The sequence below is a fragment of the Vicia villosa genome, unplaced genomic scaffold (genome assembly GCF_029867415.1).
Source record: "Vicia villosa cultivar HV-30 ecotype Madison, WI unplaced genomic scaffold, Vvil1.0 ctg.001555F_1_1, whole genome shotgun sequence".
In the NCBI taxonomy this organism is placed as follows: Eukaryota; Viridiplantae; Streptophyta; class Magnoliopsida; order Fabales; family Fabaceae; genus Vicia; species Vicia villosa.
The window spans coordinates 367003-434914 of record NW_026705663.1 but is presented as its reverse complement, the minus strand read 5'-3'; the positions used below and the strand labels follow the sequence as shown (position 1 = coordinate 434914).

Genomic DNA, 67912 nt, shown 5'->3' with positions numbered 1-67912 from the left:
CTTTGAGTTGCTTAATTTGTAGTCCAAGAAAGTAGTTCATCTTTCCCATCATAGACATCTCGAATTCTCCTTGCATCATTAATGAGAATTCCTCACACATTTCTTTGTTAGTTGATCCAAAAATGATATCATCAACATAGACTTGAACCAATAAAGTGTTACTCTTGATTTTCTTTATGAACAAAGTTTTATCAACCTTACCCTTTTCGAAACCCTTTTCACACAAAAAATTGCTAAGTCTATCATACCATGCTCTAGGTGCTTGCTTTAAGCCATAAAGAGCCTTTCTCAACTTAAAGACATGTGAAGGATTCTTGAAGTCTTCAAATCCGGGGGGTTGTTTGACATAGACTTCTTCATTGATGTAGCCATTCAAGAATGCGCTCTTGACGTCCATTTGATAAAGCTAAAAATTTAATGAACATGCATAAGCAAGTAAAAGACGAATAGCTTCTAACCTTGCAACCGGAGCAAATGTTTCTTCAAAGTCGATTCCTTCTTCTTGATTGTAACCTTGGGCCACCAATCTTGCTTTGTTTCGAACAATTATACCATTCTCATCAAGTTTGTTCTTAAACACCCATCGAGTACCTATGATGTGTTTGTTACTTGGTCTAGGAACAAGTTCCCAAACTTGATTTCTCTCGAATTGATTTAATTCTTCTTGCATTGCATTTATCCATTGATCGTCTCCTAAGGCTTCATCAACTTTGGAAGGTTCAATTTGAGAAACAAAAGCCATGTGTAAGCAAGCATCTTTGAGATTTAATCTTGTTGCAACTCCTTGACTAATATCACCAATAACTTTATCAATAGGATGATCTCTATGAGTTCTCCATTCTTTTGGTAGATCATTGGTGTTTGATTCTTGTTGTACACTTTCTTGTTGAACACTTTCTTGTTGTACTTCCGGTGCCTTCACAATTATATCATTTGAAGGTTCTTCCGGTGCCTTCTCAATTGTATCATTTGAAGGTTCTTCCGGGGGTAAATCTAAAGGATCATCATCACAAACAACTATTTCCTCTTTGGAGGTGTTAGTCTCATCAAAAGATACATGCATGGATTCTTCAATAGTTAAAGTTCTTTTATTATAAATTCTATATGCTTTACTAGAAAGAGAATAACCAAGAAATATACCTTCGTCGGATTTCTCATCAAACTTACCAAGATTGTCTTTGTCATTGTTGAGAACAAAGCACTTGCATCCAAAAATGTGAAAGTGAGCAATGTTTGGCTTTCTTCCTTTGAAGAGTTCATATGGAGTCTTCTTTAAGATAGGTCTAATGATTACTCGATTTCCAACATAACATGTCGTACTAACCGCATCCGCCCAAAAATATTTAGGAAGATTTACATCACTAAGCATTGTTCTTGCAAGTTCCACTAGAAACCTATTTTTCCTTTCAACTACTCCATTTTGTTGTGGAGTTCTTGGTGCTGAAAAATTATGAGAGATACCATGTTCTTCACAAAATTCTTCAAACGATGCATTTTGAAACTCTCCACCATGATCACTTCTTATGGATACAATCTTTAATGATTTTTCATTTTGGATTTGTTTTGCATACTTCTTAAAGGCTTTAAAAGCATCACTTTTCTGCACAAGAAACAAAGTCCAAGAATATCTAGAATAATCATCAACAATAACTAAAGCGTATACATTACCTCCGAAGCTTCTTGTCCTTGATGGACCAAATAAATCCATATGCAACAATTGAAGTGGTCTTGTTGTAGTCACCACATTCTTTGGTTTGAAAGACGATTTGGTTTGCTTTCCCTTTTGACAAGCATCACATAGTTTATCTTTGACAAACTTTATCTTAGGTAAGCCAATAACAAGATCATGTTTGGTTAACTTATTTAAATGATCCATATGAATATGGGCTGCTCTTTTATGCCATAACCATGATTCATTATTGTTTACCAAAAGACATTTTACTTTCAAGGATAAATCATTTAAAGAAATCACAAAAATGTTATTAATTCTTGTACATTTGAGTTTTACCTCATTGGTGACTTCATCGATGATCAAGCATTCTTCCTTAGTGAATTTGATCTTGAAGCCTTTGTCACAAAGTTGGCTAATGCTTAGAAGATTATGCTTTAGTCCTTCAACATAAAGAACATCTTCAATGGATGTGAAAGGTGGTGCACCAACTTTGCCTTTGCCAAGAATTCTTCCCTTATTGTTGTCTCCATAAGTGACAAAACCCTTGGCCTTTAACTTTAGATCTGAAAATTGGTTTAAGTCACCCGTCATATGCTTTGAACAACCACTATCTAGATACCATAGGTTTGAAGTGGTCTTCAAGCATACCTACAAAACAAATTAAGTTTTGTTAGGTACCCAAATGGCTTTGGGTCCATCATAGTTAGTTCCTTTCTTCACCCATACATAATGTCCACTAGGAACACTAAAGTTCCTTACATAACAAGCATTGGGTGTGTGACCAATAATACCACAATAAAAACAAGTAGGTTCAAAGTTACTTCTATATCTAGGAGGATAAGATTTCTTCTTAACAAAGTTCTTCCTTTTAGGATAATGTTGTATTACTTTAGGCTTGATCACTTTCTCTTGAATTGGTTGGTTACTAGCCTTGACAAAGATAGTCTTGTTGGATGTTGGTTTATCAAATTTAGAGAAACCAAGTCCGCTCTTATCATTGGAGTATCTTTGTGTGCTAAGAACATTTTCCAATCCAATTTGCCCTTTTTCATATCTTTCTAAAACACGTTTTAATTGGACAATTTGGAAGGAAAGTGATTCACAATTCTTGCATGCAACATTATCTTCTTGAACACTAATCATTTTTTCTTTGTCATCTTTATGTTCTACTTCAATTATCTTAACCTTCTCTTCTAACGATGATATTATTTTCTTTTGAGATGAGATAGTTTTATAGAGAATTTTGCATTCTTTTAATAATTCTTCTATTGCACCTTGCGCACCATTATCAAAAAGAGAATCATCATAACTAACCTCGCCTTCTTCATCGTCGGAGTGGTGTGATGCCATTAGTGCTAGGTTTGCACTTTCGTCACTATCGGAGTCCGATGAGGAACTTACTTCATTATCTTCCCATGCTATGTAGGCCTTTTTATTTTTGAACTCCCTTTTGCCTTTGAATCCATTCTTCTTTGAAAGCTTTGGATATTCCGGCTTTATGTGTCCTTGTTTCCCACATTCATAGCATGTAACTTCTTGTGATGAAGTGGATGCTTCTTTATCTTTATGCTTTGAGAATTTCTTTCTTTTGACATAGTTAGTATTATCAATATTATTTTTATTACCAAAAAATTTGCCTAACCTTTTTACAAGAAGCAAGAAGTTTTCATCTTCATCCGATGCATCTTTCATTTTGCTTTCTATTGAATCTACTTTTAATGCAATGCCTTTGGATTTCTTCTCTAAGTTCTCATGCTTTTCCAATCTTCCAAGTTCTGTCTCATATTCTTGAAGTTTTCCAAATAGTGTTGCGGAAGTAAGTTTTGATAAATTCTTCTTTTCGGATATCGCCGTTACTTTTGGTTGCCACTCCCTTGTCAAAGATCTGAGCACTTTAAGATTAAGTTCTTCAGTAGTAAGAGTCTTACCAAGTGCCTTCAAGTGATTTGTCAAATGTACGAATCGTTTTTGCAAATCGAGAATAGTTTCTCCGGGCTTCATTCTAAACAGTTCGTACTCTTGGCTTAAAGTATTCAACCTTGATCTTTTAACTTCAGCGGTACCTTCATGAGTTTCTACAAGAGTATCCCAAATTTCCTTTGATGTTGTACATGTTGATATTCGGAAGAATTCATCCATACTAAGAGCACCATGAAGAAGACTGATCGCCTTTTTGTCAGCAAGAACCCTTTTTCTATCATTATCATCCCATGACGCTTTAGGTTTCTCCGATCCAACACCATTAACGACCGTTGTAGGAACATGAGGACCTTGTAGGACAGCCTCCCAAACTTCTTCTCCTTGTGCTTCTAGATGAGCCTTCATTTGGATTTTCCAAAAGTCAAAATATTCACCACAAAACAATGGAGGCTTGTTGTTAGAACCACCATCTTTGAAAACCGGTCTTTGATTTGCGGAAGCCATTCTGGATCTTTAGGAACAAGTTACCTATAACTTGCTCTGATGCCAAATGTAAGTATAAGAGTGCGCCTAAGAGGGGGGGTGAATTAGGTTTTCAAAAATTTAATCGGTTTTATGAGAATACTTCTAATAATTTTTGGTTAAGTGTTTGAAGGTTTTTGTAAGGTTCTTTTCTTTTCTTTGGTAATGGTGATGAAAGCGATAAAGTGCGGAAAAGTAAAGAACGCAACGATATATACTGGTTCCCCTCACAATCCGAGAGTACTCCAGTCCCCTTTCAAACACGAAAGAGATTTCACTATAGTTAGAATTATTGTACAAGCCTATGCCTACTATCTAACCTATAGGGTGATCAAAGGTTCTTAACACCTTTAAGATCAATCAACACTAATGTGAATGAAGAACAATCCTCTTCAAACACACCACTTACTTCCAACAATCCTGGATAGTAAGGAGATAATTTTCTTTGAACTTTTACAAGAGATTTAGATGAAGTTTGTATAGCACTATCAATCTTGGATTGATCTTCTTCTTCAAATAAACAATTCTCAAAATGAATATAAGTGTTCACAATGTATGCATGAAACTTTAAATGAATTCTCAATGAAAATGTGTGTAGAAAGTTTCATATAAAAAATTCTGGTTTGTGGACACTTGAAAATAATGAAATTTATGAGTATGAATTGTTAATGAAGAAGGTGAATAATGATTTTGAAATATGTAGTATTTATAATGTGTCAAACACCTCTTTGAATGGTTATTTTTCCATGAAACAATGCAATGATCAAGTGGTAAGAAAATGGATTCGTTTGAATAAGATCATGCAATGAAAAAAACACACTGGTTCAGTAGGAACCGGTTCCTGCCTGGGACAACCCGGTTCCTGCTGAACGTTACAGCAGAAAAATTCAAATTTTGAACTGAGGAACCGGTTCCCACCTAGGGACAACCCGGTTCCCCATAGTAAAACACAGAGAACTGAAAACTTAGAATGCTGGGAACCGGTTCCCCCATAGGGACAACCCGGTTCCTAAAACCTTTATTTTGAATTTTAACTTTGAAAAAGGTTTTAAATGAACTTTTGAAGGATGACACTTTGTAGTATGTTTATGATATGCATGAAAATATATTTGTGAACAATTATATGTCAAAGTGAGTATTGTTTATACCTTTGACATTTTAGCTTGATTCTTGAATCTTCACAATTTCTTCAAGACTTTGAAATGATGTATTTTTGCTTGATACTTGAAATTCTTTTTGCACATCCTTTAAAAAAGCTTGATGTCCATATTGTCTTCATCAAAACACACTATGCTTGAGAAGCTTGCATTTACATTCTCCCCCTTTTTGATGATGACAACCAAGTCTTGAAAATGTTTTGAAAAAGTTGTTTTGTGCTATTGAAATTATGTTGAACAATGCAAGGCTCCCCCTATGTTAGAGACTCCCCCTAAATCCATGATTCCTTGATTTATGGTGATGAGTTTCATTTGATAATTTTAACAATGGCCTGCATTTTTCTTTGAAACAAAACAACAACAAAAACACATGCATATTCTTCTCCCCCTTTGTTATTATCAAAAAGGATGGGGAAAAAGAGAAAGAGTATATGAAATATAACACAATGTGAAATACCACAAAGAAAACACAAAATGAAATACTACAAACATAACATGATTTAAACGATACGAAACGTAGTTTTTTTTTCACGATTACAACACAAACACAAATAGTCCTAAACATCACGAACATAAATGGAACATTGTCTAGAAAACATAAGTAAAAACTAATAATAGAAAGAAAACATTACATAGAAATTAAAGCACATAATTTAGTCACTTTCATCCATTTGTTCTTCATCATCATCCTCTTGTTCATCTTCTTCTTCACTTCCTTCCTCTCCCTCATAATGAGCCAAGATACGCCTTTGAGTCCGTTGAATTTCCCGCATTTGTCTTCTCATAAGGTTATGCTCATAGTTATTCTCCCGCTTGTTGTTATCAATCGATGTTTGAATAGAACAAAGCTTGGCAAACATCATATCCATTGTGTATCCACCTTCGGGAGGTTGAGGATCTTGTGGCACGGTTGGCTCAAAATCAACTTTGTAAACGAATCTACCTTCACGATCCGTAACTATTCCTGTATTTTTAAGAGCGGTAGCGGTGGTGATAGCACACTCTTGTTCATCCATATTTTTCTTTGGTTCCCGTTGGAGGAGAACACCAGCATTCCGAACAATATGAGAGATGGCCCTTGCATAAGGTAAGCCTCCTTTAAGGGAAGCCATAAGCTGCATGTGGCGCATAATTGAAAGCGCCCAATTGACTTCAATGCCACGCCTTAGAGCAAGCAAAACCATCAACTCGAACTCATTGACCCTGGAATGGTTAGAATTCTTTGGAAATAAAACATAAGCAATGATAAGATGGAGCATCCTATCACTCACCGATAAGCTTGAACCGAACATGTTAAACTTGATAGCAAGCTGTTGGCGAACTGTGTCGCGTTGAGTTGGTCGGCACATATCCACAAAAACATCAATCTTACTATACGGTTGCCAATCCTCCGGTATGTTACCTTGAAGGAGCACTAAGCCTTGAGATGGAATTCCTAACACTCTTCCAAATTCCTCAACATCTAAGCATATATCTTTATTTGAAACTTTTGACAATAATGTGAAATCATCAAATTCATCGGTCACTATCCTAAGATTGTGGTAAAACTCTCTAACCAAATCCGGATAATAATCACCATGGTCAAGCACAAAATTAGCGACCCCTGCATTAGCTAGTCTACCCGGAAAATTGAAGCTGTGATTAGGGAAATCGGGGAGTTTACCGTATTTTGCCGCAAGGAGTTTTCGACTCCGAATGTTGAATGTGAGTCTCCGACTCTTGACAGTTGGTTGGATCTCTTGAGGATCTTCACTTGTCTCTCCAATTTTGTTCTTTCCCTTTGCACTTCTTGAAACTTTGGATGCCATTGTTGAAAGGAGTTGAAAGTTAGGGTTTAAGTTGGGATTTTAGGATTTGATGAGTGGAGGAGGATTTGAGTGAATTGTGTGAAAGAGTGGAGGATTATATAGTGTTTAGAGGTAGTGGGTATTTAATTTTGATAGTTATGGTGAGATAGTGGAGCTTTGAATTGGGTTGACAATGGAGGTGGAAGGTTGAAGAAGATGAAGATGAATGTTGAATGAGAGTAAATGTGAGTGAATGAGTGTAAATGTGTGGTGTGAAGTGATATAATGTGTATTGAATAAAAATAAGATATAAAAGAAAAAATACAAAACAATACTAGCCACACATAACATTTTCGTAACAGCTAAAAGATAAGCAAGAATCTGAAAAAATGTACGTGGGAACCGGTTCGTCCCTACATGGGAACCGGTTCCTGAGAAACACAAAAAGCACGCCTCTGGAAATTAGTATGGGGAACCGGTTCGTCCCTACATGGGAACCGGTTCCTGGACTGAAAATTTCCAAAAACTTTTATTTTATGAAATATAAAGCATACATATCATACATATCTACCAAGTCATAATGAATGAACATTTATAAGGTACTTTTAACTTATAAAATTTTAGAAACGTGTACCTTTTGATGTATGAAAATGACGAATAAATTTTAAACATCACCTTCGTCTAAAATTCCAAGCTCTCGTCGAATTTTGTAAAACGATTCTTTTGGGAGAGGCTTGGTGAAAATATCCGCAAGTTGATTATGAGTATCTACAAAAGTGACTTCAAACGTTTTTATTGTCTTTCATCATTTCTTTTATTGTCTTTTTCGTTTTTATATCCGTCAAACGTTTCCCTTCCCTAGAACGTTTCCTTCCCCACATTCCCTCTATTTATTTCTCCATTTCTTTGCATTCTTCAACCAATCTTTGCGCTCTCTCTCTCTCTTTCTCTCACTTTTCTATGAATTTTTTTTGCGTAAACCCTAGTTCATTCTTCATCGATCTAGCGTTCATCATGAATCCTTCGCCTAGTTCCCTTCATCAAAACTTTAAACCAGTTGAAGAAACTAAGTCTCAAAAGTGGCCGTTCTATTTGAATAGACCGGTTGGAAGGGTTGTCTGGTTCCAGGTTGAGAAACAAATCTCGGGGATCGCTGACATTGATTTCAAGACGGATCTCTCAAGATTCCAAGAAGCCTCAAGTCAGATCTCTTCTGTGATGCTATTATCAACATTTATCCAAAGGAAGAAGACTTTCTTGAGATATTGGATGATGTTCAGGATCATGTTCTTGACTCCTATGTTAAGGGAAAGCCCCGTTTGAGACATTAGCTCTCTTCCTGTGAACTGTCCCTCACTTCCTTCCTGGATTCATGCATCTCTCCTACAGTGGAGGTTCTAGTCTGGACAGGCATGCAGAGAACGCCGCAGGGATTCATGATATGCTAGCTAAGATTATGACTAGGCTAGGGTTGTAGTCCTTAAGTCTTTGTAGTTTTCTTTGTTGATTACATCTGTGTTCTGCATACGTCTTTTGTAACCCTGTTTGTTTAATCAATGAAAAGTTTAATTCTGTTTCTTTCCTTTGTCGTTTTCTACATCTGAATCTTTTATATTCTTTTTGATGTTATGACAAAAAGGGGGAGAAAATATATGATAAATGATTTGATTAAATATTATCAGTTACCGGGTAAAAAGCCCCCACATTACTAACAGAACTTGCAAAGTTCTATGCTTTAAGTTGTGTTGTTGCAGGAATTGAAGATTCAAGATCAACATGAGAAGCAACAAGATGAATCAATCTCCTGGATTCTTGAAGCAAGCCGAGTGCTATGAAGCTTCAGAATCAGAATCAGAAGCAAGAAGGAAGAATGTTCAGATATTCTGATGATAGAATATGATCTGAAACATTATGTCTAGTTGTTCTGATACATTCTATATGGCTTATATGGCTCTGATACATATTATGTGTTCTGAAACATATTTTATGTTCTGATTCATTCATGCTGACTTTTGTCTTTTAGTTTTGTTCTGTAACATTTCAGGATGTAGAGATGCTCTGATGATGCTCTGGTACATTCAACAATGTTCTGATACAATCTAGCATGAAGTGATGTAAGAAGAAATTCAAGCTCTGAAGCTGTCCAAATGGAAGCAAGAATCAGAAGCTGTGAATGTTCTGAAGATCTAAAGAAATTAAAGTTTTGAAGCTGTCCGATGGAAGCAGAAGTCAGAAGCTGTGAATGTTCTAAAGATCAAAGAAATTCAAGTTCTGAAGCTGTCCGATGGAAGCAGGAATCAGAAGCTGTGAATGTTCTTAGGATCTAAAGAAATTCAATGTTCTGAAGCTGTCCTATGGAAGCAGAAATCAGAAGTCTTGAATGTTCTGAAGATCAAGCACATGTGAACGTCTCTACCGAAATAATCAGGGAAGTCTTTTATTATTAAAATTCTTCTAGTATTAATTTCAGGGGGAGATTATTTATCTCAGGGGGAGATTGTTAATCTCAGGGGGAGACATATTCACATGCTTATGCTATAGCTGTGTAAATTGTCTTTAGCCGTCTGCTCTTTCTGATCGCAAATTCATATCATTTATATATGTTTTTGTCATCATCAAAAAGGGGGAGATTGTTAGAACAAGATTTGTTCTGATCAATATTCTTAGTTTTGATGATAACAAGGATATGAATTTTGTGTGAGATAATGTGGTACTCTAATACATTGCAATTTCCTTTTCAGGAAATATATAAAGAGTATGCACAAATCAGCGCTCAGAAGCTTTGTCTCAGAAGGTTCAGCATGCAACATCAGAACATGGTCTGGCAAGACATCAGAAGATGGTCAAGGCAGAATCAGAACATGGGTCTATGGAAGCATCAGAAGAACTTGAGATCAGAAGCAGAAGCACTGAAGTTCTCATGGTATCACGCTCAGAAGCACTTCAAGGTCAGAAGACAAGAAGATGCTATGCACCAAGCTGTTTGACTCTGATGATATTCAAACGTTATATACATAAACGTCAGATCAGAAGAAAGTACAGGTGGCAGGCTACGCTGACTGACAAAAGGAACGTTGGAAGCTATTAAAGGCAACGTCAGTAGACACAGCGTGAACAAGGCTCGAGGTAGTTGACAAAAGCGTGAAACATTAAATGCAATGCTGTACGGAATACGCAAAGCATTAAATGCTCCCAACGGTCATCTTCTCAAGTGCCTATAAGTATGAAGTTCTGATGAGAAGCAAGGTTACCAACTCTTAACCGAATATGCTTACAATTAACTTGCTGAAACGCTGTTCAAATCAAAGCTCAGAAACTTCATCTTCATCAAAGCTCACTACATTGCTGTTGTAATATATTAGTGAGATTAAGCTTAAACGTTAAGAGAAATATCACTGTTGTGATTATAGCTTTTTAGAAGCATTGTAAAACTCTTATTTGATTACATTAATTTGTAAGTAACTAGAGTGATCAAGTGTTGATCAGGATACTCTAGGAAGTCTTAGCTTGTGTCTAAGCAGTTGTAATTAGAGTGATCACGTGGTGGTCAGGATACTCTAAGAAAGTCTTAGCTTATGTCTAAACATTTGTTCCTGGAGTGATCAAGTTGTGATCAGGATACTCTAGAAGACTTAGTCGTGGGCTAAGTGGAAAACCATTGTAATCTGTTGCGATTAGTGGATTAAATCCTCAGGTGAGGTAAATCATTCCGTGGGGGTGGACTGGAGTAGTTTAGTTAACAACGAACCAGGATAAAAATAACTGTGCAAATTGTTTTTATCGTTTGAGTTTTTAAGACTACACTTATTCAACCCCCCCCCCCCCCTTTCTAAGTGTTTTTCTATCCTTCACAAGTGCCCACCCTGGCCGGGCCCTAGCGTCGCCTATGGTTGCCACAATATATATAGGGGTGTAAGCGGATCGGTTTGGACCGGTTTTTGGTTAAAAAAAGGTCCGAGCCAATGATATTTCCATCGGTTTGGTTTGATTTGGTTTTCAACATTTTTCAAAAATGAAACTGAACCAAACTAACCGGTTTGGTTTGATTTGGTTGATCGGTTTACAATGTTTACTTTTTAAAACATTATATTCATCCGTATATTCTCCATTATCGTGTTTTTTGGTGTATTTTATACTATTAGTTTTTAAAACATTATATTCATCCATATATTTTCCAATATCGTGTTTTTTGGTGTATTTTATACTATTATTTTTTTAAATAATACATTTCATGTTATATATTTCATGCTATATTTGTTCAAACAAATTACAAGTTGCTCTTATTCCATACAAAATAGTGACATGATTTCCATTGCATCATGAAATAAGTTCACTATCAAATGTAAAATTTAACACTTAGCACCAGAAAGTTGGAAAGAGATTTAAAAGCTTAACATATAGAATATAACAAAACGAAAATTCATTAACATGTTCCACACCTCAAACACGCATCAATACTATTTTGTAACAAGATCTGAATGAATTTTGATAAAGAAAAAGAAGGAAAAAAAGGTCCAAAAATATATGAAAATTAACAAAGAGAACTTGAACACGAAGAAGACGATCATAACATATCAGAATGACGGTAGTGAAAGGAACAATAGTTGTGAGCAACAAGAGCAGCAGTTCTGTGAATGCATATTTTTTGTGACTTATGGTTTCTACTTTCTATGCTTTAGAGTTTGGTTCTAGATGCGTGTTTTGCTTAAAGGAAGGAAGTGTAAACAAAGATGGATAATGGTTGGATTGATAAAAAAAATTGAGTTTAATGATGGGTAGAATAAAATATTTAGAGCGTCATTATTTCCATTGGTTCGGTTCATCAGATTGGCGGTTCTTAAAAACTAAAACCGAGAACCGAACCAAACCACATCAATTTTTATTGGTTTGGTTCGGTTTTTGAACCAAACCAATAATAATCGGTTTAATTTTGGTTTGGTTTAGTTTAGATTGTCGGTTTAATTAGATTTTTTTTATCCGCTTACACCCCTAAGAATATATATATATATATATATATATATATATATATATATATATATATATATATATATATATATATATATATATATATATATATATATATATATATATATATAGTGGCGGAGCCAGAAATTTTAGGCAGTCTGGGCAAAAACTTTACACCATTTATTATTTATCTGTTTTAATTTTCACACCTTATTTTTACTAATTTTGCCCTTAATTTTACCCCTAATTTTATCTAAGAATCGACTATTACATTGGGGGAATACAAAGAAATAGGGGTTGAGCCCGGGCGCCTGCCCAGGCTGGCTGGGCCTTGGCTCCGCCCCTATATATATATATATATATATATATATATATATATATATATATATATATATATATATATATATATATATATATATATATATATATATATATATATATATATATATATATATATATATATATATATATATAAGGAGGGATATATTTACTCCAAGAGTAAGTTATTATCACTTACTCCACATCTTGACCATTTATTTTTTTTAATCTAATATTTAAAATTTATTAATTGGTAAAAAAAAATTCATTGACACTATTGAGTAAATAATTTCAATTTTTCTTGGAAAAGTTCATGAATTCTCGTCTGTATATATATGACAAAATTATCCTTTCAAGAATATATAGATTTAATTTGATAAAAAATAAAATTAGAATTTATATTTGTAAAATTTTAATAATTATTTTATTTTTAAATATTCTAATTTTTTATTTTATTTAATTAATTATTAATATATTTAATATCAAATTAATTTTTATTTATATTTTTTCATATTTAATTTTTTATTTTAAATTATATTTTATAGGAATAAATTAGTAAATCATTTTCTTATTCTGCCGAATTTTAACCCAGCTGATAACATTTTGTAAATGTAATAGACAATTTTTGTACAAACATTTTGTAAATGTAATAGATAGACAATTTTTGGCTTTGGCTAATATGCATAAGGATTTTCCTTATGCACCATGCAGAAGCTTATATAAGCCATTGGATTATGTTTTTAATCCAGTATTGAGTATTGAGTATTGAGTAATGAGCGGTGAGTATTAAGTATTGAGTAATAACAATTAATGTATAGAATTTGATCCAATAATCTAAGAGTCCATAATAATCTATGCACAGTAACTGCACCCACAATTTTTGTACAAAGTTCACACTTTTTATTTGTTAAACAAAGTCATGTGATATGTTTTTGACCCCCAAAAGAAAAGAAAATAAACGAAAAAAGACAAGATATGTTTTTTTTGACCAAAAAAGACATGATATGTTTGATCGCGCGGGTATACCATCTTCTCACATCATTCTCCCCACGTCCTTCCAATTCAACACACCCTTCTCTCTCTCTCTGAAACTCCTCTTCCCTCAAACAACAACAACAACAATACACAACTTCTTCAACCTCATTCATCTATTTTGTTATTATCAACAGAAATTAAAACCTACATTCCTCAACCAAACCTCATAAAACGCTCAAAAAACAAATTCACCCTTTTCATCATACTTCCGTTTCTGGTATAACCTACATTCCGTTATCAACAATAATTCACCCCTTGCTGCAAAATCTGTTGCAACAATTATAATTCCAAACCTGAAGGTGCATGCATTCGCGTGTTATATTAATATTTAAAACGAAAATTGAAGTTCATGAGATGAATAAGAGATTACACATTTTTCTTGAAGGGAAATGACAAAACCTGCTTATGTTGTTGTTTATGTCTTTCTTGTTTGCGCTATGACCAAAGGGGGTTCAGAGGGAAAGAGATGGAAACATGATGATTTTCATGCCGATCATGTTGGAGAAAAGGTATATCATAAGTTTTACTATAACCCTCTTAATTTTATTTGAATTATTTATGATTGTTTATTAATAATTTTGATTACTATTCTCAATGTGTATTGAATAGCCTCGTAAGAATTTAGCAAAATTGAGTTATAGGTATTCAAGGTTTTAGATAACGGTCGCGAATTTTTGGTCGGTATAGGTGTTGCGACACTGATTGCGGTCGTCGCGTGTGAATTAACCACAAATAATATTGGCGGCTCGTGGCAATTTTTGCGGCCGCGGACCTTTTTTTAAAACCTTGGGTATTACTCTTGTAGGATTTACAACAATTATATACATATTATGTGATATGTGGTTTCCGAGTGATCGAATCTCAAACTTCCCATAACGAATTCGCATGTCTAGGTTGAATTTAGTGTGAGTTTTGTCGAGTCTACTATAATTTACCGTTATCTTGCGCTCCAAACAATTTACTGAGGATGTTGAGCATCTTGATATAATGCAAATATGCGTAGCTAAGTACAAGATTTAGTTAATCAAATGTTGAACTAGTCCAATTATGTCGGTTTTGTTATTATTTTGTTGTATGATGAATTGTGTTTGTTTGATCGGGTGACACAGGCAGAGCAGGTGTGGAGACATTGTAGAAAAGAAACGATAGAGAGGAGTTATGGTATCAAAGAATTTGAATTGCGTTTATTAGATGAGACGAGGAGAAAGAGATCGAAATATCTACCTCCCTATATGAAACAACACTTTTTGGATTGCTTAAGAAACAGAAACTATCCTATTCCTGTTTCGGAAGAGGAGGGGCATTTGTTGAAGAAGCATTATGAATCACTCTTTGGTTTAGCAGATCGACGTAGATATTTACTTTCAGAGTTACCGCATAATCAGACACCACCAAGCCCTGATTCTGTTCCATCATCCGGATCATCACCAAAACTGAAAAGTCATGTTGCAGAACAAACTACTTCTTCACCTCCAACTCCTGAGTTTCCGTATCATGATTTTACACTCCCTCCAAACGTGTTTGTGCCATTTTTATCATCACCTCCACCACCACCACTTCCACCTCGTTCTCTTCCTCCTCCTCCTTCTCCTCTTGCCAATTTTGATCAGAAGGAAATTATTATTGCTGCAGTTGCATCAGGAATTATATTCTTAATAGGCTTGTTCTTTTGCATCCGCGAGGTGAGGAAGAGGAAAAAAGTTGACAAAGATGTCAGGCCTTTACTCGTATTAAGCTCAAGTGAGATGTCTGGTGGTATGTCGATGTTTGGTTTTCTATGCTAACCTAACCTATAATAATAGTGAAACATCAAAGTTTACAAGTTTTATTCAATAAATGTTTCTTTTGTATTTCAGGTAGTTCACAACAGTCTATAAGTTTCGAAAGTAATGATATGAAAGAATATGGTATTAACTACGGAATGAATCCTTCTACTGTTACGAATTTGTCCATTAAGCAAGAAGGCAACAATGCCTCACTGGCTGAGATAACATCATCAGATGACAAAGGACAAGTACCAGTATCTCCATTAAAGCATCTTCCAGGAAGATCAGACCCTGAGGCTTCACCGCCGCCGCCTCCACTACCCGCTCTTGCACCTCGCCCTCCACCTCCTCCAAAAACGGCTCGGGCTCCACCTGCTCCTCCCAAACCATTGGACGGTCGAAACCTTAAATCACCTCTAGGACCACTTCGTACTAAGGATGATGAAGAGTCTGATACTCCAAAACCGAAATTAAAGCCATTTTTCTGGGATAAGGTTGTAGCAAATCCTGATCAAGCCATGGTCTGGCATGAGATCAGATCAGGGTCATTCCAGTAAGAAACATTTAAGTCCTGTTAAAATCATTTTTTCATGAAAGATTGTAAAATTCATCAATATGATTGCTGAACTTCATAACATTTTACCAGGTTCAGTGAAGAAAAGATAGAGTCTTTATTTGGCTGTGCCAACCAGAACAGAAATGAAAGAAAAAAAAATTCGCCATCTTTAGAACCTTCTGTCCAGTACATTCAGATTATTGAACCCAAGAAAGCACAGAATTTATCAATTCTTTTACGTGCTTTGAATGTGAGCACAAAAGAAGTTATTGGCGCCCTTAAAGAAGGTGAGTCTGTGTGTTTGCTTCTCACGATTAGAATGAAGCACATGCTACTTTAAACTATCATAAAAGAATTGTGACCAACATTGATGCTTTAACTCCAATGAAACAATTTTTTTCTCAAAGCGTATAAGTTTTTTCTCTTTCAAAGCTTATACCTACCTATTTCATGATTTTTTCTCTCCTTTATACAACAAGTTTATGATAAGATATTATGTTCCAATTTCATAGAACAGCCTCACATTAAAAAAGCATAGATTGCACTTAGAAGGATAACGGCATTTTAAAGACTCTTTCAATTATAATTCTTCTTCATCCATTTTCGCATTCAAAAATCAAAGGCGATATTTGTTTTCAGCATTTCTCTTAGATTAACATTGGCATATAACGGTATCAATGTAATTTACTTGCAATATGTTGATTCAATCAGGTAATGAGATTCCTGTTGAGCTCATCCAAACATTATTGAAGATGGCTCCAACAACAGATGAGGAATTGAAGCTAAGGTTATTCACGGGTGATGTTTCTCGACTTGGCCCTGCAGAGAGGTTTCTCAAGGCCTTGGTTGATATTCCACTGGCTTTCAAACGTCTTGAGTCACTACTGTTCATGTTTACACTTCCGGAAGAGGCTTCAAGCATTAAGGAATGCTTTAAAATATTAGAGGTGAGAATTGGATTTATTGACTTTTCTTTTTTCTTATAATTTTTGAAATACCAATCTATTTTGAATGTTATACAATTCATATATAGTTTTAGTACAGTTCTTGGATATGAGTAAAAAAGAAAAGAGTAGAAGAGAATTGAATTTGGATTCTTCTATATCATGCGAGAGAGCACAAAAAATATAATGAGAAGCATTATTGTTTGTGTAGAAACTATTAGATTTTCTTGTGTCAAAATAGGTCCAAGTTTCATAAAAAGGTTTATTAACACACTAGTTGCATTTGAGCACAGCATCAAAAACCATGTTGCCGCAATGGTTTAAAATTTTCACTTAAATTTCTACCTTTTACCTATCTTCCACTTATTTTTATGCATCCAAGACATGTTTATGCATTCAAGACATATTATTAGGGGTTGGGTACCTTGAAAAATAGAACAAATGAATAGCATAACTTGTTTGTTGTTGTTGTTGTTGTATCTTATCTTAATGGCAGGTTTCTTGCAACAAACTAAGGAAAAGCAGGCTCTTCCAAAAGCTATTAGAAGCAGTTCTAAAGACTGGAAACCGATTGAACAATGGAACTTATCGTGGTGGTGCTCAAGCATTTAGGCTTGACACACTTTTGAAACTTGCAGATGTAAAAGGAACAGACGGTAAGACCACACTGTTACACTTTGTGGTTCATGAGATTATTCGTACAGAGGGCATAAGAGCTGTAAGAACAGAAAAAGCAAGCCAAAGCCATTCTAGTATGAAAACCGATGATTTCGCCGATGAATCAAATAGGGAATCAGAAGAGCACTATCGCGACCTTGGCCTTCGAGTTGTTTCAGGTCTAATCACTGAACTAGAAGATGTGAAAAAGGCCGCAGTGATAGATGGTGATGCTCTAACATCTGCAGTGTTGAAACTTTATAATACATTGGTAAAATCTGAAGAACTATTGTATACGGATCTGAAGAATCTAGAAGAAGATAGCGAGTTTCAACATTCCCTTGCAAATTTTGTGGAGAAGGCAAGAGAGGACGTGGTATGGTTGATAGGGGAAGAGAAGAAGATAACGACCGGGGTTAAGAGTACTGCAGATTATTTTCATGGGAATGCAGGAAAAGATGAAGGGTTGCGCTTGTTTGTGATTGTACGTGATTTCTTGGTAATGTTGGACAAGGTGTGCAAAGAGGTACAAGCATCGACAACGAAGACATTAGCTCCCAAAGGTTCTCCTTCTAGCAAGAAAGAGACTCCTTCATCCTCTCCAGATAAACGTCAACAATCACTCTCTGATATGCATAGGAGACTATTTCCAGCCATAGCAGAGAGGAGAATACATGACTCTAGTTCCTCATCATCATCATCATCCTCCTCCGATGATGATGATGATAAGATGTTACCAACGTAGCTTTGATATGAAGTTATGCAAGTGAGTTTGACTTGTCAATGCGTTCTCTACTTCATCACATGGTAGATTTGACTGCCTTCAAAGTCAAGGTGAATTGGAGGGCTGGTCCCAAACTTTGCCGAAATGTATGTCATATAATGCTACAGAAGGGACGTGTATTCTGTCATTGTGACAAGTGGTGAGCAATGGAGATTACTGGATGTCAACTATATGGTGTTCCTCATCAAAATGTGAATAACAAGTGAGGTTCTCATAAACCCAAAGAAAGGGGTTGTTAGGACTTACGAAGGGGAGAGATTGGTTTTTATTGTTTCTTTTCTCCTCCATTAATTTGATTGGTGTTGTTTCGGTCCGAGTTAATGGCGAAATCGTGAAGTCAATAGAATGCATGACAGTAGTTGAGGTAGTTTTTTTTTCCGACATTCCTCTCTATTTAGTCATTAGTTTAGAGGGAACAATCTTGATACCGCCGTTTACTTCGGAAGGGTATGTGATTGATGTTATGGCCTATGAGTTGTTACTTGTTACTCAAGGAAATGCTATTTTTTAATCTATTGCTGATCAATGTTAGTGAGATATCTACAATTAGTTAATAATCCAAACTTTGAACATTACCAAAACATAATAATGTAGATGAGAAGGTTAAACTTAGGGTGCAAGATTAACCTTTTGTTGTAAATTAAAATAGTCCATCAACATAGTGTTAAAAAAAATACAAAAAGAAAATAAGGACTTAAAGAAAGTAGAAAGATATATTTAGCTTTTTGTAGCCTATTTCAGAATACCATTACAATCTCTGGTAAACAGAAAATCTTTCATTGGCCAATGGCTTTGAAACAAAGAAGAAAATATGGAACACGTGTCAGTGGATTAGTGGAGAGGGTAATTTGGTGATCAATTGAAAATGGGGTTTTCTTTTTCTACCCCATAATACATATTTAGTAAAGCAACAAATTTGGTAAAGCCAAAACCTCTAAAGCAGAAAAGCAAGAGCAAAAGTGGCCTCCACTCTAGGTGTTTTCTTAATCGTTAATTAAGAGGCGGTGGCAGAAACGTAATAAGCAACACAGAATAAGCCATGAACAAAACACAGAATTCCACCAATTGATAGGAAATGATGGTGTGTGAAACCACAGGAGCCTCTTGATTTGTTGTTTGTTGCTGTCCCTATCACAAGCATGCTCAATCCAACAGCCAAAACAATCCTAATCAACAACACAATTAAAACAAATGTCATTCATAGTGACTAAACCAAACAACGAGTTCAACTGGTTGAACCATCCCGTTCAATTCGGTTTTTAAAACATTGTGAGAAAACAAGTAGTGGAGTTAGTTAGGGAGATGTTACCATGTTAAAATGAGGCAAGCCATTGAGAGTTGTCTATTGGGTGAATTCTTTTGAAGCTCTTGAGAACAAAAACAATTGCAGCCACCTAGCATATTGGCTATAACATGGGCTAGAGACAAGAGTATTGCTGCACCTAACCCAAGCATGAAAGCCTTATGGCTTGGATCTCTACACTCAAATATCCACAATCTCAAGTGTTTTACCTGTCGCGTAAAAAAATTATTACATCTAAATATATCGTCAAATTGCAACAAAACTTGTCTCTCAAGAAAAAAACTTCAAGTACATTATCATGAAAAGTACTGATGTTGTTTTTCAATCATAGTACAGTCAAATGATGGACTCTCGTCGGAGAACAACCCTGATGATAACGATTATAATGCAATTTTCTGTATGTATAGAATTAAAAACTTGATTAGTTTGATTCAAACATACCTTGTTTTGAGCAATTTCCGCCTCAATACCAAGAATTCCAGCTGTGACATCCATGACAACAATCAAAAGACATAGAAAAATGGTTACTTCTCTAGCCATTTTCTAGTAGAATTAATTTCTTTGTTTCTAGTGTGATTTTCTTTGCCAAGTACCTAGTTAAGAAAGTGAGGAAAAGATGTAGACGTGAAATCAAATATATATCAACACAATGGTGGGAAAAGCTTGTTTTATACAAAATGTACACAATAAACTTTAGTATACTTTAGTGTCTTTTTTTCTTTCTTTCTCAGTGTTGGATTCTTTTGACATGGGTGCAAGAAAAGCAGGGTATAAACCAACTCACACAATAACGTGACTATAGATGTCTATGAAATGGCCAAATGATGGTGAATATTAACTTTTCCTATTTCAATAATATATTGAGTGATAATCAAGTAATCAAGGAAATGGGATCACATGAGCACGAGCCAAGGGATTAATATAAGCCCCAATAATATTTAGTGAGGTGTTGTTCTTAATGTCGTGAGTGACACTGAACTCTATCCACAAATACTTAATTTTATTTAGTTAAAATATTAATGGATTTAATTTATAATACATCAATTAGTTTTTTTTTTTTAATTAATGGAGAATGACAAGAGCATATTGTGAAATTTCTTGAATTAATTCTTAAAATGTAAGATATTGATGGATTTTTTAAACTAATATTGAATTATATATATATATATATATATATATATATATATATATATATATATATATATATATATATATATATATATATATATATATATATATATATATATATATATATATATATATATATATATATATATATATATATATATATATATAAATATAATTTTGTTTAGTATAATAAGCATTGTAATTGAAACGATAAGATGGAGAGAATAAAAAAGAGGAAATAATTTTAAATGAAAAAAATATATTTGAATTATAAAATGATAAATAAGAGGCTGCTATTTAAATTTTAAAATGTGAAATAAGTGAAAAAAGAATTCAATAATTTTGTTTTATATTTCATTTTATTTTTTTCTAATATTTTTTAAAATGTTGAATCTTTTATTATTTTATGGATGAGAGAAATTCATTTGAACGATTTAGACTTTATATTTTTTTTATAGGCAATGGAATTCACTAAAAGGAGTATAAGGGGTACTCCACCCGATTACAAAGAAGAAACGGGAAACCTCTATCTCCTAAAACATAAGAGAGAAAGAGTATGCCACGCACAAAAGTTGCTATTGCCTATTATATTACAAAAGGTTCTCAACCAATTCCACGCGTTGAGAATTATCGCCGACAAACAATCTTCAAAGATAAAGAAAGCATTCTTAAAAATAACGGAATTACGATTCAACCAAAGAGGCCAAACCGTTAACAACCAAATAACCGCTATAATTAATCTATAATCTAAACACTTCACTTTATCGAAAGAGAGGAAAAACGATTGGAACTCTTCAAGATTTATCTTCTCGAAATGACCTATCCAAGTATACACCTTCTTCCAAACATCTCTTGTTAAAGAGCAAGAATCACAAAGATGAGATAAGGATTCCTCATCCGTCGAACAAAACACACAACGGAGATTGTTCACATTTGTTAGGATACCCCTCTTAAATAATTGATCCTTAGAGGGCAACCTATTTAACAAAAATCTCCATCCAAATAAATGAATCTTCGGGGGAACTTTAATCCTCCAAAGATATTTAATCGCAATCAAAACAGACGGAGTAATGTAGAAGAAGGAAGGCGTTTTGTTAAAGTAATAAAAACAAAACTTTACCGTAAAAAGAGCACTAGAATCCTTCAACCAATCATAACTGTCCTCTGGATCTTCCGATTAGGGGTGATCGTATCCGAACCAATCCAAAAGAAAAACCGCAAATCGAACCAATCCAAACCGATAACCGCAAAAACCGCGTTTGGTTTGGATAGTTTTGGATGATATTTGGGCTGAACCGCGCAGTTCGGTTTGGTTTGCGGTTTTCATTTCACAAAACCGAACCGAACCAAATCAAACCGCATATTTAACTTAAATTTTGAATTTTTATAATTAATTTATTAGGATTTGTTTGAGTTTTGCTGGGAGGAAGAAGATGTGGCCAACAATCTTATTAGTATTTTGTAGTTCATTTTTAGAGTCATTCATATTGCAATTTTTAATCTAGCTTTGAGTTTCAATTTTTCAACTTTACTCATGCGTAAAAGATAATTCTTTTCATTCTGTTAACTAATAGTGGTTCTTTTAACATTTTTATTGCCCTTAACATTATAGTGAGCGTATTTTCAAGTAGGTGTGTCCTATTATAATAGTGAGCCATTTATTTTATGGTGTAAACCGCAACTAACCGAACCGATCCTAACCGCATTGGTTTGGTTTGGTTTGGTTTGGATGACATTTTAAAAATTAACCGAACCAAACCAAACCGCATGCATTTTTATCTCGCGGTTAGGATGATTTTTATGCTAAAAACCAAACCAAACCGCACCGCGAACAGCCCTACTTCCGATGGCGTAAAGTCCCTCACGACTTCCTCAAAGAGCTGCTGAAGATCATGATCATATCATTACAGTCATAAATTTTAATTGTTGCTTCATGTGATTGCCAAAGAGTTTGTAATTGTTGCTTCATGTGCATGCCAAAGAGTTTAGTTAAGAAATGTGTTGGCTAATTTGAAGATACCTAAAAAGAAATGGTCAATCATCTTATGTGACAACAACTCCTCAATCAAACTATAAAAAATAAAAATAAAAACCCAATTATGCATGAAAGGTGTAACCACATAGATGTCAGGTTTTATTTCTTAAGAGACCTAACCTAGGATGAAATAATTGAATTGAAGCACTGCAACACTCAAGACCAGTTGACTGATATCTTTACTAAATCATTGAAGCTGAGTTCTTTGTCCAGTTAAGGGAGGGCTTAGGAATAGAGACCTTGTCTAATATTACTTGATATCTTATCATAGATGTCAAAGTAAAGGAGAGATTGTTGTATAATCTTGTTAAACTTTGTTAATTATATATTAAACCTTGTTAGTTAGTTAATTGTGAGTTAGTTACAACATTCCTTATTCTTCAAGTAATGAGCACAACTGAATGCGTATATTTGTATAAATAGCTCTCTATCCATTGAATGAGAATAAGGAATTTTGATTAAAAAAAAAAAAATGTAAAGTTCAAATTTTAATCAAATAATTGAATTTGATTCAAATATCAAACATACTAAATCTAATTTTATTTACTTCTCATTTTAATTTAAAATCAAATAATACTCTATAGCCCTTAAATCAATCTTAAAAAACCAAATCATAACACATCTTAATTTAAATAGATAATCTTCCCAAGGTATTTAGAAATCAAAACAAAAGGAACTCATACAATACAACCTTAGTAGTAGTTATAGTAATATCTGCCTTACCTGACAGGTTTATACCAATATGGTTATGAAAATCAACACTCTTATAAATTATTTGAACAAAAAGAGTGACAACAACTTAAAAGTTTCCCATCCAGAAATACTAATACTACAATAAAGATAGCAAGTAGTAGTACCATAACAGCAAGAAAGTTAGTAACAGCAAAGCATATTAAACAATAAAAATGCTCAAGTCCTTTGATACTTAACTAGAAAGAACACAATATACTAAGCAAGATAGGTTTTTTCTTCCTAAAAGACAAAAAAGTTAAGACTAAGAAAATCACTAAAAAGCTTGACAGAAACAGAGAGTAAACACTAAAGCAAATAAAAGACATTGAAAAGATGTTAGAAACGATGACGTTTTGTTGGTCCTTAGAGAAAGAAAGTCTTGGAAGAAGAAGCATTGTCCGACATATTCAGCTGCTGCTGCTGTTGTCTTCTCTCTGATATTTTTCTAAGCAGACAGATTTGTTCCATGGAGAAAACACAGTAGCCTTGTGAATAAAGCTTTGTTTGTGCAACCGGTGAGTTCACCACAACCTGCAAAGCCTGGTTTCTGTTCAGCTTCTTCAACTCAGCAAAAACACCATCATCGTCGCCGCCGCTGTAGGTGGTGTTGGTGGTTGACTGAGAAGGCATTGAATGAAGAGCAGAGATCTGAGCCTGCAAAAACTTAACATATTTGTAAGCTTCTTCGAAAAGGGTAGCTTGGTCCATTTTCTTATCCCATGGCATTAGTTTCTGCAAGCAGCGTGTTTTGTCGCTTAGTGTTTGTCTTCTCTGTCTTGCTAACTTGCTCTGAGGAATCAAGGAAGGAGATTTCCCACGGACAAAGTGAGGTTGTTTCTGTGGTGGTGGTGGAGTTATTTCCTCCGTGAAAGGGTGACGGAGGCGTTTTTTGTTAGAGTGTTCAGAGGAATGGAGTTGAGGAAGACGGTGGAAAGTTTCGAAAGGTGGATAGTATTGGGGGAGGAAGTTGAAGGGTTGTTGTTGAAGTGGGAGATATTCTTGTAATGGAGGAAGATTAAGAGGGTGTTCGGTTTTTGGGACTATGAGGACATTTTTGTTGTTGTTAAGGTAAGGAGTTTGGTCGGTGATGGATTGTGGGAGGTTAGGGAGTTGATGAGGGTCGTCGGTTATGGCGTGGAAGTTGTCAGTGAAGAAGGAATGGTTGAAAGTGAGAAGAGATTGGAGGCTGAAGGTGGAGAACATTGGGTCTATGGCGGAGGAGGGGGTGTTGCCGGAAAAGATGGAGTGTGAATTTGGGTCCATATTGATTGAAGCTAGAATGTTTGTGAAGAGGAGGAGATATTATATAAATATATAGTAGGAATGAGAGTGAGTGAGTATTCGTGTATTCATCATTTCATTTCAAAATGTTAAGTGTGGTTTCATAAAAAGACAAAATGTTAACCGTGAGTTTGGTGAGAGAGAGAGGGGGTAGTACTGTACTGGTACAGCTGTGAAAAACGGTTTGTTGTGATTCTGATACCAACGTCTTGCGGCCGTTTTGCACCACCGGCATTGTCGGTCGATGTTCTTGTTTTTTGTCCTTTTCTCATTTTGCTTCTTTTATATTCTTTTGTATAATATCATCACACAAGAACCGAACCGTATGATACATGTCATCAAGATATTTGATTTTTAGTCACTAAAATCACCCGTCCAACGGAAAAACATGTGATGGAATAGCATGGTTACACACGTACGGCTGTGACGGCTAGTATACTGAATAGAAATATCCTCACTCTCTCTTTCTCACATCCATGCATGCATGATGCATGATGCATATTCATGCACATACACCATCATACTACTTCTAGTACTATCTACATATAACGTTTGTTTATCGGGACAGTAATACATACCTCAACGAACTTACGGATTACCACTGCCTCGTATGTTTTTTGTTCTTAAAGCAATTCGTCAGTAGTTGTATACTAGCAGTGCAATACATATTATCACTAGAATTTGCAGACAAACTCCGACACGTCAATGTCAGATGTTTCTTAGACACTCCATATAGCTAACTACCTAGTAGCTAGGTTACAGCTAAATTTTAACATCAGAAATTAAATCAACCATTTATATATAGGAGTTGGAGTTAATTAAGCACTAGTGTAAATTGGTTTTAGAATAATCTATTGAATTCTAAAATTAAACAAAACTATTTGGTTTGGTTCAAGTGATTAAATTCAATCGGATAATTGTAATTTGATGAAGTTAAAAACCAGTCAAAACGATAAATCAACCTCGAAATAAGCTGTACCATAATCACCTAATTTAGGAAAGGATCTATTTTGGGAGATATGCAACCACCACCAGATGTAGCCAACAAATAGTTGTTTTGCTTTTTAGCTCTAGTATAGTCTAAGTCGACATATAAATAAGCTCTGATCTTCTACCACAACCTCTAACAACTTCTTGTACAAATAAATAAGCTCTGTTGGTCTAGCATTCTTTTTGTGTATTGCTCTTATTTTATAAAGACTACTACTGATAATATACATATACATTAGTTATATATTACTTATATTACTAGTTGTCAGAACATCCGACACGATATCGATATTGGCACGTCGATCAATTTTTGGGTAAGGTAGATAAGAATTCACCGTCAATAATAATTTGAATGTAGTTATAAATACTAAATTGTTGTCTCACACATACACATCTTTTTTTTTAACAATGTCAATGCTAAAGAAATTATATCCATATTTATGTATATCAATTTAAGTATGTAGATGAATTTTTATTAAGTTTATGCGACTATGTAACTATGTTTTATATTATTTTAAAAAGAAAATGATATGTTCTATATGGAAAATATAGAAATAAAATAATAATTAGAATAAGATTTTGAGTTGCGCAGATGCAACATATATTTGAAACACTTTACAATAATTTCAAAAAGAGACAATAATCCTTAATACAATCAACACTAAAGTTTTGTTTGCGAGTTTGAAGGGAATGAGAGAGAAAGATTTTCGAAAATGAATTTTTAAAAAATTATAGAAAATATTTGACCTTTATAAAAAAAAAATATTTAGTATAAATGATAAAAGAGTCTGTCAATGTTACTGCATCTAATAGGTTTTTATTTTTTGAGCCTTCTTTGGTTGCCTTCTACAAATGGAGTTTTTCATCCCAATGAAAAACAACAAAGCTCCAAAAAGTGCCATGTTCTATAAGGAGTGATTGAAACAATAGATTGAATATGGGCACAAACATGAAACTAAAGTTCAAATAAAAAATAAGTCATTGTTCTGGCCTGTGTAAATTAGATGAATAGCTGAGTGAATTCTTTTTCCTCAGTATCGTAATTGTAAAAATCATAACGAAATGGAGTAACAATCAACTGATGTAGAAACTACAGCAAAAAAAGAGCAAAACTTATTATAAAACTGAGCATGTGAAATGAATATGGAATCCAATAGAGAAACTGACTACAAAGCAGTAGCAAAGCTCCGAAACGAGCTTCTGAATATGAAAAGAACTCCTCCAATGTCCTTCGAGCAATAGCCCCAATAATCAAAAGTTTCATCTGCTTATCAAATCAGTTATATTATGGAACACAAGTAGGAAAAAAAACGAGCAAAAGGGATAAAGAATCAATGTATATGTAACATTCACAACTTCAGCGAATATTCCCTTATTTAAAAGCCCTCTCCTCCCTTCCCCTTCAAACTCTCAAACACACCCTAAGAAAACTGATCGGAAAAATAGTAAGTGTACTATTTTCACCGATGTAGTAATAATGGGTTTTACCCAAGTATCGATCACGAGGATTGCGTAGGAAATATAAATTATTGTAACTAGTCAATTAAACAAAATAGCATATGGGTGTTTTTGTTATATTGAAATAACTGAATTAAGATAAATAAGCTGAAATTAAAGTTAAGCTTTTGAGTATAAATTTAGAGTAATGTCAAGGTAGGTGTATGATCAGCCTTATAATGACTTTGTAAAAAGATCTCTTTAACAAGTTCATATGATGCAACTATTTGTTCTTAAGGGTGTTTTCCTAAGTCCTTAGTGAAAACCTTTTGGTTTGCAATCCTAATGCCTAAGTCCTTAGAAACATAGGTTTGTAAACCAAAGATGTAAATGATCAAGAATGTTCAAATAACCTTACGGTATCCCTAGGCCTAGGTGATAACAATAAGATTTAATTGTTTAAAAACCTTAACAACCGTACTCCTACAGATTGTTAACCGTGGATCAATCTTGTTTTGCCGACAAAGAAAACATTAAAAACATTAAACAATTAAATTGCAAAATATGAAAGCTTGATTAAAGATCAACAATATTCAAAGTCATAACAATGCAAATCAGGGACACCCCCTGGCATTGGGGGGTTTAGCCTCTCATAGTATTCAAGAAACCAAAATCACAAAGTTTAGACATTTACAAAGATTAGGAGAACTCGGATCTTCAATGGTGTCCACCGTTGAATCTCTTCGTCTTCCAACACCTTGATGAAGCTATCTTTTCTCTGCTCTGAAATTCTCTCGTACGATCAAAAGTGTCTTCTCCTTGTCTCTCAATCCTCTTTTAATCCCTCTAGGTTTTCAGATCTCAGCCGGAATACCCAAATTGCCCCCGGAACTTTAAAATTGTAAAAAACATAGAAAATCAGTAATTCTGTCTGCACAGGCTGACACGGCCGTGTCACTTGACACGGGCTGACCGTGTCAGCTTCTGCCACTTTTGGGGAGAATTCTTCAGCAGGTCGGACACGGTCGTGTCACTTGACACGGTCTGACCGTGTCCGACCCTGCCTCTTTTGGCTTTGACTTCAACATCAAAGTTGTAGCCCTTTTCGTTAGCGAAATTTTGCCACCGGAACCGCGTCATTCCGAGTTACGAAGCTCCAGTTATGATCAAAATACTACACGCCTGTCACGATTTTCAGCTTCTGTTACACCAACACTTGTGCAATTTCCATCTGATCCAGAATTAACCTACAACCACCAAGTAGAGAGATCAAAAGCACCTAATAGACAAAGATAAATGGCACAAAAACAAAATGCACACAAAATAACTAGAATTAGATGAATCAAAGAAAAACACTTAAAAACAACCACAAAGTGTTACCAAGTATGGCGATCTTATGCCGAATTTATGACGAAATTAAGTAGAAATGGTGACCGATCACAACCCCAAACTTATCTCATTGCTTGTCCTCAAGTGATGCAAGAGATCAAACAGAGGTCACCTTAACTTTTCTTTTCCACAACATAGTCGATGTCTTTCGCAACTTACTTCCCTTTCTTGATTAGGCTTTTGGGCTTATCGAACCTTGTTGTCCATCACACTTCACAACAGAGTGTATTTCACCTGCAAACTTTTTACACTTCTCACATTGTCTCTCGGGGTTAGAGTGCTTTTCGTTCAACATCACGATATGCAATATCCACCCTTGACTTTGCATACATCCTACTTTCACTACACAAAAATAATTCACACACTTTTGAGGACTTTTTAGGTTGTAACGGGGCTGAGGTGGAAGGAAGGATAAACAAGGAATTGATATGCAAATGGTTTGTGAACTAGCACTTATGTTATTCTTCTTGTCTTTGTGTTCGGTTTTGTGTGAGGTGGTTTCTTCTTAGACTCTCCTTTTTACCTAATTACCAGGCAATCAACATTGTTCGAGTCTTTCAAATCTTTTTAGGCAAGTGTTTCAAACTTTTTTTTTCTTGTGCTTTACACACTTTTATTTTTATTTTTTTCATATCACACTTGCCCTTTATTTTTTTAAGCACTACCCCAAACTTACAATTTCACACAGATTCAAAAGAAACAATAATTACACAAGTGCCAAACAAAAATGATAGAATTATGGTTAAGGATGACATGTGTGGGTTTAAACAAACAAGGGGGAATGGCTCAACGGGTTTAACGAGGGATAAAACAAAAATAAATGAAGGACGAAAAGGCTCTAGGGAGAACAAACAAGTGCCTCAGTGTGTGATTTCATATTTGTACTGTGTCAGTAGGACAAACGCAAAATTAGAGAGATAAAGTCATACCTGATTTTACTCTCATGATGATCTTTACATGTGTTTGGCTTTTTATGTTCCTCACCATGTAGGCTAAGTTTGCAGCTTCAACACACCCTTTATGTCATGTGACTTTCTTTTTTGGCTCGATTTCACCACTTACCTTCTCAGTCCAGTTCTTCAAGTTGCGTCCGACACTTTCGGTTATGTCCACTTCCAAAGTACCTCGAGAGATTAAGTTCAGGTTGCACCTTTCATCCACTAACTACCATTCATCATTCATTCAGCATCCATCACTCAATCTATAACACAATGTCAACACAACACACAAACAAAAACAAAAAAATGGAAATCAACTAAAAGCAACTGAAAAGAACCCCTCCCACACTTGAACTAAACATTGTCCTCAATGTTTTAGAGCCAGCCTCGGAGAGGTTGCTTACAGAGGTATTGCATTCCAATGATCACTTCCTAGCTTCCACTGGAGATGCTCTCTTTTATTTCCTGAAAATAAGACAAACAAATAGAGAAATTAATTATTAAAACCGTGGGTTGCCTCCCACGGAGCGCTTCGTTTAACGTCGCATGGCTCGACGGTCCATTACCCTTTATTATGGAGGGTATTTCCTTTTCCAAACCTTGTTGCTTGCCACTTCCGCAACCACGAACTCATGAAGATGAAAAGCATGGACAACTTTTCTCTTCAATTCACTTCCCACATTCTTCTTCTCGCCTTGCTCTTTCTCTTCCACCTTCTTCTTGACTTCCTTAGCTTTCTTAGGACTTTTGATAGTTAAATAATTTGGTTTCACCCTAGAGGCTATGCTTGAAACTTTTTCTTGGAGATGTTTAGGACTTTTGTCTTCTCCCTCACTTTCGATCATACCAACAGAAGCTTGATCATGTACACCTGCACTTTGTTTCTTGACTTCTAACATCTTCAAGGTTACTTCTTCATCAAATGATTTCACCGTTAGTGTCCCTTTCTCAATGTCAAAGTTGCAACGACTTGTTAACAAAAAGGGTCTCCCAAGAAGGATATGAGTTTCTTCATCTTCAGGAATGTCCATGATGTGGAAGTCAACAGGGAATACAAACTTATCAATCTCCACCAGTACATCTTCAGCTACCCCATATGATTTCTTGATGGTGTGATCCGCGAACTTTGATTTTGTCTCACTTTCGCTTATCTTTCCCAATTCAAGCTTTTTGAAGATAGATAGTGGCATTAAACTCACACTAGAACCATAATCAATGAGTACCTTTTTAAACATTCTATTCTTGATTGTGCATGGTATCGCCACTGCTCCAGGATCTTTCTTCTTGATGGGGATCTTCCTTGCTCGCGAGACTATACCACACTTTTCAGTTGTAATTTCTGGTTCTCCTCCCACGGGTCTCTTTTTAGCAATCACCTCCTTCATAAATTTCTTATACAACGGCATGTGCTCAAGTGCTTCAAAGAAGGGGAGATTGACTTCTAACTTTTTAAACAAAGCTGCAAACTTCTCAAAATCCTTTTCTGTTGAATTCTTCTTTGTCACTCTAGAAGGAAAAGGTAGCTTGATTGCCGGTTTAGCATTTTTCTCTTCAAGTTGCTTAACCGGTGGTATCACAATTTCGGGCTCTTTCACATTCTCTCTTATCTCCAAATCTACCTCAATCACCAAGGGGTCATCCATTTCCTCTTTTTCTTTTTCTGATTCTGCCACTTTCTTACTCCTTGTAGTAACAGCATTAATCTTCTCTTGGTTTTTAGGATTTTTCACAATTGAGCTCAGAAGGGTACCTTGTGCCTGTAGAGTGAGATGTTGTGCTATCTGACTCATTTGAATTTCCAGATTCTTGATTGAAGCGCTGGTGTTCCTTAGATTGCTCCTAGTTTCTTCCTGGAATTGAGAGTTTTGAGCTTCCATTTTTTCAATAGCGATCTCCCAATCTTCTTTCTTCGGTACCTGTTGTTGAAATTGTTGTTGACCTTGAGTTTGGAGTTGTTGTGGATGGTGTTGGAATTGTTGCTGGTATGGTGGTTGTTGTGGAGGTATGTATTGATGTGGCTGAGCTTGAGATTGATATTGGTTGGGTCCCTGCTTTTGAATATTTCCTTGTTGGTCTTTCCATGCGAAATTAGGATGATTTTTCCATCCTGGATTATATGTGTTGGCGTATGGATTATTCTGCCTCAACATATGAATCTGTTCAACCTGTTCCTGCGTTGCAACATAATGCATAGCAAAATGCGGTCCACCACATATTTCACACATAACTGATGTGATTGGCTCAACCTGTGCTACTTTCTGTTCTCCAATATTCATCTTCTTTAGTCTTCTTTCTACCTCAGCCGCAATCTGATCTTCCATTTTAACAACCTGATCTGCAAGCTTTAAATCAATTTTTCCTTCTGGTTGGTTCATTGTGCGATCATACAACTCAATATGCTCATTAGCGGCAATTGCTTCTATTATCCTTTTGATACCAGTGGCTGTTGAGAAATTGGTTGAGCCACCGGCAGCAGTGTCTATGAGTTGTTTTGTCTTGACTCGTAAACCATTCACAAAAGTCTGCATTTGCTCGGTTGGGTCCATGTTATGAGTAGGACATGCAACCAAACACCTCTTAAACCTTTTATATGCATCTCCAAGTGATTCCCCTTCTTTCTGTTTGAAATTGATAATGTCATATCTTTTGCGAATGAAAACTGAAGCAGGGAAATACTCATTAAGGAAAGCATTTTCCATCTCTTGCCATGCCGTGATACTCCCAGCTGGAAGGGAGTAAAACCATTCTTCCGCATCTTTGGATAAAGTGAAAGGAAACATCACAAGTCTCTTGGCTTCTTCAGAATGGCCTTCGATCTTCAATGATGTTGTTGTGGTGAGGAATCTCTGAAGATGCTTATTTGCATCTTCGTTGATTCTTCCTGAAAAGGGCTTGCTTTCCAACTGGTGAATAGTAGAGGGATGTAGTTGGAAGTGTGCCACATTGACCGGTTGATTGACGATTGTCATTCGGCCAAGTGGTGCGTTCCCCCTTCCATAATCACCTAAAAGTCTTTCTGGAGGAGGTGGTGGATCCTCTGCCATAGTTTCAGATTCTAAATCTGACTACTTGGATGGGCTCGATAGTGTTTCTTCGTTTTCAGATTCTGAAACTATGGTTGATTCTTCTTTTGATGTCAGTCTTTTTTGCTTAGCTTCTCGAAGTCGTGCTCGCAATGATCTTTCTGGTTCTGCGTAAAAAAAACAAAATTCTGCTGAGGCCTTACCTCGCATACAAGATTAGACAATGATTAGTTTAGAGGAAAAAATAAATAAAAATTGCTGAAAAATAAAATTTTAGTTGCAGAGCAACAAAATTTCAATTGACTTATTAATCACTTATATTTTGGCAATCCCCAGCAACGGCGCCAAAAACTTGATCGGAAAAATAGCAAGTGTACTATTTTCACCGATGTAGTAATAATGGGTTTTACCCAAGTATCGATCACGAGGATTGCGTAGGAAATATAAATTATTGTAACTAGTCAATTAAACAAAATAGCATATGGGTGTTTTTGTTATATTGAAATAACTGAATTAAAATAAATAAGCTGAAATTAAAGTTAAGCTTTTGAGTATAAATTTAGAGTAATGTCAAGGTAGGTGTATGATCAGCCTTATAATGACTCTGTAAAAAGATCTCTTTAACAAGTTCATATGATGCAACTATTTGTTCTTAAGGGTGTTTTCCTAAGTCCTTAGTGAAAACCTTTTGGTTTGTAATCCTAATGCCTAAGTCCTTAGAAACATAGGTTTGTAAACCAAAGATGTAAATGATCAAGAATGTTCAAATAAACTTACGGTATCCCTAGGCCTAGGTGATAACAATAAGATTTAATTGTTTAAAAACCTTAACAACCGTAGTCCTACAGATTGTTAACCGTGGATCAATCTTGTTTTGCCGACAAAGAAAGCATTAAAAACATTAAACAATTAAATTGCAAAATATGAAAGCTTGATTAAAGATCAACAATATTCAAAGTCATAACAATGCAAATCAGGGACACCCCCTGGCATTGGGGGGTTTAGCCTCTCATAGTATTCAAGAAACCAAAATCACAAAGTTTAGACATTTACAAAGATTAGGAGAACTCGGATCTTCAATGGTGTCCACCGTTGAATCTCTTCGTCTTCCAACACCTTGATGAAGCTATATTTTCTCTGCTCTGGAATTCTCTCGTACGATCAAAAGTGTCTTCTCCTTGTCTCTCAATCCTCTTTTAATCCCTCTAGGTTTTCAGATCTCAGCCGGAATACCCAAATTGCCCCCGGAACTTTAAAATTGTAAAAAACATAGAAAATCAGAAATTCTGTCCGCACAGGCTGACACGGCCGTGTCACTTGACACGGGCTGACCGTGTCAGCTTCTGCCACTTTTGGGGAGAATTCTTCAGCAGGTCGGACACGGCCGTGTCACTTGACACGGTCTGACCGTGTCCGACCCTGCCTCTTTTGGCTTTGACTTCAACATCAAAGTTGTAGTCCTTTTCGTTAGCGAAATTTTGCCACCGGAACCGCGTCATTCCGAGTTACGAAGCTCCAGTTATGATCAAAATACTACACGCCTGTCACGATTTTCAGCTTCTGTTACACCAACACTTGTGCAATTTCCATCTGATCCAGAATTAACCTACAACCACCAAGTAGAGAGATCAAAAGCACCTAATAGACAAAGATAAATGGCACAAAAACAAAATGCACACAAAATAACTAGAATTAGATGAATCAAAGAAAAACACTTAAAAACAACCACAAAGTGTTACCAAGTATGGCGATCTTATGCCGAATTTATGACGAAATTAAGTAGAAATGGTGACCGATCAAAAACTATGAAAAATATTGTTGTTACAATTCACATGTCATGCAAAATATGATAGTATAGATGCATGTAGAAATTAAAAACAACACACAGTTTATAATGTTTTTTATATAATTCCTACTTCATATGCATTAAGATAGATGTTTGTCAATTTTCAACTCGTGGTTCTTATCCCTTTTTTATGATAAGTAGTTAGTTAGTTACTTGTGAGGCAAGTAGTTCCACGTATAGTCTATATACACTTGTGCTTGTAATATTTTTGCATTCACTAAATTCATAATATAACTACACCAATCTATATTCTTATCTTGATTATTTTTTTCAATCTTTTTCTCTCATCTTTGAGGGCAAATATAGAATTTGCACTAACAAATTAGTATCTAGAGTCTTTTGGTTCTTGTTCATATAGACTGCATATCCTAGGATGGTAAATCACATCCGTTGTAATGAATGGTGACAAAGGCATTCTTACTTCTCTTCCAAATCTTGATGGCAAGAGTTGTGATCGATAAAATAAACAAATGATGTCTCTTTTTGGCTTTCAATATGCTCTTGAGGTGGTTATCAACAGTGTCTTTGAGCTTGATGCAAACGCAGTTGAAGCTCAATGCACTCTTCATAACAATGCAAAATTTGTTCGGAATGCTCATGTTGTGTTCGCGAAAGATGTATGGGATACTCTTGTCAAATATTAGGAAGGAGGTGAGAAAGTTAAAAGTGTAAATTTGCAATCTTTACGGTGGCAATATGAGTTACTATAGATGGGAGACAATGAGAAGGTTGCATGCTATGTGTCCAAGGTGCATAATCTTGTTCACTTGATGAAGGATTATGGTAAAATGATGACAAACAAGATGACCATTGATAAGGTGATGAAAACCTTAACTTCTCATTTTGATCATGTCATCGTGCTTATTCATGAATTTAGTGACTTGTCTACAATGGAGTTGGAAGATATTGAAGGATCGTTAGAATCCTAAGAATTAAGAAAAGTTAAAAGAAAATATGTTCAAGAATCCATTCAGGCTTTGCAAGCTCAGACTTGGAAAAATAATGGTAGATTTAGAAAGTTCAAAGGCAAATATAACAAAGGCAATAATAATAAGAAGGGTTATTGGTCTCACTCCCACTCTCAAAAGCAAAATAATAATGAAAAACCTGGATCTTCTAAAAGAGGATGAGGGACTTCAAACCGTAAAGAAAAATTCAATAAGAAATATATGAAATGTTATAATTCTGATGAATGGGGTCACATGACCAAGAAATGTTGGTACAACACAGGAAAAGGAGCTATTAAAGACAAATATGTTGATGGAGAAAAACTGACATAAGAGGATTTATATGGTTTTGAATGAAAGGTCTTTAAGGCTGTTGAAGCGGTAAAGCGGAAAGCAACAAAAAATTTGGAAATATTTATCCGAGAAACTTATCGTGTCCACAGAGATTAGTTCTACTGAATTACCGTTCGACGGATTCTTAGTTCTAGAGTTTGGGTTAAATGGGTTTTAAGTAAAAATGGAAAATATAACTTATGAACATAAAATAAATTCATTCTTGATAGAGAATAACTTATCTGGTTCGAATCTAAACTATTCCTCACAAACTTAGATTTATCACTCCTCCGCACTCAATCTACAATACTCATCAGAATCACCGCATATCTCTCACATCAATATCAATTTCTGCAACACCAACGAGAGTTCAACTATATTGCTCTTTCGACGATGTCTCAACTGGTCGAACAAATTAGGGCATTAAACTTAGATATTATATGGATGTTAACCCCAATCCTATCTCTAGAATCTAAAGTTAACAGATATCTCCATAATCAAGATTTGTGATGTCTATTTCTACAACAACACAATTCCAAAGCATTTAAGCAAAAAGATCAAGGAAACACCGATTAAGATTTGTAAAGCAAACTTTATACAACAAATAGAAAGAGTAACAAACATCCATGTGTTTAGAGTAAACTTACAAACAAAACCCAACAAAAGAGAAATACACAAAGAAGAATGAAGAAGAACCAAACATCTCATGGGTTGTCAGCTCCGATTGATGAGAAATCCGACTTTGGATCATCCGTATGCAAGCTCCAATGGTGTTTTCAAGCTAAATCTACCAAAAAATTACCTAGGATGAGTTAGGGTTTAAAAATACCCAAAACATAACCTAAAAATATATATTTTTACCCTATTTATACACTTTTAAATTTCACACAGCGCGCAAAGTGTTGGAAAGATTATTCAATTTGCACCCAAAGTGTTGGAAAGATTATTCAATTTACTACCTAAAAATGAAAAAATATCAACCAAATTGATGATTTTTATTCTTTGATTTTGAGCCTTATTCGTTGATGAGTTGGTTTTGTTGCTCAAAATCGCGCGTTTGAAGTCGTGTCTTCGATACTTTATTACTCATGCTCCAAATACACAAGAATACCTACAAAAAGACACAAAAACTATCAAAAGGTATAAAAGTATATGAAAATACAACTATTCACAAAGTATACAAATTTACATACAAAATGGGGAATTATTCAAATGGTATTAACAAAAAGTATCGATAAGTGCAACAAATTATATACACAAAATAACGATATTTTGGCACTTATCAAAGGCTACAGTTTCATATGATTATTAAAATTCTACAATTTGGTTCTTGGACACAGGCTTATCTAATATATATGACGGGTCATATGGCATGGCTAATAAAGTTTGATGGTAGAAGAAGAAGAAGAAGCAACATTAGAGTTGCTAATACTAGATCATTGAAAGGAGAAGGAGAAGGTAACATGGTTATCAAAAGTCGTAATGGCATGTCAACAATCATTGAAGATGTAATATATGTATCAGGAATGAAGTGAAATCTCTTAAGTGTTATCCATCTTATTGAGGACGTGTTCTTAGAAATAATGAAGAATGAGGCCCTTGAACAGTTTGATGCAAGAAATAAGCTATTCTCGAGGTTTCCATTGTCAAAGAATAGAACCTTAAAGACTATGATAAGTTCCATATAATTCCAAGGCTTGCAAGTTGTGGTTGAGCACAAAGAAAGTTGGTTATGGCATCTGGGATTCGGCCACTTAAACTTCAAATCACTCAATCAACTTATTGCACAAGTAATGGTGATTGCTCTACTAAAGTTCTCAATTCCTAAGAAGTTAAGTGAAGGTTCCTTGGTTGGGGGAGCAATTCAAGAATGCTTTCAAGTCTTACTGTCCCATGAGATCATCATGCTCATTGGAAGTTTTTCACTCCTATGTTTGTTGTCTTTCTTAGGATCACACTATTGGTGGAAATAGATGCGGTCTCTTTTATGGATAAGCATAGCAGGAAGCTTTGGGTGTACATGATCAAACACCAAAATGAACTATTTTAAGTATTAAAAAGATTCAAAATATTGGTTTAGAATAAAAGTGAGAAGATTAAGATCCTTAGAATATATAGTGGAGGAGAATATACATCCAATGTATTTTAAGAATTTTGTTCAAATCATGGGATTGGTCTTGAGGTCACGACTCCATATACACATCAACATAATGGTATAAATGAAAGAAGGGATAAAAGCATCTTGGATATGGCTAGGTGTATGTTGAAACAAAAAGGCATGCCTCATCCATTATGGGGTGACGTAGTCACAATAGCTGCATATGTGTTGAATAGTTATCTAGTAAGGAGATTGAAGAACAAAGTTCTAGAAGAAGTTTGGAGTGGTAAGAAATCATTTATGAATTATCTTAAAGTGATTGGATCAATTTTTGATAAGCATGTGCCTGATGCTAGAAGAAAGAAGCTAAATGACAAAAATGAAGTAATGATATTTGTTGGTTATCACAAAATTGGAGCTTATATATTGTTTAATCCAATCTCTAAGAAGATCGTGATAAGTAGAGACATCATTATTGATGAAAATGCTGCATGGAACTAGGCATCTAACAACATAACTAGCAAGATTTTATTGAACTCGGGCTTGGAGGAACCAGATGGTGAGTTAGATAAAATTTTCCTACAAGGCCATGAGTTCTATTCTTGTACAAGAAGCAGATGGTGGGGAAAAGCCAGTATACTTCGTAAGTAAGGTCTTGAAGGGAGCGGAGAAGCTGTATTAGAAGATTGAAAAGATGGTGCTGGCTTTGGTGAAAATGACTCGAAAGTTAAGGCACAATTTTCAGGGCCGCACCATAATTGTGAAGACGATTTATATGATAAGACAAATATTAAAAAAGCCAGACTTAGCCGGAAGAATGGTTACTTGGGCTGTAGAGCTTTCCGAGTAAGACATATAGTTCATTCTGAGATCCAGCATCAAATCCCAGGTGCTTGCCGATTTCTTGGTCGAACTAAGAGGTCCCACTCCAAAACAAAGCACATGGATCCTTCATGTTGACGAATCGTCAAACCTCAATGGGACTGGGGCAGGAATTGTACTCGAGGGACCTGGTGACTTCATATTGGAATATTCCTTGGGGTTCAAATCAGACGTGTTGGATTCTGTGTGACATCCCAAGTACAAATTAGACATATTGGATGTCGTGTAGCATCCCAGGTATAAAATGTGCAGTTTAATTATTCACGATGGTAACCCATGTTACGAAGCAGGATAATTGTGATGTTTTATGAAGTGTGACACCCATGTGGTTGTGTTTACATGATTAAATTAATCGTTAATTTCGTGGGATTTAGAAGGGTGTTACAGTGATCGATAAAATAAACAAATGATGTCTCTTTTTGGCTTTTAAGATGCTCTTGAGGTGGTAATCAATGGTGTCTCCGAGCTTCATGCAAACACAACTAAAGCTCAATGCACTATTCTTAAAGACTCTATGAAGAAGGATTCCAAGGCGTCATTTTGCATTCAATCAGTTGCTAATGGTGCAAAATTTGATCAGAATGCTCATGTTGAGTTTGCAAAAGAGGCATGGGATACTCTTGTCAAATATTAGAAAGGAAGTGAGAAAGTCAAAAGTGTGAAGTTGAAATCTTTACGAAGACAATATGAGTTATTATAGATGGGAGACAATGAAAAAGTTGCAGGCTATGTGTCCAAGGTGCATAATCTTATTCACTTGATGAAGAATTATGGTAAAACGATGACAGATAATATGATCATTGAGAAGGTGATGAAAAACCTTAACTTCTCATTTTGATCATGTCATTGTGCCTATTCAAGAATATAGTGACTTGTATATAATGAAGTTGGAAGATCTTGAAGGATCATTAGAAGCCCGTCAATTAAGAATAGTTAAAAGAAAAGATGTTCATGAATACATTCAGGCTTTGCAAGCTCAGACTTGGAAAAATAATGGTGGATTTAGAAAGTTCAAAGGCAAATATGACAAAGGCAATAATATTAAGAAGAGTTCTTTGTCTCACTCTCAAAAGCAAAAGAATGATGAGAAACCTGGATCTTCTAAAAGAGGAGGAGGGACTTCAAACCGTAAAGAAAAATTCGATAAGAAAAATATGAAATGTTATAATTGTGATAAATGGGGTCACATGGCCAAGGAATGTTGGTACAACAAAGGAAAAGGAGCTACTAAAGACAAAGATGTTGATGAAGCAAAAATAGGACAAGAGGATTCATATGGTTTTGAAACGATAGTCTTTAATTAAGGCTACAGTTTCAGATGATTATTATGATTCTACAACTTTGTTCTTGGACTGAGGCTGCTCTAATCATGTGACGGGTCATAAGGCAGGGCTAGTAAAGTTTGATGATAAAAGAAAAAGAAGAACCAAGATTAGACTTGCTAATAGTACATCATTGCAAGCAAAAGGAGCATGTAACATGGTTTTCAAAAGACATAATGGCAGGTCATCAATCATTAGAGATGTACTATATGTACCAGGCACAGTGTGAAATCTCTTAAGTGTTGGTCATCTTATTGAGAACGAGTTATTAACATGTGAAGATATTAACTCCTAGTGAAGGCTTTCATGCAACTACGATCCATAATCACATAAAGTTTGTAAAAATAAAATAAAAATAGTATAGAGCCAACAAAAATAAAGTTTCTCAATAAAAAATAATACAGAAAATCGAATATGTCTCAAAATAACAACAAGAACAACAACGAAAACAACAAGAACAACAACAAACAACAACATACCAGAAATGTGATGAGACTAAAAGAAAAGTGTTGGTTCTTTCGTTCTTCCTTCCTCTTTGGAGAAGAATGGTGTTCTTTCATTGGCTGAAGAAGAATGGTGTTCTTATGTTCGCTAGGGCTCAAAATGTGAATGAGCTAGACTTAACATTAGCTTTGAAGGAATACAAATTTTAGAAAGTTTTATTTTGGTTTTATTAAAATTTGGGGAAACATATCCGACGTAAACATCTCTAAAAAATAAAAGCGTCTTTTTAGTTCTAAGAGTAATAAAAAATTTAGATAATTTTTATATCAGTTTTCTTAAAAACCGATGGATCATATTCGACATAAAATCTATAAAAAATAAAGACGTCTTTTTGGTTCTATAGAAAACATAAAATTACAGGAGTTGGAAATCGAAACTCAAACCCTGAGCAGCTTTAAATGTCAGTTATGGTGATAACCGAGGGAACAAATTAATTTTCTAAAAAAAATGTAAATGGCGCTTTTTATGTCATATAACCTTGATTTTTCAATAACCGAGATGAAAAATTTATCATGAAAAATATTATTTATATAGTAGTGTTTGTTATTAAAAAAATAATATTTTAAAAAGGTAATGGGATTTCTATATGTATAAAAAGAAGAAAAAACAATTTAAGAGTTAAGTTAGAATAAGGATAATAATTACATATTAACTTGTGTTTAAATAGTTTTTTACTTGTATATTTTTAAAAACATTTATATGTGCTTAATCAATCAAATAATAAATAATCATATCCTCTCCCAAAAATTTCAAGATAAAAAAATCATGTGAATTTCAAATTTCAATAATCCTTAATCATTCTTAAGAGCATCCACGTCTATCATCCTCATTTTAGTTTTTTAAATGGGACCCACATAATATTTTCTATTATATTATTCTTTCACATTTTTTAAACAACTCAATTACATTTTTCAAATATCCATTCAATCTATAAAAATCCTAAAATAGACCCCACCTAACCCTGCAATATACCCCACGTTTAAATGCAAACTTGCACTTAAATTTTGAAATATGTAGCAATGAATAATTAAATCTACTTTTAATATAATAAAGTAGAATACATATGAAATCCTATCATTATCCCTCTAATCACCAATTTGAGGATGATAATCGGGGACATAACGGTAATTGCATTTCCCTAAATATTTTAATTAACAAATAAATATTATAATTATGACATTACTTCGTACCCCACCTAAATCAATTAATTACGCCTTGAAAATCTCAATTTGTAGTCACCTTTTTTAAAAAACTACCTTGAAACTCAACAATTTTATTGTGGAGCCTTTCACTCTTCATCCTCTTGAAATCCTACAAAACCTTTCAAATGCCATCATCATTGTTCTTTACTCCTCTCATAACTCTATAAATTATGACATTTGATGTCCACCAAGTCTCAAATCGTCCTCAACCAAACCTTCATAACATTAATGTTTATCTTCATCTTCAACGGTGTTTCATACGAAATTTCCAGAAAATTATCCGACACCGCATTCCAATCGATCTTCTCCTTCTTAACTTTTTCGCCACCCGCATAACAAAATTTCCATTTAATCCTCCTCCATCTCTTATGCTTACTCTTAAACCATATTATCTTTCAACGAATCCAAGCTTTTACATTTATGGATGAAACCGTCGATGCCGACTCCATCACCATCGAAGTTAATCCCAATCAAATCGAAGTCAAGTTCTTCAACAGATAAATCTTCGATCTTCATGTCTTCTATTGAACTCTTTCTCCATTTTGAGTTTAGGTTGATATTGAGTTCTGTATATTTGCTAAAAAATCACACATATTTGCCTTTTCATTCCAGTATTAATTTATCTTACAGATCTTTGAGATTCTTACAATAAATTGATTTTAGTAGGATCGTTGTTTCAAATGCAGGATTTGATATTAGAGAAGTGATATTAGATACTATTGTAAACAATTATATGATTTAATGATATCAGAGAAGTGATATTGGATGTTTTCTTTTAACACCATTTATTTTATGTTTTTCAACCCCATTTATTTTATTTTAATTAAATGTTTTCATATTAATTGAATTTAAATTTAAATTCAGAATGTCCCAAATCATACTTGACATTTTATTATTAAGTTAAATCATTATATATTAATCCTTTAAAAAATCTCCGAAAAAGAAATAGCCATCAATGTAAAAAATCTCCGGAAAAAAAAATAGCCATCAATATATTACTCCTTTAATGACCACTTAAATAGTGTATTTTAATCGGAAGATTTTGGTGTTATTTTGGACGGTTGGTTTACCCAATATTTTGTTTCACGCGTGAAATGTTGGGTTTATACAAAACATCAGTTTCCAATGCTTCTATATTCCTTTAGTCTAAGAAAACGTGAAGTCCCTCTTTTGTCATTGCACATCATTTGTATTATTGGTAGACCTTTTTATTAGACTTTTGCTCTTCTATTTCCAATTTTTATTAGACTTTTGAATATATGATCTATGTATAATTTATAATTATTATTATTTGAATTTTAAATATTATAAATAATTTTGATATGTGTTTAATAAATTTTAAAATATTCCTTTACATATTTTTTTAAGTAATAAATATAATAACTACATTAAAATATGATAATTAAGTAAATCATTTTAAATTATGAAAACTTAAATTAATTTTTGAAATTACAAATATATTATCAAAAATTATGTTTTTATTTTTAAAGGTTTTTAGAACTTTACATAATAGCTCCATTACTTCGATTTTTAATGTTTTTTTATTTTTAATTAAGAATTATCAGGCTAATTAATTCTCTCAATCCTAATTAATATGGACAAGATTCTTACATTCTCAAGGTTCTAAATCACCATTTTAAAAATGGGGACAACTTCTCTACCCATCTAAAAAAGTTGGGTAGTGTACCTTCAACCAATCATATAACACCATTTAATTTTATCATCTTTAATTATTTATCAAATGATACACTTTTTGGTTGTTTTCAATGCATTTTACACTAAAGGTAACTCTACCCAACTTTTTGTGTTGGGTAGATAAGAATTCACCTTTAAAAATATATGTATTAAATTGTGTAATAAAGGATAATAATGATTATTAACATGACTTTTAAATATTTGTATTTAAAAAAAAATAGGATAGTTATTCTTATATTTATATTATAATAATAACAATATAACAATAATAATTATTATAATACTTCCTATAAAAAATAAATATTAATATTAATAATAATTATAATAATAATTTATTAGCATTGTAAATGGTGAATATCTATAAAATTTATTTTAGATATTTATTACATATTAAATATTATAAAAAAATTCTTAACTTGGATAAATTTACACGTATTAAATTGTTTTTTTTTTAATCAAAAAATATATATTAATTCAAAAAACCAATACAAAGCATGGTGATCTACAAAGAGATCCAACCTATACAAAAACCAAGTAACCTATAACATCAATTTGGCGATATGTATGCGAAGCTTTCTATACTGCCAAGCCCTATATACTATTGTATCTTTTATACTGCTTTCTATACAAATATTTTTTCCTATACCATCAAAACAAATATTGTTTCTCAGAGTCCAAATACCGTAAACGGTTTCAGCCAAAGCCATTTTCAAAAGCTCCACCTTCCAACCTTTCCTATTTGTAATATTAGAGGCCCAGCAGAGTTCAGCATTCCAGTTCTGAGGCTGGTGCTCGACATCAATCCAATCCAAGATATTAGCCCAAATGCCTCCAGCAATAGGACACTTAAAGAACTGTTCCATATCTTCATCCTCAAGTCTGCATAAGCTGCAAGTTACCTCTAGGCCTGGCAGGAAACCCAATCTAGCCATTCTAGTCTTAGTTGCCAATCTCATATGACAAGCCATCCACAAACAGAAATTTGCACGAGGCCTGGCTTTATTATTTCTCAGAATATTTCTCCAAAAGACCCGGTTACCATTATCAATTAAGCAAGCATAGAACGTACTCACCTTGAACTTTTGCCTTTGGATAGAAACTTCCCATTCCTGCTGAACCTCGGGAATAATACCTCTTTGACTCAGAATACATTTAGCTATCCAACTAGTACTAGCCTTTACATCATAGGTCATAACTCCATTCTTTGCAAAATAGTAGCTATGCATCCATTGAACCCACAAATTCTCAGCCATTCTACAAAGGTTCCAAAGGCATTTTAGCATCAGCACAGTATTCCAAACCTGCAGATTGATGACTTGCAAACCTCCTTGGGCATAAGGTCTGCAAACACTATCCCAGGCTATGGGACTTTTTTTGCTCTGAGCAGTCCCAGTCCAAATGAAACTCCTACAGATGCTATCAATCTTCTTCAGTACAAACTTTGGAAGAGGGAAGCAACTCATCCAATACTGAGCAATGGCAGCAATGATGCTCTTCACCAATTGTACTCTTCCTGCATATGTTTGCAGACCTTATTGATGCTAAATTTATTGATTTAAAGCGATTTAATTTTAACACATCGAACTGTAACTAAAAAAATTATAATTTATTGATTTATAACCAATTTAATTAATTATCACATTAATATTTTAATTTATAATAAATAGAGATTTAGAGGAATTGATAGAAAAATAAGAGATTTACAATTGTGTTATAATATTAAATTATTAATTAAATATATATTTTAATACAATTTATTTAAAATAAAATAAAAAGAAATTCGTAATTTTATTAAAGGATTAAATTATTAAATATATATTTTCACAATATATAACTTAGGATTTTAGTATATATAGATATTGGATACTATTGTAAACTATTATATGATTTAACTATGATATCGTATAAGTGATATTGGATGTTTCCTTTTAACACCATTCATTTTATTTTTTTCAACACCATTCATTTTATTTTTATTAAATGTTTCCTTATTAATTGAATTTAAATTTAAATTCAGAATGTCACACATCACACATTATGACATTTTATTACTAAGTTAAATCATTATATATTAATTCTTTAAAAAATCTTCGGAAAAGAAATAGCCATTAATATAAAAAATCTTCGGAAAAGAAATAGCCATCAATTTATTACTTCTTTAATGTTCACTTAAATAATGTATATTAATTTGTAGATTTTATTATTATTTTAGACTATTGGTTTACTTAATACTTTGTTTGACGCGTGAAATATTAGGTTTATACAAAACACATCAGTATTCCAGTTATATTGGGTTTATCAAATATATATATTTTTAAAACGATGTTATTATACAATTTTAATTGTCGCACAAAATATTAAAATTCATTGACTGTAAAAATTCTATATATTATTATTATTATTATTATTATTATTATTATTATTATTATTATTATTATTATTATTATCAATAAAAAATATTTAAAAAATAAAACTCAAAAGGAAAAGATTTAAAAAATAAAGTAGAGACTTAATAGTGTGCGGGTAAAAAACCTTAAACTCTATATGTTATTCATTGATTTAAAAAGCAACCATTACAAAATAAATGGATAAATTTTTTTTAAAATTATATACAATCGTAAATATACTAAAAATTGATATAATATTTGTTTCAACAAAAAAACATGAGACAATTATGATGTATGGAAAACACAATTTTCTTATGAAAAACTCAAATCTGTCAATATTTTTATTTAAATTATTTTATTATGTGTTAAATGTTTATAAGAAAGATGGATAAATGCATACTATATTTTTCAAAAACTTTTTCTTTTAAGTTTTTCAACCATTGTTATTTGTTCAAGATTTGTCAGAGATTCCTTATAAAACTTAACTTTATTTAAATTTATTTTTTATTAGATGATAAAATCATATATTATCAATAGAATCCATAAATTTACAATACAAAACAATTTAAAAATTATAGACATGTCCGACGGGCCTAACCTATTTTTTTGAACGGCCGACAAAATATTACTTAAATTGAACATATATTAGAGATAATATATTTACCGACTTCTGAATTACTATAGCATATAAATTCTAAACTACTACACAAATTTAACAAAGATAATATTATTCAATCCATCAAATCTAATCAAATCATTAATGCAAAATATTTTTTTGGTGTATAATATATTTTATTTTATACTATTTGTTAATAGAAATTGTAAAATTAAAATTATAAATAATTATAAAAATTATAGGCATGTCGGACGGGCCAATCCTTTTTTTTCACCATATATTTGATTTAATAGCAATTACCAAATCTATGTATATCCAGATAACTACTACAACTTGATAAATTAAATTAATATTTATATGACTATCAACATTAAATTTTTTTCTATTAATTCGTATAAATTAATATACAATTTTTAACCATAACTATATAATATTTATTTAATATTTATATCGACTTCGCACGGGTAATTTACTAGTACTAATACATATGTAGAGCTGTTGGCAATGTAGAAGCGTACTCAAACTAAAGAGCGTTGGCAAATTTAAACACGTTTTTTAGAGCCAATTATTCAAAGAATCTGACAGTTACTTTGAGAGTAGTGTAAAAACGATACAAAAACTGGCGATATTTATGCTCTAAAAGACTAAAATCATAACAAATCTTAATTTAAGTAGTTACTCGTACAATGCAGTACTACCTGACTTACCTGAGAAGCTTATATCAATATGTCACAGCAAAGATAGAATTATAGCAGCAAAGCATATTAAACATTAAAAACGCTAGTTAACAAAATTAGTTAAGTCCTTTAATACTTAACTATAATAAGCATCAGCAAAATTAGTTTAACCATAACTAATACTTAACTATATTAAGTAGTTAAGTCCTTTAATACTTAACTAGTAGGAAACCCGTGCTATCGCACGGGTCTGGCGGGACTTCACATTACATGTACCTAATTATGACTTAAAAAGTTCCTTTATATATATCAAACATATATATTTAACCAAAATGCAACTCAAACTTAGTCATGTTAATCCCAAAAACTTAATAGTTAACAACAAAAGTGCTAATAATACATCTAAACTTTTAGCTCTTTAAATAAAACAATAAAACATATAGATGGTACAATCTTCAAATGCTATATTCTTAAATTATCAGAACCAATCAGTAACAAAGCCTGCATCATATATCTGCATAGTAAAATGCATAAAATAAGATTTATATTTATCAAAACTTTGGAAAATAAATCAATAAAGTGTGTAACATATATAGATACAAAGAATGAGTAACATTAATATATTTATAACTTATAATCATTTATCAAATTTTAATTCATGTGTTAGGAATATCAAACATAATATAACTTATTATGTCGTTCATAAATATTCACGTAATTTCAATTATATATTAATAAGATGTACCAACTTCATATTTATAATAAATCGTACAATTATTTTTATAACTTCAATTTTATAAAACAGTAACAAAAGAAATAGTTAAAAGATAGACATTAAAATGATCAATCAATAACTGGTATCTCATAGATACGTTCACATCTACCCGTCAATTATTTTTATAACTTCAATTTTATAAAACAGTAACAAAAGAAATAGTTAAAATATAGACATTAAAATGATCTGTCATTAACTAACTGTATCTCGTAGATACTTTCACATCTACCCGTCAATTCAGATGAGTTAAGAACCCAGTTGAATTCAAATGAGTTAATTCTAAAAAAAATTAAACCTATTTAAAATATTAGCCCACTTTCCCAAATATAAAAGGTATGACAGCTCACGTTAAATGCTTAAAAGTTTCTACATTTAATGCATATTATTATAATATAAAAAATATGAGTTATAAGTTTAAAAATATATAATTTTAATTAAGAAATTAAACATAGTTAGAGAATAAAATTTATCAAACCTATTTGAGATAGTAGCTCATTTTTTCAAACCTACAATGTATGACAGCTCCCGTCAAAATGATCTGTCAATAACTGTATCTTATAGATACTTTCATATCTACCCCGTCAATTCAGATGAGTTAATAAACCCCAGTTGAATCCAAATGAGTTAATTCTAAAAAAAATTTAAACATGTTTAAGATATTAGCCCATTTTCCCAAATATAAAATGTATGACAGCTCCCGTCAAATGCTTAAAAGTTTATACATTAACATATTATTATAATATAAAAAATATAATTTGTAAGTTAAAAAAATATAATTTTAATTAAGAAATTAAACATAGTTAAAGAATAAAATTTATTAAACCTATTTGAGATATTATCTCATTTTTTCAAACCTAAAATGTATGACATCTCCCGTCAAATGCTTAAAAATTTATATGTTTAATGTATTATTATAATAATTAAAATTAATTATCACAATTAATATATTTTATTTTTTACATTTTTATAAAGAGCCAAAACTTATTTTTGATTTGGTGATAAAACTTTATATTATGTGTACTAATTAAATAAAATGATAATATATAATTGTAGAAATGTAAAAAGAATGACAATTTTCTATTTTTCATAATAAATTTATATATGTTTCTATCATAATTATCTCATGTTCTTTTATCATATACAAATATTTATAACACTTTTTAGTATAAATGATAATTTTATCATAGAAAAAACTAACATTTTTTAATAAATTGAAATTTTAATATAATTTATTATATTTTAATAGTAGTTTTAATTATAGTTAATGTATTACTAAATTTTAAAAAGAAAAACTTAAATAAAACTTTAGTAAAGGACTAAAATATTTATTTTAGTAATAAAGTCTATGTACAAACATCATAAATAGATTGATTTACATAAATCATGATTGGAATTTTGCAATATTTTTTGTTGGATAATACTCTTTCTAATTAAATGTAAATTTACCATCAACATCTTTTACGATTAAACACAATAATTGGAAGATTTTAAAATTAAATTAATGTATTATTTAATTGTAAGATTTTAATTAGTAAACACAATATTTGAAAATATAAAAAATATTAAATACAATAGTTATGAAAGTGGACATATTAAACGTGATATCGTTTCATTCTTTTTTTTATTTATTTATTTTAGAGATATCTTTCCATTAATTACAATAATTCAAATTTTATAATCAAACTTGATTTTCCAAATTTTTAAGGAATCTATTTATTTTTACGCAAACTTTTCGATATACCATTCATCATCATATTCATAAATTGATAACCAAAACTAAAAAAACTTAGTTCAAAATAAAAACAATCCTCAAACAAAAAGAAAAAAAATAGAATAATAATAATAATAATAATTTGCTTATGATTTTATTAGAGTAATAATAATAATAATCTAACACGGTGAAAACGGAATTGAAATATAATAATTACTAATAGAGAGTAATAACTATTACATTATATAAGTATAAAGGAAGAATCATTACAAACTTCTCAGTATAGAAATAATGATTTATTAATGACAAACTTAATTGAAACGGTTTTTTTAGAGTATCCTGAGAATTTCAACTTTTCTTCTTGAAAAGAGGAAGCGTGTATCACTCAACTTTCCAAATTCTATTTTAAAAATTTAAAACATGATAAATGTCATCCAACTTTTCAAATTCAATTTTAAAATGTATTTTTAATAGAAATATTTTAGGTATATTTACAAAAGAACAAAATAAATTAATCAAAAATTGACTTTATAAGATTATTTTTTAGAAGAGCTTGATTCCCAACCATTTCATGATTTTATGCTTAAATGAAAGTCACCACTTGAAGCAAAATAGTCACTAAGACACCAAATATAATCTTCTGAAATTGAAAAATATGTTATAATCTGGACGGGTAAGGCGTGAGGCCCAAATGGTCATAAACAACAATAGTCATAAACAACAAAAATTCTAGGAACTCATAGAAGAAAACCAAGCCGCCATTTTTGGTCCAAGTAATAATTGAAAATAGATGAAATAAAAAATAAAAAAATAAAAAACTTTCTCTCTGCAAACCAAATACGATGCTCAACCTCTCTTATCTCTAAGAAATATTCATCTTTTCACATTCCCTCTCAATTCGGTCATCTTTTCACATTCCCTCTCAATTCGGTTCTTCCATGGCTATCGCATGAACAACAAAAGAAAACAACAACCAAATACCCAAACACGCAAACAGATAATACCCAAGCCCCAATCGGAATGCTCAACCCCAATCTCATTACATTTTATGAGGTTACATTAGTCAATTACATAATATTAGCAAGAAAAACAAAATTCAATCATACAAAAAAGGCCAGCAAGCATAAACAGAAACAAAGAGTTCTCAAAGCCCAGGTAAAGATTTTACTCGTTATGCTTCGTTCATTCTTCTTCTTCCTTGCCTTCATACTCTATGCATGTTTCTTCTGTTGCAAATTTTATGTGTGACTGGATCTTGTTTGGTTGTATCGTTGATCTGTGTATTGTAGTTTTGCAGTTTGAGGTGCGTTGCTGGTTGCTTGCATGTTGGCTTGAGTTTGTTTGTAGGTTCTGTACTGTTGGTTGTTTATAAGGTTATGGCGTAACTTTGCTCCTTTCAATTTTAGCCAGATTCCATTTGGTGGTGATGTTGGAACAATTTTGTTTGCCTGTGAAGTAAATATATAGTCATAATAATTGTGTGAATATTAGGGCTTATGGAAAACTGGTGGAATTTAATGGAGATAGGAAGTTGTGTGAATTTGAAAAGTGTTGTTTGGAATATGGAAGGGCAGGAGTAATTTTGGTTAGTGGAGGGCTTTGTGCTTTGAAAATTGTAAAATTCATCGTTTGAAATTATGGAATAATTCATGCATTTAATAGACCTATTAGGGTTTTGTAATCTGTATAAATAAATAAATAATTAATAACGTGTAGATTTGAATTTGAAGAAAAAAATAATCAATTACGAAAAATTAAAAATCAACAAAAAATTAGAGACTGCCACATCAGCCGCAATAAATGCCAAATCAATATTATTGTGTTATTTTGACAAAAGACTTTTATACCCGTGGAATAAGAAAAGTTTCAGTACATTTATCAGAGGGCTTTTATTGGAATTTCCAAGTACTATTACTTTTATATATTAATAATAGATAATAGACTATAATAAGCATCAACAAAATTAGTTTAACCATAACTAGAAAACAATACCAATTACCAAACTGAATTTTTTTTTCTTCCTTAAAAACCAAAATTAGTTAACACTAAAACATAGAGTAAACAATAAAAGTTTGACAGAAACAGAGAGTGAGCACTACAAAAAATGACACTGAAAAGATGTTAGAAACGATGACGTTTTGTTGGTCCCTAGTGAAAGAAAGTCTTGGAAGACGAAGCATTATCAGACATATTCTTCTGCTGCTGCTGCTGTTGTTGTCTTCTCTCATTATTTTCTGAGCACAGAGATTTGTTCCATGGAGAAAACACAGTAACCCTGTGAACAAAGCTTTGTTTGCGCTACCGGTGAGTTTATCACAACCTGCAAAGCCTGGCTTCGGTTCAGCTTCTTCAACTCACCAAAAACACCATCGTCGCCGCTGCCGCGGTAGGTGGTGTTGGTGGTTGACTGAGAAGGCATTGAATGAAGGGCAGAGATCTGAGCCTGCAAAAACTTAACATATTTGTAAGCTTCTTCGAAAAGGGTAGCTTGATCCATTTTCTTATCCCATGGCATTAGTTTCTTCAAACAACGTGTTTTCTCACTTAGAGTTTGTCTTCTCTGCCTAGCTAATTTAGTGTTGTTGTTGTTGTTGTTATGATATGGAGTTTGGTCGGTGGCAGATTGAGGGAGGTTAGGGAGTTGAGCTGGTTCCTCATAAGTTAAGGTGTGGAAACAGTCGGTGAAGAAGGAAGGGTTGAAAGTGAGAAGAGATTGAAGGCTGAAGGGGGAGAACATTGGGTCCATGGTGGCTGAGGAGGTGTTGCCGGGAAACATTGGGTGCATTGATTGAGAATGAAATGAGAGTGAAAAAAGTGAAAAGCAAGAATATGAAAATTTTGCATATGGATCCTCTCCAGCCAAAAGTATGCAGCTATGCATTCTGCTCTAAATCTAGTGGTTGAAAAAAATAAACAAAAGCTGTTAATTGAAAAAGAGAGAAACATAGCATACATCCAAAGGCCATTATTAGTGCTGAACCATGGCTGCAGAGAAAGCAGAGGATCTAGATCCGAAAATTTTCCTAAGAGGAGGTTATATAGTAGCAGTGAGAGTGAGTATTCGGTTATTCATCATTTCATTTCAAAATGTTAGCCGTGGTTCCATAAAATGAACCATAGCATACATCTAGTGGTTGAAAAAAATAAACAAAAGCTGTTAATTGAAAAAGAGAGAAACATAGCATACCTCCAAAGGCCATTATTAGTGCTGAACCATGGCTGCAGAGAAAGCAGAGGATCTAGATCCGAAAATTTTCCTAAGAGGAGGTTATATAGTAGCAGTGAGAGTGAGTATTCGGTTATTCATCATTTCATTTCAAAATGTTAGCCGTGGTTCCATAAAATGACAAAATGTTAACAGTGTCTCCATGATTTTGGTGTTTGTGTGTGAGAGAGAACGTAGTAGTACAGTACTAAGCAGCTGTGAGTTTGTTGTAATTCTGATACCTCCCGCTTGTGGCCGTTTTGCATCACCGGCTTTGTGGGTCCATATTCTTGCTTTTTGTCCTTTTTTTTTCATTTTGGCTGCGGGAGGTTTGTTTTGAAGAATATCATCACACACACACCAGAGCCGAACCATATGATGCATGTCATGTCATCACTAAAATTTCCCATCCTACAGAAAAGCATGTGATGGAATAGCATGGTTTCACACGTACGGCTGTGACGGTGACGGCTACCTAGAAATGATGATGCCCATGTGGCCCATACCAAATAGAAATATCCTCAGTCCTCACTCTCTCTTTCTCACATCCATTCATGCATGATGCATGATGCATATCCATACACATACACCATTAACACTCGTATGTGTATCTGCACAATAATAGCTCAAACACCATTACCACTGCCTCGTGGAGTACAGTATATTTTTTGTTTGCAATGCAATTCGTGTCAAAAGTTGTGTATACTAGCAGTGCACTACATGTTATCACTGGAATTTTCAGACAAACACTGACACTTGAATGTCAGATGTTCCTTAGACACTACTTATAGCTAACAACCTAGTAGCTAGGTTACGGCTAAATTAACATCAGAAATTAAATCAACCATTTATATACACGACATGTTAACTGGTAATTACACTAATATACTCAAATATAAAATCAAATGAAACCATTTGGTTTGGTTCAAGTGATTATGCCACCAGTCTACCACCGCTAGATATTATTTAGGATATTCAAAACTAAATCGGTTCAATAAAAAATTGCTAATCAAATTAAATAAAATTGAAACAGTAAAAAACCACACCAAACTGCATTATCTTATAATTCAAACTTCAGTTAAACCACTTCCAACCTAAACTCAAACCTATTATGCTTTAACCTTACGATTACGTTTTTAATACACTTATTTTTCTCTAATCTCCCATCTTTTTTTGCTCTTTCTTTTTTATCTTTTCTAATCTTTATTCTCATATGTTTTTTCTATTTCTGTATAATGTTTTTGATATTGTTTTATGCTATATCAAATAGAAAATTGTTGCTAATTATGATGAATTTTGTTATAAATGAATTTTGCTTTAATTTGATAATACATAAATGACTAAATACAAAACTATATTGTCATTTATATGTGTATGAATGATTCAATAATTTTTTTAAAAAAACCGAACCAACCAAATCAATTCAAGCCACATTGATTTGATTTGGTTTGGTTCGGTTTAATTTTTAAAAGTCAATCGAACCAAACTGAATCAGACACTTTTTCTCTTGCTGTTCGAATGATTTTTTATGTCCAAACCGCACCGCAAACACCCATTTATGTAACCAACAAAAAGTTGTAATATAGATTTGTCTCCTCCTTCGTAGCCTTTAGTTTTAGCTTTAGTCTTAGTGTAGGTCGACATTCAAATAAGCTTCTTCTCCTACAACCTCAAACAACTTTTTATACAAATAAATAAGCTCTGATTTTGTGTTGGTCTAACATTCTTTTGTGTTGTTACTTCCTCAATCTCACTATTAGTGACCCAGCACACTATTTCACATTGATTAAGAAAAGTGTAAAAAAGTAAGATATAATATTGTTTTTACTATAATACTTCTATCATGTATTGAGAATTGTGGACTTTATAATAATTAGAGGGTATGATTAGAAAAATTGTATTGAAAATTAAAATGAATCATTTATTTTGAGACATCATTTTATTTTAAATAAGTCACTCATTGTGTAACGGAAAAAATATTATTTTATGAAGACTACTAATATACAAATATATACTACCTCTGTCTCTCAATAGTCAATATAAGACCCTATAGAATAAATTGGAAAAATTAAGAAAGTTTATTAAAATAATAAATTTATTAACTATTTTGTAAAACTATATGAATTTATTCTTTATTAATAAATAGTTAATGGGTATATAATTATATTTATTAGAGATCGTAAAAAAAGTAATATAATAAAGGATATAAAGGATATATAATAATGTATGAACTTTAATAGTAAATAGAATCTTATAAAAATGTGTCAATGCATGTGTTCTGGTCTGGGCCGAGCAGGTCCAGCTCTTCTCACTAGCCGAGCAGGTCCAAGTCATTTGGGCATATTTACTGGATAACCGTCAAGAGTTATCCACGCACGAAGACCACGCGTCACGCAGCGGAGGATTCGGTCAACCATCTCCGAACCCTACGCTATGCTCATCCAAAACGTGAGTCTCCTGCTGACTCAGCCCTAGTACGGGACGTTCTGGCAGTTCCCTAGCACGTGGGTCTCCAGTTGGATTTGGCCCAATTAGGGAACCTTGGCCCAGCGCTGGGGGCTATAAATACCCTCTTTCACTAGAGGGTCAGGTATTCCATTCTTCACTCTCAACCCTCATTCTCTGATAGCTACTAACTTAAGCATCGGAGAACCTTGCAGGTACCCCCCTCCCATCTTGCTCTCCAAGCCAGATTCCGCTGCCTTGACGATTCTTCTGATCAGGTACGATCAGCATGCATGTGCCAATGCTAAGTATAAACGTGAATTTTATTAATTTGAAATTTGATATGACTATGTAACTATGTTTTATATATTTTCTTATAGAAAGAATGGTTTATTCTATATGTGAACTATAGAAATAATACAATAATACTAATGTTACTGTGCTATCAATTTTCCTTTTAGTAATGAAAATAAATTGGTTGGAATTCCTTCTTTCACTACCTAATGTACACCATATACCACATGTATAATTTAAAGGGTTTAATGGATATGCACCGACTCTCATTCAAAAGAAAACAAAAAGTCTGTCATATTATTAAAAGAATTTAAAATAAAAAGTGGTGTAATTAAATACATGATTGTGATTGGTTGATAGTATAAAATTATTTTACACGCATCATCCATTTTCTCTAATTTAAAATTAAAATACTAAAATTTATTTTATTGAGTTGAAGGTTTAAAATTAAAAAACTAAAATTTATTCTATTGAATTGAAGATGGTATGTGTTACATTATGTAACTAAAATTTATTCGTTGTGGATCTAGGTCTACATCGTTGATTTTATGTGAATCATCTGAATGGGAAGATCCAACATTGATCTTCCTATTTAACCTTAAACAATCTGGGTAACACTTTCTTTCCGGTTACTGGCCGCCCTTTATCACACCACGGGCCCGTTGCTTACGGGGTACTTCATGGTTAAGTATAAAGTTAACAGTGCGGCCTCTAAGACATTGAAAGTTGGTCGGCCGATGAAAATGTTGTATGAAGACAACACACTTACTGCCATGTACCGCACTTTTGCGGTCTTGAAACTTCCAACTTTTTCGAACCTGGTCTTAATTGTGACATAACCTTATACTTGCACATGTTCTCCCAAAAATCCAACCAAAGAGCCTTTGAAAAGTTGAAAGAACTCAGGATCCATCTTTAAACCTTTGAAAGCGTCTCAATAAAGGACGACTGATGAGCTTTCGAGGTCGATTAAAACTCTTTTCACGTTCAAATCATAAATCTGAATATTGGTTATCGTTAGGTCATTTCTATGAGGGATTACTCCCTTTGTATCTTTGCGGGAAAAATTCCAGAGATTGAACGCTTGCGACTTGCATTACCTATTAGGCATATTTCTTCCGCCATGAGCAGGATTTTTCTCCTCCTTTGAGTCCTCCAGCAATGATTTTCAAAGTGAGGTCTGTTCTGCCAGGCTCGTGGCCTTCTTCGATACTTTGACCTCTTCTAGGCCCCAGTTCTTCCCCTGGCTTCTCTTTGTACTAAGGCCTTTTCTATTTGAGCTCCAGGTGCCTCCTTAGACTTACTTTTTCAGGAAACCTTTCTAGAGCAATCTTTCAATCTCATGTTTCAAGTGATGGAAATCATATGTGTGGTGGCCCCGTATACACTGCTACTTACACCGCTTATCCGAGTTGTTTCCCATGGAATCTCCCTTGGGTGAATACGACTTGAGGATGATCTTTGCGTGATAGACATCTTACAAAATCCGCTCTCGGCCTGTACTCAATGGGCTGAAGCATTCCAAAGGATTTCGGGCGAGTTTAAAGGACGCTCTTATAACGAACTAGTATTGTATTATAGTGCCTTATTTGTCCGCCTACCTCCGATTTTCCAACTACTCGCTCCTTTTTGTCCATTGCTCTCTTCTCAGGATTTCTCTCTCCCCCTCCCTTTTATGTAGTATTCCATTCTGGCCATGACTTCCTTCTATTGAGTCAATAATCACCTCTGAATGATGATTTAGAATCAGACTTTGATGAGCAAGGTTCTCGTATTCGATATTCCCCATTAGCCATAAATGCTCATCTCAAACATATATGAACTAGTTATTGGCCAACACCATAGTTGGATTGCCATCTTCAACCCACCTCATTCACATATCTAATCGATTTATGCCTTATTTACTAAGATGGGTGGGTTGCCTTACCCGGTCCAATAAATTATCCGGAAGACACAAAAAATAATAATTAAAATTTAAGTTGTGTTTAATTAACTTTTTTTTATATTTATATGATTTTAGCTTAATCTTTCAAATAATAAATAATCATCCCAAAATTATCAAAACGGCTTTCTTTAGTCTGAGAAACAAAGCTTTTAATCGGTGGGTTTTTCAAAACCGTCGATTCTACAATTTTTATAGATTTTTTTCGGTTCGCATTAGTTTAATAATTTACCCGATTCAACAATCAGACCAGACTGATGATCCCTCTAATTCTCAATTTCGGCCGATTAGTTCATTCCGTTTTTAAGACACCGATGTAAAGTTCAAATTTATCTTTCTCAAATATCAAACTTATCAAATCTAATTTGATTTAATCATCATCTAAATTTAAAATTAAATATAATAATACTCTATAATCCTTAAATAATAAATATTAATTTAAATAGATAGTCCTCCCAAGGTATTTGGAATTAAAACAAAACAAAAAAACTCGTATAACCTGTGTGTACTATCTGTCTTACCTGAGACTTATTAAAAAAAAGTTGGTGAAATACCTAAGACTTATTAAATAATTAAACTAAAAATAAATAAAAATATGAAAGCATATTAAACATTAAAGAATGCTCAAGTCCTTTGATACTTAACTAAACAAAGCATTAATAAATTTAGTTTAACCATAACTAAGCAAGAAAGTTTTTTTCTTCCTAAGATTAAAAAAAAGTTAACCCAAAGAAAATCACTACAAAGCTTTGACAGAAACAGAGAGTAAGCATAAAAAGACATTGAAAAGATGTTAGAAACGATGTCGTTTTGTCAATCCTTAGTGAAAGAAAGTCTTGGAAGAAGAATCATTATCAGAGATATTCTGCTGCTGCTGTTGTTGTCTTCTCTCTGATGATTTTCTGAGCACAGAGATTTGTTCCATGGAGAAAACACAGTAGCCCTGTGAACAAAGCTTTGTTTGTGCTACCGGTGAGTTCACCACAACTTGCAACGCCTGGCTTCGGTTCAGCTTCTTCAATTCACCAAAAACACCGTCGCCGCCGCCTCCGCTGTAGGTTGTGGTTGAATGAGAAGGCATTGACTGAAGAACAGATGACTGTGCCTGCAAAAACTTGACATATTTGTAAGCCTCTTCAAAAAGGGTAGCTTGATCCATTTTCTTATCCCATGGCATTAGTTTCTGCAAACAACGTGTTTTGTCGCTTAGCGTTTGTCTTCTCTGTCTTGCTAACTTGCTCTGAGGAATCAAGGAAGGAGATTTTCCACGGACAAAGTGAGGTTGTTTCTGTGGTGGTGGTGGTGGAGGAGTTGTTTCTGGGTGGCGGAGGCGTTTTCTGTTAGAGTGTTCAAGGGAATGAAGCTGAGGGAGACGGTGGAAAGTATCAAAGGGTGGTGGGTAGTATTGGGGGAGGAAGTTGAAGGGTTGTTGTTGAAATGGGAGATGTTCTTCTAGTTGAGGAAGATTAAGAGGGTGTTCGGTTTTTGGAACAATGAGGAAATTGTTCTTGTTGTTAAGGTAAGGAGTTTGGTCGGTGGCAGATTGAGGGAGGTTGGGAAGTTGAGGTTCGTCGGTTATGGTGTGGAAGTTGTCAGTGAAGAAGGAAGGGTTGAAAGTGAGAAGAGATTGGAGGCTGAAGGCGGAGAACATTGGGTCTATGGCGGAGGAGGAGGTGTCGCCGGGAAACATTGGGTCCATTGATTGATGCTTGAGATGTGTGTGAGAAACTGAGAATGAAAAGAAAAAAGTGAAGAGGAGATATATAGTAGGAGGAGTGAGAGTGAGTATTCGTGTATTAATCATTTCATTTCAAAATGTTAAGCGTGGTTCCATAAAAAGACAAATGTAAACCGTGAGTTTGTTACTAGTTCTAGAGAGGAGTGAACAGACCTCTCCATCTGTATCTCCATCTGTATCCCAATTAGGGGTGGCAAAACGGGCCGCCCGCCCCGCCCGCCGTCCGCCCCGCCTTATGCCCGCCAAAAAACGAGCGGGGCGGGCATGCCCGCCAAGTATAATGGGCATCAAAATCATGCCCGCCCCGCCAAGATGGCGGGTGGCGGGTTTACCCGCTTATTTTTATTTATATTTTTTTAATAGATTAATATGCTTTTTTTACCTTTTAATTAAACTTTTCACTTATTTTTTAAAACAATTTTTTATAAAAGTAATTTTTTAACAAATTTACTCTAAAAAATATTACATATATTTATAAATAAATGTATAAAATAAACCATCAAGAATTGCAATTACTAGAATTAACTAAAAAAAAGAGTGAGTTTTGGAGGAGGAGTGGGTTTTGGCGAGCGGCGGACTTTGGCGGGGTGGGTATGGCGGGCGGCAGGTTTTGGTGGGGCGGATTTTGGCGAGCGGCGAGCCTAAAATCTCAACTCAACCCGCCAATTTTTGGCGGGTGCGCGGGCGGCCCGGCGGGCCCCGCCCGTTTTGCCACCCATAATCCCAATCACTGTAAAGAAAAAATTTCAAACTATTTCGTCGTTATCTTTCTTAATAGAGCCCAAATGAGATCACTAATCCTAGAGAAAATGTGTAGAGAAAACTTGTATAACTAATTAATTATCGAAAAGAGTTTCTTTGCAATTAAATATTTGTTTTTTTATTGTTAGGATCATGTTTTTTAATTATAGATTTTTTTTAATAAAAAATAAGAAAATTTACAAAACTAATATATTATAAAAATTACAAATAAGAAAAGAGAAAATATTTTCTTGAATAAATAAAATGATATTAAATTTCAATGTGAAGAAAATACATATAAAAGATAAATTATATATCATAAAATTTAATTAAAATCTTTTATGTACCTTATTATTAGAATTCATGTCGCATAACTTGATTGAATACATGTCGAATGGATAAATTATCCATGTTTTTTATGGAATAACATACCTCACTATTTAGTTTTACGCATTGAAAATATTTAATGTCATTAATAAAGATTGATATTTCCATATTTATAATTAGTGTTTTAATTTTTAAACAGCTAAAAATTGAATTGTAAAATCGAGAATGTGTTAAACCAATCGTTAGTTGGTTCAGTGGTGATTAGCGCTGAATTTGGTAGGGAGGACCACGGTTCCATCCCCGCAACTACGATCGGAAGAGAACTGGAACCACTTGCCAAAACTGACCCCGAACCGGACTAAACCGTTGGTTATAAACCAAAAAAAAAATTGAGAATGTGTTAAATGTATATAAATAATATTTGATTGCCTGAAATATGAATATCTAAATATCATTCTTAAAAATACTTCACAAGAATACGAAAATGTTTGTTGTCCACCTCTCTCTCTCTTCATGTGAGAATGTCAAAATAGTGTATAAAAATAAAGGGTGTCCTTATAAAAGGCCTCGAAAGAATAACATCACTTTATTCATTTAGTATAAACATTTAGTGTCATATACATTACTCCAATCTAATACACATGTTCACAAAAACAATAGAGGAATGGTGGATAATGATAATTTCATACTTTTAAATAATGATGTTTGGTCAAAATACTCATCTTCAGCCTTAATTTTAAGGGTGTCATTATACACACTCGAGTTAGTATGTGCGCCAAGTGGGGCTATGTTTAGAATGAAGCATATATTAAGAGTTGGTGATATGAGCCTTATAAAACTTAGAAGATGTGGTATTGGGTTTCGGTCAGTCTGTAACAATTTCTCCCTAAACCTTTAGTTGACTGAGTTGCGTGATGGTTTGAATTTGATAATTCTGCCTTATCTATATTTAACAAAGTTCTTTTTTGGGTGCCCTTTTGCTTAGGGAAGTAATTAAATAATTAGGATTCCTTTGTTAGGATTTTGATCAAATTAGTATGGAGTATTATGAATTGGCTTGCCTCAGAGAAACCAAACTAAACCATTTGCAGATTCAAAACCATTTTGTATTTCTAAAAAGTTGGAAAAACAATGTCACTAGCAGTTTACTGTCTTTGTATTTCTCCCAATGTTAAAAAACCTTGGCAATTGCCTAGCGTATAGATGGAATTGCAAAGCAGGAATGATTAAATGATTCAAATCACTAACTTTGAACTCGTTGGAAAGAATGTGATGACCAATGAGAGGGAATAGACACTCATGGAAGGAAATTGTGCATCCCCCATACCTGCCACATACCCTTTGGTATTCACCTGAAGGGCGAACACTCCAATCTACTAACAGACCCACATTGATCATTGCTTGGGTGAAGGTGTCGCCATGAGAGAAAGAGGACACAGTTTCTAATAGCTTCGAATTTACCCAAACTCCAAAAATATCTACACCCATTGTTTCAAAAACCCTAAAATAGGTAAACAAATAAGAAGATAGACAACTCAAACGCAAGGACTTGAGAACTTCCACGGGAGACTAAAATTGTAAGTGAAATTGACAGACAAAAATTTCTCAAGCACAAATCAACTCTCATCCTAGAGGGTCTTCAGAAGAGAGTGTATAAGATTGAAGAAATTTCTTGTGCAAAGCTAATAATAGTCAATAAGAGATAATAATGACTCTTCGAGAATCCCATATACTTCCTTAGAAAGTTTGAGGTCGTAGATCACTTCCCACCATCAAACGGTTGAGATCTACCTAAAATTATTCGAAAGGAACTCGAGTATCCTCAATATAGGCATAGCATGATTGGTAACTAGTATGGAGATATGTGTCTATCATCCTCCGCACCTTGCAATGCCACGTAAGAGCTTTGTTTCAAATTTGTTACTTCCCAAGAACGGTGACGTTCCAACAGATATCTCCACATTGTGGCCTCATGGTCGGGGAAAATCATCCACCCCAAACTACTTGCTCTGTACAATATGAGACAGGGGATTGGGGCAACTGTTCCAGGGCGACTAAAAGGCCCAAAAGACATAAAGGTCAAACACACGGAAGGGAAAAAGTGAGACAAAAATAGACAGATCCTAAGCGTGACTAATATGGGCCTTTTCCGCTGTCCAAATTTATATAACGATCTTTTACATTTCACGTTCATTCTCACATTTCAATTGCTAATAGCTCATATTTAATTTAACAGAGTTAATGCACCATTTTCCAAGTATGAGTTCTATTCATCATTGACACTACATTTCTCACTCTTCTGACTTGAGTGTTCGAGTGCTAATCTTATAGATTGGCCCATCTCCACCGCATTGGAAACTTAGACCATCATCGCATCGTGTCAATTCAACCTTTTTAATCATGATTTTGTTTATGAGCCGAACATAATTCATATCTAATTAAGAAAAAAATTCTTAATCTTGGTAATATCCTTTTATAAAAAATAAATAAATATTGCATCTTATGATTTAAAAAGACTTAAAAGCATTTTTTTTCAAATGATACTAGTATTTAGGGCGATGTACTACTATATAGTAGTAGTTACCTTTTATTTAAATTGTTTGATGTAAAAGAAGAATTGAATTTTTTAACTTTTTTTTATTTCAAGTAATTTGTAATAAAAATATTAACTAATTTAGTACATTTTTTGAAATGACAACGGTAAAATATTTGTAACAATTTTTCAAAAGAATTTTTGAGTAATTCTCTTATTTTCATTTTCACTAAAGAGTACTTTTTGAAAATAAATAAACAATATCTCAATCTATCTCATAATATTTTTAGTCATCGGTAGAAATTTCATTTTTGTCTCCGCTTCTGGAGACGTATCTCCAAAAGCACTTTTTTTTTATTTAATATTGAATTGTTACGTAGTGTATCCATGGAACCGTTTAAACAACTTTAAGTAAAAGTTTCGTAAATGTATCTCTGAAAACACGAATATTTTTATAAACGTATATGGTGCGTGAAAAACCTTAAGGGTGGGATGAGAGATTTATTCACACGGTAAAACAAATACCCCTAATACTTTTGCATAAAAATATGTTAACTCTGTTTGAATTTAAATTATACTAAAAAAATGTAAAAGGATGTTATAAGAAAAAGAAACAGGTGGAATGGGGAGACTGGAGGGAAAGAAAGAAGTATGGTTCGTACGTTAAATTGTGATTTTGGTGAGAGAGAGAGAGAGAGAAGGTAGTACTGTACTGTACAGTGTGAAAAACGGTTTGTTATATATGTCTGCCCTGATTCTGATAAGACCTGCTTGTGGCCGTTTTGCAACACGCTGCCGCCTTTGTCGGTCCATATTTTTTCCTTTTTGTCTTTATCTCATTTTGGCCGCAGGGAGCCTTCTTTTGTATATGTAATGCATTGTGATTGTATCATCACACCGGAACCGAACCATGATGCATGTCATCATTAAAATCACTCATCCAAGGAAAAGCATGTGATGGCTAGCTAGAATGATGATGCATGTGTCAATATCGAATAGAAATATCCTCTATCATTCTTTCTTTCTCACATCCATGCATACATGATGCATATACATTCTCATACACCATTAGTAGTATTAGTACTAGTACTAGGTATATAACGTTTATATATCTGGACAGGACAGTAATACCTCAACTTTCTGCAATTACGAATTACCACTGCCTCATATCGTTTTTGTTGGTCAGTACTCAGTAGTTATATACAGTAGTGCACTGCATATTATCACTGCAATTTCCAGACATACTCCGACACTTCAATGTCAGATGTTCCTTAAACACTACAACCTAATTACCTGGTAGTTTGGTTACAGCTGAATTAACATCATAAAATTAAATCACCCATTTACATATATGACATAATTAGTATCAAATTGGTTTAGACTAATCTACTGAAATATATAATCAAATGAAACCATTTGATTTGGTTCAAGTGATTATATTGAATTGGATAATTGTAATTTGATGAACTTAAATCAGTCAAAATAATAGACTAACTTTGAAATAAGTTGTACAAAAATTACCCAATTACGGAAAGGATATCAGGAACTGGGTAAAGTATGTAAAAGAACCATTCCCTCAAGCTCGAGAGAACATGTTGAATTGAACTATCAGATCTTTTTAGAGGTGGATTAAAAAATCGAGCATCCGATATATCTGATTTTTCTAAAAATATTTGAGAAATTTGCATATGTATTGGGTTTAAAAAAGTTTGGTAAATCATCATACCAAAATTTTTAAATGTCTGGTAAAAACACATAACGAATTTTTAAATGCCCATTAGAAATGCAAAATTTGACATGAAACAGTAAATAGAATACCAGATTTTTAAAACAAATTACCGGATTTTTTGTTGAGTGGTACTTGTGAAGTGAAAAAAAAAAAATCTAAAATCTAATTTGAGATGGGGTAAATAATGAGTATTTTTGTCATTATTGCAATGGGGTGCCAGGTTAAATGCAGGGTAAATGCGGGTGACGGATTTAACTCTCCTCGTAGAGGCAAGTGAACGTTTTTAAATCAAAAATTGTATTGTAGACATGCTAAAAGAAAGTATAGAACCCAGTTGGAGATGCTTTGATGGCCTCCTAAAAACCAAAAGCAATAATATCCTTTGCGCCAAATAATAGATGTATAATTATTTCTCCCTACACAACATTGGTTACCAGCTACTGATTACAAGCAATATCACCTGATATTATTGAAGGTTAAATGAGCTCAAAATTCCAGCCAGCCTTTCTAAGTCTAGTAGACAATTGCCAGCTCAACACAAACTCGCCAGCATCAGATTGCTAACACCCCACCATTCAATTTACAAGAAATATGCAAGTCGGAAAATATAATGAAGCAACGGAAATATAATGAAGTAACTCCACCTATTTTTATTAAAAACTACTACCGAATCCATTCTAGTTCTAGACATTTGCCAATTTTCAACACTGACGCAAGTCATCCCAAATCAAAATAGTTGTAGTCATCACAGAGACCATTCATCATCAGGAAAACTACATTGCACATTTTATCATATAAAACATTGCCCTACCTAACATATAGATGCTAACACATCAAGGCCTTGAATTAACCTTACTTTATCCTTCCTAACTTTCATTTCATATGTTACACAGGAGTGAAACACTGCCCTACAATCAAATGAATTAGAGTTCAATGGTCAAGAAAAACTGTACATAAGAATGACTAAAATGAGGCACAAGGAAAACAACCCTTGGATTAATAATTACAGAACCCCGCCCTAAAAGAGGCAGGCAGCTGCGAATGATGAACCCTTCCATATCTGATAATAGGTGTTTCACCGGGTAGTCTCTGCCCACTTCTTCATAAAATGCAAGAATTTAACGGTCCCACGCGGCCTCTGGTCTGTGCCTCAACCAATGAACCATCTCTCTGTCCAATGTAGAGTTATTTATTACAGCATCTAACATTGGGCTACCAAAGAATTTTGGACAACTTCTATACGACCATATCTGGTCTTTGGGCCAGGATCTCTGCGGCTGCTTCTCCTGGATAAACAAAACAGATTGTCATCACTGACATCAAAGACAAAATCACAGAGAGCATATCAAGCCTAGCCTTCAAACATTTAATTGTCAACAGTGTTAAAGCTATCCAATTGAAAATCTTTATCTAATTGAAGATGTTTGAGCTAGCCATTGGAGATAGAAATGTGTCGACACATATTACGTTGGGTGTCCAGACAGTTGCTGAGAACGGGTTTTCTATTAACAAAAAATGAAGGCATAGGCTTCATGTAAGGTTGTTTACCAAGTATTCAAGAAATCCTTTCTTTAGTTGGCTTTCTCAGTAACCTAAGAGAAACTGCTAGTTGCAGACGAGATATCTTTGATAGATGAATTTAAAAGCTCACTTTTAAACTCAGGTACAAGCATCTTGATTCTACATTTTAGAAAAGCAGAATTGACTGTCCTTGTGTGCTCCTTTCCTAGTTTAGGACCCTCCAAAACTATTTAAGTTAACCAAAAATAAAAGAGGAACTTCATATACACTCATCACTTCAAACATCATTTCACCTACTATAGGGATATGGTTGTTGATAACTTTAACACAATTATTCATTTATTGGAATAAGACTTGATTGCTATTGCTGATGGAACCATATCAATTTAGGGAAAATTTTATCCAATGGAACATTTCTTATTTGTTGTTACTTTCCCCCAAAACTAAGTTAAGAACCGGAATAACAATTATAGTAAAAAGAACTAACCATTCTTGCCAGCATAGATCTGACAGTCCTTGGACCATAAACTCGATTCTGTGATGGCTTCTGAGCCTTGGTATAAAAGGAACTGATGTCTGGTAAAGACAAACACCCCCTGCTTGCTCTAACCAAGCTCTGATCTGGATCTGCATTACTCTGATTATGCCAAAAGATCAGCTGCCCCAAACAATAATTTTTACCATATACCTTCCTGTACTCCTGAATCTCTGCTCCCAGCTTGTTAGTATACTTGGGGCCTAAGTCAAGTGGACTAATATGGACGGGCGGTGAAGTAACGGTTTGATATTCCTGAAAGAAAACAAGATATTTTAAAATCTGAAGTTTAAAATGCAAAGAAAAATAGACTGCCCTTTGCAGCTTGGTATTCACGATTGGAAAAACATACATGTATTCTAAAGAAGTGCTTGGTATAAGAGTAAATATGGAGTAAGTCAGCAGCAGCATCATGCCGACATTTATATGTACAAGAAAGACTTCGGATCTCATCCCTCAACCTATCAACAAAGGGTGAGAAAATAAACTTTAAAGATTGCAAGTTCCACCGGGTTCAAATACATACAGACAAGCTAGAAGCAAGAACCAATTACCAAAATAGAGATTTCCGAAGCTCTTTCTGAATATCTTTCGAACCTGAAGGATCGTGAGCATGAATTTTGGATTTAAGATCATTCAAGATGTCTTCTTCCACATGAGCGGCTATGCACTGAAGAAGCTCCTCAACAAATGAGCCCTCTCCTTTCCAGAGAGACGAAACAGTTGCTTCAGGACTGAGTTTCTCAATAGGAGGCGGTGCTTTCCGAGGATCACCAAATATACATCTCATAACATACCTTACCTGTAATATTCCATCAAAGATTAAAATCCCCCAAACTAAAATGAAATGGAAAATTAATGATGTGCAGTGAGATAAAACTGTAAAAAATGAGTTCACTTTCTCTCCTTTCAGATACACAGAAGGGAATATTGGGGAAGTGCATACTTAGCATACAGCATAGGGTATAAATTTCTTGATCATATATAGAAATAGAAACTGTCAGTATATTTAACTTTCCTATCTTAACAGTATTAGCCTGGTGCTTCTTTTTACAAGCCCAAAACAGAAACGCTAATCTTTAGCATTCCTCCTTTCTGAACATGTTTTAAGTGCCAAACTTTTTTCTCATCGTTATAAATACAAATAACAAAGAAGCAACTAGCCCATAGAGAGGCACACACCTTATCGAGAGTGACAGCAAGATTCTGAAGCCTTTGGTTGTACACTCCCTCCGCCTGAGTCAAAAACCAAAGAAATAAAATAAAATAAAATAAAAAGTTTCAATGGAATATAAGAATTCTTAGAATTTGGATCGGATTTAACTCAATCTACAAAATTGGTCTGTGGGTTGAGCGATGTGTCCTTCATCTACAAAATTCCAGCCTACATAATATATCACGTTCTATGTGGGACTCAACCCTCCCTTCACTCATGCCCGAGACCGGACATCTAAAGCATGACTCAAGTGGCCCAATAACAAATGATCCAACCGATTTGGGATAGGCTCAAATACCATCTTTGTAAGGTGAAAGATAACTCTGACTTATTATATTTGTTTAGACCATAT

At 33.7% G+C, this 67912-nt stretch overlaps 6 protein-coding genes across 6 annotated transcripts in view; 2 read left to right on the top strand and 4 right to left on the bottom strand.

The window, feature by feature from the left end:
- Positions 1 to 13374: 13374 nt before the first annotated feature.
- On the top strand, positions 13375 to 18396 carry LOC131635820 (formin-like protein 3). Its single transcript, XM_058906468.1, has 6 exons — positions 13375 to 13885; positions 14486 to 15131; positions 15233 to 15695; positions 15789 to 15985; positions 16410 to 16645; positions 17139 to 18396. Exons 1-6 carry the CDS (start codon positions 13766 to 13768, stop codon positions 18042 to 18044), a joined length of 2568 nt encoding a protein of 855 aa, XP_058762451.1. The 5' UTR covers positions 13375 to 13765; the 3' UTR covers positions 18045 to 18396.
- Positions 18397 to 18772: 376 nt separating this feature from the next.
- Positions 18773 to 20002, bottom strand: LOC131635822 (protein VASCULATURE COMPLEXITY AND CONNECTIVITY-like). Its single transcript, XM_058906469.1, has 3 exons — positions 19828 to 20002; positions 19393 to 19595; positions 18773 to 19249 (listed from the first exon to the last, which is right to left on the bottom strand). The coding sequence occupies exons 1-3, from the start codon at positions 19924 to 19926 to the stop codon at positions 19078 to 19080; spliced, it is 474 nt and encodes a 157-aa protein (XP_058762452.1). The 5' UTR covers positions 19927 to 20002; the 3' UTR covers positions 18773 to 19077.
- Positions 20003 to 23540: 3538 nt separating this feature from the next.
- LOC131635827 (transcription factor bHLH117-like) lies at positions 23541 to 24544 on the bottom strand. The gene has a single exon (XM_058906474.1). The coding sequence runs from the start codon at positions 24542 to 24544 to the stop codon at positions 23645 to 23647; it is 900 nt and encodes a 299-aa protein (XP_058762457.1). The 3' UTR covers positions 23541 to 23644.
- Positions 24545 to 37713: 13169 nt separating this feature from the next.
- On the top strand, positions 37714 to 39749 carry LOC131635834 (uncharacterized). The gene is made up of 5 exons (XM_058906480.1): positions 37714 to 37947; positions 38065 to 38122; positions 38877 to 39052; positions 39146 to 39253; positions 39333 to 39749. The coding sequence occupies exons 1-5, from the start codon at positions 37714 to 37716 to the stop codon at positions 39747 to 39749; spliced, it is 993 nt and encodes a 330-aa protein (XP_058762463.1).
- An 18206-nt stretch (positions 39750 to 57955) lies between these two features.
- Positions 57956 to 58935, bottom strand: LOC131635828 (transcription factor bHLH117-like). The gene has a single exon (XM_058906475.1). The coding sequence runs from the start codon at positions 58917 to 58919 to the stop codon at positions 58041 to 58043; it is 879 nt and encodes a 292-aa protein (XP_058762458.1). The 5' UTR covers positions 58920 to 58935; the 3' UTR covers positions 57956 to 58040.
- A 5687-nt stretch (positions 58936 to 64622) lies between these two features.
- The window catches only part of LOC131635829 (histone-lysine N-methyltransferase ATXR3-like), a 14537-nt gene continuing 11247 nt past the window's right edge, over positions 64623 to 67912 (bottom strand). The window contains exons 16-20 of the mRNA XM_058906476.1: positions 67527 to 67580; positions 66899 to 67146; positions 66697 to 66805; positions 66297 to 66599; positions 64623 to 65574 (exon numbers count right to left, since the gene is read on the bottom strand). Of these exons, the coding sequence (XP_058762459.1) occupies positions 65407 to 65574; positions 66297 to 66599; positions 66697 to 66805; positions 66899 to 67146; positions 67527 to 67580 (882 nt within the window). The 3' untranslated portion in view covers positions 64623 to 65406. The remainder of the gene's footprint in view (positions 65575 to 66296; positions 66600 to 66696; positions 66806 to 66898; positions 67147 to 67526; positions 67581 to 67912) is intronic.

Bases quoted from the DNA above. Each gene is read 5' to 3' on its own strand.
- LOC131635820 (XM_058906468.1), top strand. From the start codon at position 13,766: ATGACAAAACCTGCTTATGTTGTTGTTTATGTCTTTCTTGTTTGCGCT. The intron at 15,986-16,409 runs GTGAGTCTGTGT...TGATTCAATCAG, and splicing joins TATTGGCGCCCTTAAAGAAG to GTAATGAGATTCCTGTTGAG. The intron at 16,646-17,138 runs GTGAGAATTGGA...TCTTAATGGCAG, and splicing joins AATGCTTTAAAATATTAGAG to GTTTCTTGCAACAAACTAAG.
- LOC131635822 (XM_058906469.1), bottom strand. From the start codon at position 19,926: ATGGCTAGAGAAGTAACCATTTTTCTATGTCTTTTGATTGTTGTCATG. The intron at 19,596-19,827 runs GTATGTTTGAAT...TTTACGCGACAG, and splicing joins CGGAAATTGCTCAAAACAAG to GTAAAACACTTGAGATTGTG. The intron at 19,250-19,392 runs GTAACATCTCCC...GTTGTTGATTAG, and splicing joins GCTTGCCTCATTTTAACATG to GATTGTTTTGGCTGTTGGAT.
- LOC131635827 (XM_058906474.1), bottom strand. From the start codon at position 24,544: ATGGACCCAAATTCACACTCCATCTTTTCCGGCAACACCCCCTCCTCC.
- LOC131635834 (XM_058906480.1), top strand. From the start codon at position 37,714: ATGGCTAGGTGTATGTTGAAACAAAAAGGCATGCCTCATCCATTATGG. The intron at 37,948-38,064 runs GTAATGATATTT...GCATGGAACTAG, and splicing joins AGCTAAATGACAAAAATGAA to GCATCTAACAACATAACTAG. The intron at 38,123-38,876 runs GTGAGTTAGATA...TTGGCTTTTAAG, and splicing joins GGGCTTGGAGGAACCAGATG to ATGCTCTTGAGGTGGTAATC.
- LOC131635828 (XM_058906475.1), bottom strand. From the start codon at position 58,919: ATGGACCCAATGTTTCCCGGCGACACCTCCTCCTCCGCCATAGACCCA.